Source organism: Ipomoea triloba, chromosome 1 (assembly GCF_003576645.1).
Source record: "Ipomoea triloba cultivar NCNSP0323 chromosome 1, ASM357664v1".
Lineage (NCBI taxonomy): Eukaryota > Viridiplantae > Streptophyta > Magnoliopsida > Solanales > Convolvulaceae > Ipomoea > Ipomoea triloba.
Window position 1 is genome coordinate 25,634,939 of NC_044916.1, and position 52,305 is coordinate 25,687,243.

General features: G+C 31.6%; 1 protein-coding gene and 1 non-coding gene across 2 annotated transcripts; one reads left to right on the forward strand and one right to left on the reverse strand.

Annotated features, from left to right (window-relative positions):
• Positions 1-2,166: 2,166 nt before the first annotated feature.
• TRNAQ-UUG lies at positions 2,167-2,238 on the reverse strand. The gene has a single exon. It is a non-coding gene; the product is annotated as a tRNA-Gln (tRNA).
• An 18,264-nt stretch (positions 2,239-20,502) lies between these two features.
• Positions 20,503-22,661, forward strand: LOC116017561 (cytochrome P450 710A11-like). Its single transcript, XM_031258529.1, has one exon. It carries the CDS (start codon positions 20,819-20,821, stop codon positions 22,334-22,336), a length of 1,518 nt encoding a protein of 505 aa, XP_031114389.1. The 5' UTR covers positions 20,503-20,818; the 3' UTR covers positions 22,337-22,661.
• The last annotated feature ends 29,644 nt before the right edge of the window (positions 22,662-52,305 follow it).

Sequence of the window (52,305 nt, forward strand, 5' to 3'; positions counted from 1 at the left end):
AAAAAAAAAAAAAAAAAAAAAAAAAAAAAAAAAAAAAAAAAAAAAAAACACTCCAAACCCGGGTTACGGGTCGGGTTTGGATTTTCACATTCCAACCCACCTAGAACACGGGCTAAACGGAAGAACTCGATGGGTGGGTTGTACCGTTTTGAGTTTTGACTACTCTACATTTTTCTATATAATTCCTGTAATTTCTACTCCGTATTATACTGTTTTGTAATAAGTATAAATTCATATATGCTATGATCAAATACTTATTATTATCTCATAAATTATAACTAGTAACAAAAATAATAATTTTTTTTATTATACTTGTGTAATCGTCGGAGCCACTTTTCAATAATAAAATGTTGGTTTTGGCCCAGTAATCTTCTGCTCCAATAATATATGCTCTTTGAATTGTTTCAGTGCTCCGCAAATTATGTTATGGACTCAAGTCTATGTTCACAATTTTAGAACTTTATATTCACAATTTTAGATCTCAATATACAAAATTACATTATTCAATATTTACAATTACATAACTCTATTCACAATTTTGTTATATAGATTCAAAAATTGTGTTATACTGTTGAATATAGAGTTATGAAATTGTGAATATAGAGTTCTAATATTGTGAACATAGAGTTCTAAAATGTGAACATGGACCCAAGTCCATGGCATAGCAACCGATCAATGCTTATTATGTGGCAATCATTATTGCATGGACCATGGTCCACACAGCTGTGTGGACCAAAAATAAAAAGTACATTATTTTTGTACTGTAGGTACATTATTTTAGGGTACATTATTTTTGTACTGAAGGTACATTATTTGATAGTATCTATCAAATAATGTACATACAGTACAAAAATAATGTACCTTCAGTACAAAAATAATGTACTTTTTATTTTTGGTCCACACAGCTGTGTGGACCATGGTCCATGCAAGACCATGGTTCACAAAGTTGTATGGACCATGTATTATAAAATAATACTACAAAAATATTATTTCTGAAGAATAACAAGCACAAGAAACAAAAGGTTAAGGGTTAGTATGAGTTGAGCGAAAAACTCTCTTTAAAATCTTATTTGCTATCTCACAAAAGTGCTAGGCGCCTTGTAATTTAGATTTCCAATGAAAAAGGCCATGTTTGGTAAATAATTAGTTTATAAACCAATTTTGACCTATTTAACCATTATTAGTTGTTTTGCTTCATTAAAAAATCAATATAAATGTTTGGTAGCCTTTTATTTTCCGTCTTTGACGGGTCAATCCCACCAAAAAAAAAAAAAAACTTTTTGTAACTCCAAAATACTAAATTTCAAAAGACTACTGAAAACAACATTTTCAATTAGTTTTTTGAAAAAAGAAATTATACCAAACAGCTATCAACTAACAATTTTTTTGCACAAAGAGTCAACAGTTGCCTCCACTGAGGCTTGAACCCGGGACACCGGATACCACTAGACCACAAGGTCTTTGGCCTATCAACTAACAATTAATTTACCAAATACTTTTCTACTATCATGTAATATTATCAATTAATTATACATTCTAACCCAATTAAAAAAATAAAAAAATAAAAACAAAAAAAAAACTCTTTTGAAAATATTAAAAAAATTGAGAAAGATAGTTTATGCCACAGGGCAAAACGTTTATATTAAAAAGGAGATAGTTTATGCCACAGGGCAAAACGTTTATATTAAAAAGGTATATATATAAATTATGAAAAATTGATAGTTCCAAATGTAATTTTTTATATAAATTATGAAAAATTGATAGTTCCAAATGTAATTTTTGTTTTTCTAAAAAAAGTAAAATAACTGAGGGATCAAAAACAAAAAAAAAAAAAAAGAAACTCTTTTGAAAAATATATAAAAATTGAGAGATAGTTTATGCCACAGGGCAAAACGTTTATATTAAAAAGGAGATAGTTTATGCCACAGGGCAAAACGTTTATATTAAAAAGGTATATATATAAATTATGAAAAATTGATAGTTCCAAATGTAATTTTTTATATAAATTATGAAAAATTGATAGTTCCAAATGTAATTTTTGTTTTTCTAAAAAAAGTAAAATAACTGAGGGATCAAAAACAAAAAAAAAAAAAAATAAACTCTTTTGAAAAATATATAAAAATTGAGAGATAGTTTCTGCCACAGGGCAAAACGTTTATATTGAAAAGGTTCCACCGAGATTTGGACTCGGGTTACTGGATTCAAAGTCCAATGTCCTGACCACTAGACCATGGAACTTTACCTTGCTTCAATTTGTTTTACTCTCAATAAATCGGAAATATTGGATATTGGATAATAGGTTAGCCCAATAGTCTCAAACTCTCAATCCACTATCAAACAATTTAGATCCATTAAAGTAGCCCAGATAGATATTGGTTCAAATCAGGAAGCCTCCGTCAATGGTAAATTATGCTGTGGACCCAGGTCCACCTTGCAAGGTGGACCTGGGTTCAAAACTACGTCGTTTTTGTCTTTCTTTTTTTTTTTTAATTTTTTTTTTAAATTAGTAAACATATTGCTGAATATAGAGTTGTCCAAAAATGTGTGAATGTAGAGGTTTCAAAGTGTGAATGTAGAGTATAGAAATCGTGAATGTAGATTTATGATTGTGTGAATGTAGAGTTGCCCAAAAATGTGTGAATGTAGAGGTTTCAAATTGTGAATCTGGAGTATAGAAATCGTGAATGTAGAGTTATGCATGTGTGAATCTGTAATAGAGTTAAGAAGTTCTAGCAACTTGTAGCCCTGTAATGTGTGAATGTGGAGTTCTCAAGTTGTGAATGTGGAGTATAGGACCTGTGAATATAGAGTTTTGAATGTGTGAATGCATAACAGTGGTAATATAGTTACTAAACATATAATCATGTAATGTGTGAATGTGGAGTTTACAAATTGTGAAGGTAGAGTATAGTGTATGTGAATGTAGAATATAGTGTATGCGAGTAGAGTATAGTGTATGTGAATGTAGAATATAGTGTATGCGAATGTAGACCCAGGTCCATCTTGCAAGGTGGACCTAGGTCCATGGCATAACAACCCTCCGTCAATAAGCACGCTTATTTGGTAAGGATTGAATAATGCCGTCAAAGATACTATAGGTTGGAAAGTTCATTTTTAATAGAGTAATCAAGTGTTGGATGATGGTCAAATACAATTATCAAATGAAACTTTAGTAGAATTGAAATGATAGTTTAGCGTTGCTAAATTATACAAGTGTAGGTAGAAAATGAAACTAAAAAATAGAGCTCATGCAATAATATATAATGTCAAGTGAAACTGTGGTGAAATTAAAATGATAATTTAGTATTGTTATAAAGAAACTAGTGTGTGAAAAATGAAACTAAAAAAAAAAACTCATAGAATAACATAGTGAAAAAATAAAACTATAAAAAAAAACTCATAGAATAACATATATTATCAAATGAACATGAAGTGTAATTAAAATTATATTTCAACATTATTATAATTAAACTAGTGTGTGTGAAAAGTGAAACTACATTCAAAAATAGAGCTCATGCAATAACGTATATTGTCAAATGAAATTGTAATAAAATTAAAATGATACTTTAGTGTTGCTATAATGAAACTAGTGTATGTTGAAAATTAAACTAAAAAACTGAGCAATATTGTCAAATGATCAGTAATTAAAATGACTAGAGTAATGCTAGTCACCCCTAAACAAAAAAAAAACATTCGTTCTTGATATGACATTGCTTATTTATTTATTAAAAGTTAGTGGGGGCAACCAATTCATAGCATCCAATAATTATAAGACATGTCGTGGAGAGAAAAAAATTAGAAGGGGTAAGATGAACTATCCTTTTTAATATATTACTCCATACATATAATTTAATTTTTTATATATTACATATTCAGTTTTAGTATATTACAAGTTCATTTAATAATGTGTATAGATTCATGAACTCTTTGCAAATTTATTACAATATATTTGATACAAGTTCATTTTTAATGTGTAACAGGTTCATTTTTAATTTCAATCATGATCCATCTTGCAAGATGGATTCTAGAATGCACTATATAATTTTCCATCAAACAGTGGCGGAGCTAACTACTAAATTCAGTTGTGTCAATATTATATTAATGTAACATTTTTTTTTCTACTCATTATTCTCTTATAAAATCCAAGATTTGATAAAGTAGTGCTTTGTAAAATAGTGTAACTTCAAAATAAAAAGTAATGCATATCCAACTCGTTAAATATTTAAGGGAAACGGGTCAAATAAGCCCTCCAACTTTACCTAAGAAGTCAATTAAGCCCCTAAATATTTTAAAGTAGCAATTAGGCTCATCAACAAAGTATTTTGGTGCAAAAAATCCAAAAACCGGTTAGTGACCTGTGATTCCGATCAAATTTCCGACGAAATTTTGGACACAGCAGTCGCCGACAACCATCTACGGTCACCAGTGAATCACCAGAGAAGGCAATCACTGGGTTGCCTTCTCCAGTGAGAGAAGGCAACTCCGGTGAGAGAAGGCAACCCACGAGTTGCCTTCTCACTGAGAAGGCGACCAGTGGGTTGCCTTCTCCAGTGAGGAGGCGACCTAGACAGTCGCCTTCTCACCGGAGAAGGCCGGCGATCATAGATGGTCGCTGGCGACTGCTGTGTCTAAAATTTCGCTGAAAATTTGACCGGAATCTTATTGACCTGTGATAACAGGTCACTAATCGATTTTTGGACTTTTTTGCACCAAAATACATTGTTGATGGGCTTAATTGTTACTTTAAAATGTTTAGGGGCTTAATTTACTTTTTAGGTAAAGTTGGAGGGCTTATTTGACCCTTTTCCCAATATTTCTACTATACTAATAAGAGCCAAAGAGAGTTAGGCCTAAAATGGGTAGAAAAAATGGCGGTTAAATTATTTAATCAAATGGATGGTTCAGATGAATTATTTAATCAAATAGATGGTTAAGATAATTTAGATTAATATTATTAATAGAGATTACCTAATTTAACCTTACTTTTATGATTATCCGTTAAGTTTTCTGTTACATATTCTCTTCTCCGTTAATATTCCGTTAACTTTTAACTTACCCATTAATTTCTATAAGAAAGATCTTAGGTTCGAACCTTATCTCAATCAAATTTGACATAATTAAGTTTCTCACTCTATTTACTCTTATTAAATTAAATAAATTAGTAGCTACAACAAAAAATGATACATATGTATTTCTTTAATTTAGAATTATGTGTCTACAATACCTTTATTTGAAAAAATTATTCATTATCAAAAAATTAAATTAAATAAGAGAAATAATTTCATTAGTTATATTGTCTTTATTTTCTCTCATGCAAAGATTCTTTACATTCAAATTTATCAATTGATATTCATTACATTGTCCATTATCTTATTTTTACAATATCTTGTAATTAAATATCAAAGTTATAGTACAAAATAATGTTATATATTTATTTACCAAATATTTTATTAATACTATGAAAAAAATTTAAAATAATTTGAAGCTAATTTTATTAACTACTTGGGGAATGGTTGACCAAGAGAGTACTCAAATAATCCAACAAATTGAAGCAGAATCGCTCTATTTTACGCTTATTGAATTAAATAAATTAGTAGTTACACACAAAAAAATGATACATATGTATTTCTTTACTACTATGAAAAAAATAAAAAAGAATAGTTTGAAACTAATCAAATTAACTACTTGGGGAATTTGTTGACAATGAAAGTACTCAAATAACCCATTACCAGCAAATTGAAGCGAGAAACTGCCTTTTAATATCTTTGGAATATATAATATTTTAAATTTTCAAAGTTTTATTAATTTATTTAATCTTTTTTCTTAAACTAGGGATTTCTTTATCCACAATAACTCATTCAACAATAAATGGTTGAAACAAATGAACCCGAAGCAGAACACCTAAAGGAAAGTCCATAGCTCGTATATCATAATCTCATTGCATGACGTTGTCATCTATGCTACCAACAATAACCGAATTGCAAATAACACGCTACCANCTTTGCAAATTTATTACAATATATTTGATACAAGTTCATTTTTAATGTGTAACAGGTTCATTTTTAATTTCAATCATGATCCATCTTGCAAGATGGATTCTAGAATGCACTATATAATTTTCCATCAAACAGTGGCGGAGCTAACTACTAAATTCAGTTGTGTCAATATTATATTAATGTAACATTTTTTTTTCTACTCATTATTCTCTTATAAAATCCAAGATTTGATAAAGTAGTGCTTTGTAAAATAGTGTAACTTCAAAATAAAAAGTAATGCATATCCAACTCGTTAAATATTTAAGGGAAACGGGTCAAATAAGCCCTCCAACTTTACCTAAGAAGTCAATTAAGCCCCTAAATATTTTAAAGTAGCAATTAGGCTCATCAACAAAGTATTTTGGTGCAAAAAATCCAAAAACCGGTTAGTGACCTGTGATTCCGATCAAATTTCCGACGAAATTTTGGACACAGCAGTCGCCGACAACCATCTACGGTCACCAGTGAATCACCAGAGAAGGCAATCACTGGGTTGCCTTCTCCAGTGAGAGAAGGCAACTCCGGTGAGAGAAGGCAACCCACGAGTTGCCTTCTCACTGAGAAGGCGACCAGTGGGTTGCCTTCTCCAGTGAGGAGGCGACCTAGACAGTCGCCTTCTCACCGGAGAAGGCCGGCGATCATAGATGGTCGCTGGCGACTGCTGTGTCTAAAATTTCGCTGAAAATTTGACCGGAATCTTATTGACCTGTGATAACAGGTCACTAATCGATTTTTGGACTTTTTTGCACCAAAATACATTGTTGATGGGCTTAATTGTTACTTTAAAATGTTTAGGGGCTTAATTTACTTTTTAGGTAAAGTTGGAGGGCTTATTTGACCCTTTTCCCAATATTTCTACTATACTAATAAGAGCCAAAGAGAGTTAGGCCTAAAATGGGTAGAAAAAATGGCGGTTAAATTATTTAATCAAATGGATGGTTCAGATGAATTATTTAATCAAATAGATGGTTAAGATAATTTAGATTAATATTATTAATAGAGATTACCTAATTTAACCTTACTTTTATGATTATCCGTTAAGTTTTCTGTTACATATTCTCTTCTCCGTTAATATTCCGTTAACTTTTAACTTACCCATTAATTTCTATAAGAAAGATCTTAGGTTCGAACCTTATCTCAATCAAATTTGACATAATTAAGTTTCTCACTCTATTTACTCTTATTAAATTAAATAAATTAGTAGCTACAACAAAAAATGATACATATGTATTTCTTTAATTTAGAATTATGTGTCTACAATACCTTTATTTGAAAAAATTATTCATTATCAAAAAATTAAATTAAATAAGAGAAATAATTTCATTAGTTATATTGTCTTTATTTTCTCTCATGCAAAGATTCTTTACATTCAAATTTATCAATTGATATTCATTACATTGTCCATTATCTTATTTTTACAATATCTTGTAATTAAATATCAAAGTTATAGTACAAAATAATGTTATATATTTATTTACCAAATATTTTATTAATACTATGAAAAAAATTTAAAATAATTTGAAGCTAATTTTATTAACTACTTGGGGAATGGTTGACCAAGAGAGTACTCAAATAATCCAACAAATTGAAGCAGAATCGCTCTATTTTACGCTTATTGAATTAAATAAATTAGTAGTTACACACAAAAAAATGATACATATGTATTTCTTTACTACTATGAAAAAAATAAAAAAGAATAGTTTGAAACTAATCAAATTAACTACTTGGGGAATTTGTTGACAATGAAAGTACTCAAATAACCCATTACCAGCAAATTGAAGCGAGAAACTGCCTTTTAATATCTTTGGAATATATAATATTTTAAATTTTCAAAGTTTTATTAATTTATTTAATCTTTTTTCTTAAACTAGGGATTTCTTTATCCACAATAACTCATTCAACAATAAATGGTTGAAACAAATGAACCCGAAGCAGAACACCTAAAGGAAAGTCCATAGCTCGTATATCATAATCTCATTGCATGACGTTGTCATCTATGCTACCAACAATAACCGAATTGCAAATAACACGCTACCAACAAAAAGGAAGAGAACAAATAGTAAAGATGAATAAAATGACAATGTTACTCAAAAGAGATTTAAGAACACTTAGAAAAATTCAAATGAAAAGTAGTATTTATTTAGACTATCATTTTTAGACCAAATAATTAGACTATCGATTTTACAAGGTTGCAAACATTTATTTTAGTAATAATTATAATGAATTTTCTATATTATCTTGGATTCATATACTTTGAATTAGATATTTAAATAAAAAAATTCGACATTCAATTACCCATGTATAAACTTCTCCTATATAATCTTACATTGATATACTTTCAAATATTTATTTAAATATAAACATTGGGCATTAACCCATACGCGTAATGCGGTAGTAGCCATATAAATAAGAAATCTTTAACCACAATTCACATTCTCAATCGCCTTGCTAAATGAATTAGCAATACACTTGTAAATGCAAAAACTTGAATTGTATATTAAATTCAAAAATCACTGCTTGCACTCAACACACTTCGCATTCACATTATTTCCAAAAAATAGATCCAAAATTTTAAAATTCTCCAAACATTAATATGTACATATATAGCTTTGTGGCTTGTAATCCTATTATAATTCAAGAAAAAAAAAACATATTTTTTTCTTCACTTAATACAAACTTCAAAATGAAAATAAGGAAACAAATCTAAAGAATATTTAAATTTGTAGTTCATTAAAAATAATTAATTTTAGGCAATTAGATTTCTATAAAATTGAATTGAAGATCAAGATGGTAGAAAAATATGATATTGATAATTTGATATATATATATATATATATATATATATATATATATATATATATATATATATATATATATATNAGAGTTAGGCCTAAAATGGGTAGAAAAAATGGCGGTTAAATTATTTAATCAAATGGATGGTTCAGATGAATTATTTAATCAAATAGATGGTTAAGATAATTTAGATTAATATTATTAATAGAGATTACCTAATTTAACCTTACTTTTATGATTATCCGTTAAGTTTTCTGTTACATATTCTCTTCTCCGTTAATATTCCGTTAACTTTTAACTTACCCATTAATTTCTATAAGAAAGATCTTAGGTTCGAACCTTATCTCAATCAAATTTGACATAATTAAGTTTCTCACTCTATTTACTCTTATTAAATTAAATAAATTAGTAGCTACAACAAAAAATGATACATATGTATTTCTTTAATTTAGAATTATGTGTCTACAATACCTTTATTTGAAAAAATTATTCATTATCAAAAAATTAAATTAAATAAGAGAAATAATTTCATTAGTTATATTGTCTTTATTTTCTCTCATGCAAAGATTCTTTACATTCAAATTTATCAATTGATATTCATTACATTGTCCATTATCTTATTTTTACAATATCTTGTAATTAAATATCAAAGTTATAGTACAAAATAATGTTATATATTTATTTACCAAATATTTTATTAATACTATGAAAAAAATTTAAAATAATTTGAAGCTAATTTTATTAACTACTTGGGGAATGGTTGACCAAGAGAGTACTCAAATAATCCAACAAATTGAAGCAGAATCGCTCTATTTTACGCTTATTGAATTAAATAAATTAGTAGTTACACACAAAAAAATGATACATATGTATTTCTTTACTACTATGAAAAAAATAAAAAAGAATAGTTTGAAACTAATCAAATTAACTACTTGGGGAATTTGTTGACAATGAAAGTACTCAAATAACCCATTACCAGCAAATTGAAGCGAGAAACTGCCTTTTAATATCTTTGGAATATATAATATTTTAAATTTTCAAAGTTTTATTAATTTATTTAATCTTTTTTCTTAAACTAGGGATTTCTTTATCCACAATAACTCATTCAACAATAAATGGTTGAAACAAATGAACCCGAAGCAGAACACCTAAAGGAAAGTCCATAGCTCGTATATCATAATCTCATTGCATGACGTTGTCATCTATGCTACCAACAATAACCGAATTGCAAATAACACGCTACCAACAAAAAGGAAGAGAACAAATAGTAAAGATGAATAAAATGACAATGTTACTCAAAAGAGATTTAAGAACACTTAGAAAAATTCAAATGAAAAGTAGTATTTATTTAGACTATCATTTTTAGACCAAATAATTAGACTATCGATTTTACAAGGTTGCAAACATTTATTTTAGTAATAATTATAATGAATTTTCTATATTATCTTGGATTCATATACTTTGAATTAGATATTTAAATAAAAAAATTCGACATTCAATTACCCATGTATAAACTTCTCCTATATAATCTTACATTGATATACTTTCAAATATTTATTTAAATATAAACATTGGGCATTAACCCATACGCGTAATGCGGTAGTAGCCATATAAATAAGAAATCTTTAACCACAATTCACATTCTCAATCGCCTTGCTAAATGAATTAGCAATACACTTGTAAATGCAAAAACTTGAATTGTATATTAAATTCAAAAATCACTGCTTGCACTCAACACACTTCGCATTCACATTATTTCCAAAAAATAGATCCAAAATTTTAAAATTCTCCAAACATTAATATGTACATATATAGCTTTGTGGCTTGTAATCCTATTATAATTCAAGAAAAAAAAAACATATTTTTTTCTTCACTTAATACAAACTTCAAAATGAAAATAAGGAAACAAATCTAAAGAATATTTAAATTTGTAGTTCATTAAAAATAATTAATTTTAGGCAATTAGATTTCTATAAAATTGAATTGAAGATCAAGATGGTAGAAAAATATGATATTGATAATTTGATATATATATATATATATATATATATATATATATATATATATATATATATATATATATATATATATATATTGATATGATATTTATAATTTTTTTAGCTAGATCAATTAAATTTTAAGTTTTTCTAGAGTAATTTAAATACAATAACATATATATGATGATTCATAAAAAAAGTAAACTATCTATTAATTTTTTTAATTGAACTACCAACTTAGCTACTTTTTCTTTTTTTAATTAAAACTTGTGTATATTATCACACCAAAAAAAACATGTATATATTGGGGGTTGGGCTCCCTCCAAACATGGGCCTTGTGCAAGAGCCTAGCTTGCTTTTACCTAGGGCCAACCTGTCAAGAATAGGTAATTTATGAATAATCAATTACCTATATTGAATAAGAGGCTCTTGAGTCCTCTTGATGTGATAACTAGAGTACTGAGTAAAAGTTAAAGAAAATTATCACAATTCAATTTTATGTTCCAATTGATTCTATAGCAACCCAAAGGGATTTTTGTATATCGTCGTAGGTGAAAAAGACCACTCAAATGTTGTCATGGGAAAGAAATCAATGACGGAAGGTTAAAAGAGTTAACGCTTACCACCCACATTTTTATGTACTTAGATGAATTATTTGTGTAAATGCAAAAAACTTGAATTGTACATATTCAAAATTCAAAGTATATCGGTTACAATGAAGTATGTATCAAACGAGAATGGTACAATCTCTGGATGTAAGAAGCCCTCTGATTCTTTACTAGAAGTATGTCCCGATTGGAAGTGTGTCGAATTCAGAGTATGTCGAGTTCAGAGTATGCTGAACTGAAAGTATGCTAGGTTCGGAGTATGCCAAACTAGAAGTGTTCCTTACTGAAGTGCCTCCGGAATTAAGCAGCTTGTTCTTGTTCGGAGTATGCCGAACAAGAAGTGTTTCTTACTGAAGTGCCTCCGGAATTAAGCAGCTTGTTCTTCAATGAAGGGCTTTATGTGTAGCTTGATCTTCAATGAAGGGCTTATGTGTAGCTTGATCTTCAAAGAAGGATTTCCGGTTGCTGCCGCGTGTTCCTAGGGACAACTGACAGGATTTCGGCAGAGTTTCAGTATGCAGATCTTCAGAGCTCCCTTTCTTCTAAAATGAAAATACTATTTATAGTGGTGAGGACGTAGAGAAAATATAACCAACTTATCCTTTTGGATAATTCCTATATTTAATATAATTATTTGAATTAAATATAACGAATGTATCGGGACACCATCACGTCCAAGTTCATGATTTCATATTATCTTCAAACCAATTTATATTATCCACAATTTCCAAAATTATATGATCCACATATATTCTTGATGGGCCAAACCAAGTCAAAACCCATCAATTTAAACAGCCCAATTGCCTCGGCCTCTAGAAGAGGTAGCATCCGGCCTTAAGATGAAATCTCCAATCGTTATATCGTGGACAATGCACTGTGAACCCTAGTCCGAAACGACGTCGTTTCGAATGTTAGTGGACGGTGGACGCAAATGACTTCAGGGAATACACAAAATCCTTATCTAAAATACACAGAATGACTTGAAGGAATACACAGAATATTGACACAACTACACAGAAATCATCCTCCTAATATTCAAATACACAAAACACGTCACAACCTATGTTTAAGTACTCCTAACATGAATACACTGAATCGTAGTCTATAATACACATAAAATCTTAAAAAAAAACACATAATATTAACACAAATACACAGATCGGTCGAAATGCAAAACGTGATTTCCAAAAAATAAACTGAATTGCCTGAAATCTCATACTCTGCTGAATTGACAAATCACAAATTAACCTCGGAACGTTACAGTACCAGGTTTAGTTCTCTTGTTCTAGAAAGCTGCTTGTTTTCAAACATTCATTTCTCGGTCGGTCAACCAGGTTAAGCTGCAGATAAGGGACAAATAAGATCGAATATTGTTGAAGGTTCAACGTGGAAATATAGAATTTATTTAATTTTAAAATATTTTGACTTTTTTTCTGAATAAAAAAAGAATTTCTTGAAGGTAAAATTATATTTGAATACTCGTAGGGTCCAACGGCGGCACATATTTAATTTGATAACATTAATTTTCACATGATTCATCTAATTTGTCAAGACTTTTAGATACAGACATATTTTACATTATTCAACCTTATGTCCCCTTGCTTAATCATATATTTTGATATTGCACCAAACTCCAATAGACAAATAGAGATATGATGACATGAATTATCTCGCTTATCTGTTTTATCATATCTTGACATTTGATATTCACACATAAAATTCTATAATTGAACAAAATAGAATGATTAATTTCATGATTAAATTTTTATCACATTTCGACATAAGAATATCTGCTTTTGATAATTTTTTGATGGGATCCTCCACACCGTTTATGCATATCGTCTTGGTATCCCTGTTGAGTATATAATATATAAACATAAATGTGCAGTTCAACCATTAGCTTAGGCTTTTAGTTGGATGGAGCACATGATTCAATTTGGTATCAGAGCCATCCAAAAGGTCATGGGTTCGAATCTCCGCGTCACCCAAAAAAATAGACTATGGTCCACGTGTTGCTTGGAGCCCATCAAAGTCAATCGGCCCGGACACGTGAGGGGGCGTGTTGAGCATATAATATATAAACATAAAGTTAACTAGTTTGATCTCCCTCACTTGGGGTCCCCCTGGCCTCCCTTTATTTAAATTAAAAAAAAAAAATCTTATATGGATATATTTTATACTCACACATAAAATCTAAGGTTTCTAACGGTAAGAAAATTGTCAAAATTATAGGGTTAGTAAATGGTAATATAATGTTTCTGACTATTTTTTAGGTAGTTAGAAAATATTAAACTTTCTAGTAGTGTTCTCTCTAATTTATTTAATGTTGAGTTATTATAACAGAGTATATCTTAAAATTGTGCTAGAGACCAACATATTACGCCACATAACTTTTTACCTTATATGAAAAAGAAAACCCCAAAGCAAAACAAAACAAACGTATATGAATTTTTGTGTTAATTTTTTTTTTTAAAGAAGTATAAGGGGTTGACCTAGCGTATGTTAAGTCAAGAGGGATGTCTTATTCAGTGAAATGATTAAAGAAAGTAATATTTTGTATCTTATACTTTGTACGACTTATTTCAACCCTTTATTTAAAAAAAAAAGAGTCGAATTTGTTCGATTTGAATTACACGTTGTCTTTATTACTTTTTCTATTTTTTTTCTTCAAATTGGTTTGAATAAAAAAGTTTAAATGATATTCAGTATTCAATTACATGTTAACTTGTAAATATTAAATCTATTATTGATGGATTTGACAAGGTATTTTATAAACTGAAGTGACGTACAAATTGGTGATCATATATTCACGCGCTGTACTCTGAGATAAGGGTTTTGGTCTTGTTTATAATAAACTTCAAGCTTTAATAATTAAGATTAAGCCGGCTAACGCAGGAAACGTCAGGCTGAATAATATGAGAATCTATTAATAATTTTTAAAAAATGTGTACAGTGTTGTTATGTATGCAGAATGCGTAAGAGTGTATATATAATGATGCATTGGTATTCGGTAGAGTTTACTTTGAAAAGTATGTATATATCGTAAGGATGTAGATACACACCATTTTAATTTCCAACTCACTATTAAAATATAATATAATAATAATAATAATAACTTTAAATATTTTTTTTTTAAAATTAAAACTCAACGTCATTGCATGACATTTTTCTCTCCACGACTCTATTTGTCAATTTTGCAATGCTTGCAAGCATCACAAAGACATCAACTAAAGGTGTGTTTGCAAATTCAAAAAATAATTTTTAGAAACTATTTTTCGGGTTTTTACTGTTGGATAAAGAGTGAAAAATGTGAGTCAAAAGAAAATAAGTTTTTGGTCAAGGAAAAATAACCTCATTTTCATGGAAATAACTTCCACTCTTTTTTGGGAAGTCACTTTCCAATTCTCACAACAGCACTATACCACTAACAGTACACCGCCACCACCCCACCATACCATCACCACCACCAGCACATTGCCACTGTCATCATCGCCGCCACCACCACCACCACCACACTACCATCACTATCACCACCACCACCGTACCACCACCAACACCAACACTTCGATTAGTAATCTTTGTTCGTAATTGTGAATTGTAAAATTTTGGTTATTTTTGTTTGTTATTTTGAATGCAAGACTTTGGTTAGTTATTTTGATATCTTATTAGTTTTTTTTTTATTTGTATTATATTTAAAATTATTATTATTGTATTATTATTATTATTATTATTATTATAAATGTTATATTCTAAACAAAAAAAAAATTAAAATGTTTAATTATACAATTATGTTCATTTTCATAAAATGAACCAAACACACGAAAATAGTTTTCTGGAATGCAACCAAACACTGAGAATGAAAATAATTTCTGAAAAATGACTCATGTTTCAAAAAACATTTTTGAAGAAGTCATTTTCCTGATTTCTAAACACAAAACATGTTGACTTAGATTAAAAATGGATGCACTAGCTTTTAGGGATGCGTTCGTCGGAGTATATGAGTTGTCTAATGACACTATTCCATGAAAATGAAAACTAACAACTAATAGACAAATAAGGGTTGAATGCACTGACTTTTTGCTTTGAAAAAAAAGGGTTGAATGCACCTCAAGAAATCTTTTAATACAAATGAAACAATCAATTTTTATAAAAACGTAAAAGAAATCTCGATAATTATTGCTCATAGAGATGACGTTTTAATTCGTGCAAACTTCATCTTGTTAATTGCTCTCAATAATATGCATGCTTAAACAACTTCATGAAGCACGTCTCTAAATAGTCTAAGAACTAACAACTAATAGACGAATAATGGGTGAATGCACCTCAAGTAGTCTTTTAATACAAATGGAACAATCAATTTTTATAAAAACGTAAAAGGAATCTCGATAATTATTGCTCATAGAGATGAAGTTTTAATTGTTACAAACTCGATCTTGTTAATCACTCTCAACAATATGCACGCTTAAACAATTTCATGAACCACGTCTCTAAATAGTCTAAGGCTCAACATGTTTAGCTAAAAAACTAGTACAGCTAATAAGCTAATTAATTGAAAATTAAGTGTATGATAAAATTAATTGTTGAATTAGCTGATAAATGTAAAAAGACATAAAAAGATAAACTAAAATAATATGATTTTGATTAATGAATGGTAGATGATGTTATTTTTGTAAATTAATAAAGATTTTCTAAAAAAGATTAAAAAACTTGGAGCTTATTTTGAGACGTTACTTGAGGTAGTATTTCAAAATAAGCTATTATATAACTTATTTATAGTTTAAAATAAATTATAAACTCTAAAAAAATCTACCAAATATAACATAACTTTTCTCATGTTTTGCAAAAAAGAACTTATAGCTAGACAACTAAAAGTCAATAATAATTTACATTCTAATTTTTGCAATATGCGAATTGACAATTTATTAATTTATATAATAATAAATTAATTTGTCTTATCAATATTTATGTGATAATGTCGATATATATATATATGCCACATCAATCATACTGATCAGCTATCACGTTTTTGATATTCAAAATACTTGGTATTAGGTAAGGCCATTCAGTGCAAACAAATGAACATAATTCGACAAATAAAACAGCCAAATGCAGTGGGACAGCAATCTCTTCAATAATGAGATGATACATAATTGTGCAATACACTGCCACATATCAAGCAATTTTATTTATTTTTTTATAATAAAAATAAAATAATAATAAGTGTTGCGGCTGTGCGTGGTGATAATAATTCATAAATTACCTTGGAGAGGAGAGAGAAGATTTTTTTTTTTTTTAGTACACTGACTCTGTTACAATGTAATATCTGAGTCACCAGTTGACTCCACTGAGGCTCGAACCCACTCCCATCATCAATGTGAGAGTATTAATCGAGACACTAGATGCCATTAGACCACAAGGTCTTTGGTGATGAGAGAAGATAAATAAGAGAAAAATAAAGAATTCAAAAAATGTCTTCTGGTGACATGTTATTATAGGTCAATAATCAGTTCTTGGGTTTTGATGAGCTTAATTGCAACTGTTAAAAGTTCAAAGGCCAATTGATTTTCTTATAAAGTTTAGGGACTTATTTCCTGAAGTATAATGCAAAGTCATTAATGCAATATATTACATTATTACACCAATATAATATAATTTCTATTCCCATTATAACCTATTATTGACTTTTATTATTGATGGGGCAATGGGACTCTGGGACCCATTTTATTGACTAAGCCTTGGCCCAAGTGGGGGTGGTGAAGGAAAGAGGTTGAGCTCAAATCTTGTTGGGCTAGGAAGGCATGTGACGTGGGCGGCATGCATAGAACCAAGCAAGCAGGAGCCCAAGAAAGAAGGGTGCATGGCAGTGGCGACTAGGGTACATGCCATGACGGTTGGGGTACGACCATGCATGTTGGTGTGGTGACATACATGTACAAGGCGGCTTGGGGTATGGTTGTGCATGCAGAGATGGTGACGGACCTGTACATGGCAGCTAGGGATATGATTGTGCATGCGGGGGTGGTGACGGATGTGCAGCTGGGATATGGGCAGCTAGGCACGTCCCATGGCGGCTGGACATGTCTCGTGGCATGCTAGGAGTGTATTACATGTTAATTTTTAAAATTTCATTTTTAATAATATTATCTAAAATAAACCTTATGAGTGGTCTAACGTATAGCATGCCCCATGGTATAAGGGTTTCCACATTAGTAGATTTTTTACGATTTTTGAGAGTAAAATGACCAACATGGAGGAGAGAGAGGAAAGAAGTTCCTCCCGTAAGGAGGTGGTTTTTCGTAGAAATGTGAGACCCACTACAGAAATATGCCATTTGCGCAGCTTACACGTGGCTATCACAACTGCGCCCGCTGGGTGTGTTACAGGGGTTGTTGAGAATTTTTTTGGTTGGAATCAACTTTTTTTTTTCTTTCCTCCCATATTCTCTTTCCTAACCATACTTACAAAAACTCCTCAAAAATTACAAAGAAAACCCACTGTGGACACGGGCATGGAACAAGGGTTGGAATCAAGAACCTTCTGCCATATCTTATGCAATGGTCCCCTATGTCATTATATTGTGGTTTTTTTTTTTTTTGAATCGACGCCATAACTATATATTAGGAAAATACTATTTGGACTCCCTACTTTTATTCCCTCACACTTAAAATTTTAATATTAACATTTTTTCTTAAAAACCTACATGATAAAGATAATTTATCATCTATTATCACATCGAGATCGAAGTAAAAGTGAGATATATATATATTAGAACTCTAGTATATTTGCAAGATGCATGGATGAATAGTACAGAGACCTACCGGGATGCCATTATATTATTCTACATTATTACCTACTTATTATTCACGAGTCAGTTCGTTTTTTTGCAGACTTTTATACATACTTTCTCAACTTACTGCCCATCGAACTTGTGACCTCTCACTTGGGAGGGCCACAGCTATACCGCTTAACCATAAGGCCTTTGACTTTTAGTAAGTCTCGTTAATCGAACCTAACATATAAAATGAGAATAAAATTGGACGGAGAGATTATATGACAAAATCTTGCATGTACTTTCCTAAAATTGATCTTCAATTCAAATCCTGTTCACCTCTATTTGTTTTTATTTATTTTATTATCCATCTGGCATCCTTCTCGATCAGGGACACTAGCGGAGCTACAGTGGGGGCAGCTGCCCCCACTCACCCCACCCCCACCCCATATATAGTCTTTGTATGTATATATGTTTATATAGGTCACGTTTTAGATATAAGTATATTGAAACAAATAAATATACACGAATGGTTACTTAGCTGAGTTGGTAGAGGTGCGTATACGGTTATTATTGTAATGTCTAGGGTTCGAATTTGCTGATATGTGTAATGTATACATAACTTTTTTAAAAATTAATAATGAGATGTGTAACTTATAATATGTTCTCAAATTAATTATGTTTCAAAAATTAAATAATGAGATATGTAATTTATAATATGTTTTCAAATTAATTATGTTTCACATTTTGTTATGCATATTTTTATAAAGTTTTAATGTGATTTATTTTTCGCTTATATCCAACAATTTTTATGATTATATTTCTTTAAATTTTTTTTTAAACAGTTTCTTCAAAAAAATATTTTTATAAAATTAATGATGAGATGTGTAATTTATAATGCGTTTTTTTATTTGAATTATTTTATCAAATTAATTCTGTTTCATATTTTGTTATAAATACTTTTATAAAATTTTGATGTATTTTATTTTTCGCCTATATCAAACAATAATGAGATGTGTAATTTATATTGACTATATTTTGTCCCCACTGAACAAAATTTCTGGCTCCGCCACTGATCAGGGACATATCAAATTGTTTACTCCAATTACTAAATATTTAATTTTGATTCTAATTTCCATTAGAATGTTAAAACCAAATGCCCAGGGTTGATTCTCCTGTAACCTGCACTTTCTTGTAAATTTCAATCTCCTAGGTTGTTCGAAAGCTAAAAAAGCAAGAAAAAAAGGATTCCCACAGAGCTATCTGCTCTTTGTTAATTCCAATCTTTAACGTTGTAATCGGTAAATGGATATTGAAGTGACATTGCAAGCAAGCCCCACGTGGTTGTCTCTTGCGCAGATGATAAGAATCCTCCACATCACTTCCTCCTAAACCCAGTTGGCTATCAACCTTTCAGCCCCACCACCCTCCATAGCCAAATTATACCATCAAACTTAATCTATTCTTCATTGTGAATCTTAATCTAAAATAATTTTTAGATTCCATACCTATTGATAAAACATTCTATACCTGCCATTAATTGATAACATGTTAACCAATATCATACATATATGTGTTTAACATATTTTATACGATCCAGCTGTCCCACCCAATAGAGATGCCTACAATCCAGCGAGGGGTTAGTCATTGTGCCCGACGGTGGAGACCCTGGGTTACACAAAAAAAAAATATTTTATACGATGTGTTATAATTATCATGTTGTGTTTTCAATTTATTTTCATGTACGAAATTGTTAATTGCAAATACATAATGTGCTAACTGCAAACACATATATGGTGTTTGATAAATAATTGTTAGCTGAACTGCAAACCCATATAGGGTGTTTGATAAATAATTGTTAGCTAATTGATAGTTATTAACTTATTGAGTTACTGAGTTTGACTAATTGATAGTATTAGTTGATTAGCTGATAGCTAATTAGTAATTACATGTAAAATACAGAGTAGCTTTCTAAAAAAATTGATCGAAAAATGTTTGAACATCTTTTTAAATTTTTGCGTTTTATAGAGTAATAAATTTTTATAAAAAACTAATCAATCAAACACTTATATTGCATGTTTAACCAAGTGAAACAGTTAATAGTAGTCAAATAAGCCAAAATTCACTGATAAACTTATTATGTTACCATGATCATAATTTTTATACCAAAATTTACAATGCAATATTAACCATAATATAATAACCATAATATAATAATTGTCCTCAAATTTCAAAAAAAAAAATAATAAAAAATCACCATCTTCTTCCACCACCCTTTCCGCCCATTCAACGCCGCTACTTTCAGCTGTTCCCCGCAGCCCCTCCTCCTGGGAACTCCGCTCCTTTGAATTCTCGATTCTCGAACGTTGACTAATCTTTGGTCAGCCCACCACACCCTATAAGAGAAACCCACCCCAACCCCCACTGCAATCTTCTTGATTCTTGAATTCTCTTCTGCTGTTAAGCAATTCGTAATTGGCCTCCAGATTTTTCGTCAGTTACTTATATTGACCAAAACTCCTCATTTGACCTCTCTCTCTCTCTCTGCCCTTTAAAAACGCCCATCAAGATTAATTCAAGGAGAGAGAGAGAGAGTTTCTTGACAAAAATTGTTGAATGGAGAACTCTATATTCCCTTACGTACCATATTTAGTTGCCTTTTTAGCTCTGATTCTTCTTCTTGAACAGATCTCTTACTTGAAAAAGAAGAGGTTTCTCCCCGGCCCGGCGTTCGTGTTTCCAGTCATCGGAAATGTGGTCACTTTAGTCACTAACCCGACCAAATTCTGGGACGACCAGTCCGCGCTGGCAAAGACCAACGCCGCTGGCATTTCCGTCAACTACATCATCGGCCGCTTTATTCTCTACATCCATTCCACCGACCTCTCCCACAAGGTCTTCTCCAATGTCCGCCCCGACGCCTTCCACCTCATCGGCCACCCCTTCGGAAAAAAGCTCTTCGGCGAGCATAATCTCATATATATGTTCGGGCAGGAGCATAAGGACCTCCGCCGCAGAATCGCCCCCAATTTCACCCCCAAAGCGCTCGCCACTTACACGGAAATTCAACAGCGGATTATTATCAAACACCTGGCGTGCTGGCTGAAGAGGTCTTCCGATTCGCCGTCGGAGCCGATCCCGCTCCGCATTCTCTGCCGGGATATGAACTTGGAAACCTCCCAGACCGTGTTTGCCGGCCCGTATTTGAGCGGCGAGGCCCGCCGGAGATTCAATGTGGATTATACTTTCTTCAATGTTGGGTTAATGAAGCTCCCGATTGATCTCCCTGGTTTCGCTTTCAGAAACGCGCGGCTCGCGGTGGATAGGCTGGTGGAGACGCTTTCGTTGTGTGCGGAACAGAGTCAGGAGAAGATGGAGACCGGCGAAGAACCTACTTGCCTCATTGATTTCTGGATGCAAGAAGCGGTTAGGGAAATCAACGAAGCGAAACAGAATCCCGGAGAAATCGGAGGTGGTTTTGTTTATAATCCCAAAGAAATCGGCGGCCATTTATTCGATTTCCTGTTCGCGGCGCAGGACGCTTCTACTTCTTCTCTGTTGTGGGCGGTTACGCTCTTGGATTCTCACCCGGGAGTTCTGGAACGGGTGAGAACGGAGGTGAGGAAATTCTGGTCGCCGGAATCGGGGAACCCGATCGCCGCCGAGCATCTGAGAGAAATGAAGTACGTGGAGGCGGTGGCGCGTGAGGTTCTGCGGTTCAGAGCTCCGGCGACTTTGGTGCCTCACATTGCCGGCGTGGATTTCCCGTTGACGGAGAATTATATTGTCCCCAAAGGCACCATCGTGTTCCCGTCGGTTTTGGACTCGTCGTTTCAGGGGTTTCCCGAACCGGAAAAATTCGACCCGGAGCGGTTCATGGAAGAACGGCAAGAGGACCGGGTTTACAAGAAGAACTTTCTAGCCTTCGGGGCTGGGCCCCACCAGTGCGTCGGCCAGAGGTACGCTATTAACCACCTGATGCTCTTCATCGCCGTTTTCACGGCCCTGATCGATTTCAGGCGCCACCGAACCGACGGCTGTGATGACATCGCCTATGTACCCACCATCGCTCCCAAGGATGATTGCAAGGTTTTTCTTTCCCAGAGGTGCATCAATTTCCCATCTCTCAATTGACGATATTGCCCTTCACAAAATTCAATTCTTCATTCCCGACCCGACCCGCTTCATCACCAACTCATTAATGTCATGTTTATTTTATTTTATTTTATTTTATTTGTTAGTTCTCATCGTTTGATTTTTTTTTTTTTTTTTTATGTTTAATTTACGAGTGTGAATACATGTGTCCATCCAATGGTCATGATTCTTTTAAGTAGGTTGAATGGGGGTGACAAATATTCGGATAACGTGTGACGAACCAATGTAAAGAACATTGATGTTATTGTTTCTTTCTCTTTCTGTCTCTCTCTATATATATACAGTTATACACACTATTTATTTATATATATGTCTCTCTCACGCTAACGAATTTCATCATTTCATTAAAAAATTATAATCTTTATTCGTTTTAATTATGTTGGTCCAACCTATTATTAGTCAATTATATTGTTCACTGATAAGTGTTGATATAAGTTCAATTTTAATATATTACATATATATCTTTAACAAGTTTATTATTTTATATATATATATATATATATATATATATATATATATATATATATATATATTTGGGTATATGTTTATTTTAGTATATTATGAGTCAATACGAACATATAGAACATTAAAAATAAATATGTAGTATATTAAAAATGAACTTATAACATATGTTTAGCTACCGTATCATGTTAATCTTGATTCACGGTGTAAGCATTGATTATTACTACGTATTTTGTTAAGCTTGTTGTTGGTAGTATGTATAGGCACATTCCTAACTCGTGGTCAAGCAATTAACAATGTTTGTTATTGGCCTAGTTGAGTGCATTTGTTGCGATCAAGTGGGGCTGACGAGGTTTTGAGGCGACTAACTTTTGTCTTTTTTCTGGGGTTGTGTCCTTCCTGTTCATCCAAAAAAAATACTTTGTGACATACTAAGCTTTTAAGTGCCCTTACGATATCTCTAAACTATTGAGATTAAATCGTTAGGTTGAATTGGGTCAAGTGGAGTCAAATTAAGGTTATTGATCCTTCAATATTAACATATTGGTTCACTAAAAATGAAATTATATATGATTTGTACAGACAATTCAGTTAGTTCTTGAATAGTAGATTATAAATAATGATACAAGATGAGCTCAGATAACTGTAATGGGAGAGTTTCATCTAATATAATAAATTTTTTGTTAATATCATATACGTCCTCTCATATAATGAATTGTTACGTCATTGTAATTTATCTATCTACTCTCATGTAGTAACATGTGTGGAGGAATTTTTTAATTTTGTGGGCAAAAATCGTAACTGTTGTTGACTACAACTTTAATGCAGCATGTGGTAAAAGTAAGCCCATTTTAGAAATTATAATACCCACCCGTTGGATGATTCAAAAGATTCATTAGCGCATGCGGTATTCCCGTACGCAATAAATAACCGACACTGTCCAAAGTACATATTCAAAGAATCTATGTTCATATTTACTTCTTTTAGAGCATCTATATCAGCGCATCATGTGGAGTTTTTGGAACAGGACACGCTGAGTTGGCAGTGAGAGAAGCTAAGAGAGAAAATTTGGAGTATCATCTGCAACGCATCGGGATATTAGGTTCCCAAGAAAAAAAAAAAAATGCAGTCCACAGATGCTGTGCGCGTTGTGCGCAAAGCATGCGCCCACTCGGGCGCGTCAAGCGCCCCTGACAACCTCTGTTATATAATTTTTTTAAAAAAAACATATTTATTTTATTTTTTTCTTCACACTCCCCTTTTCTCTTTCCTAATCACACTTACAAAATCTCCTCAATTACCGTGAAATATACCCACTACTAAAGATGCTCTTAGCTACTTACAGAGGTTTTCAACGTTTTTTTATGTTCTTATTTTTAATTCTAAAAATCTGTTCGAACCCAACCATAATTTATACATTATTAGACATTTAGACATTTAATTATTTTTGTTATATTAAAATGTCCATGTAAGGGTGCTTAATGGTGGGTTTCAATTGATATTTGATAATTAATTGAAAATGTACCTAAGATTTTTTTTTTCCGTTAGGTAAATATAATTTTTATTGTAGTAATTGACTATTACACGCTTATTTTTCCCTACTATATATGACCTACTCATGTCCTTCCACCTCCACTTATACCAGCTATTTTTATTGTCCTTATTATTTATTTTCACCTATCACTGTCTCTCTAGTACTAAAACATCTATCTAGCTCCACCGCGTACCGTACACCTATATCAGTTATTTTTATTATCCTTATTGTTTATTTTCATCGACCACTATTTCTGTAGTACCAAAACATCTATCTAGCTCCACTGCGTACACCTGTACCAGCTATTTTTATTGTCCTTATTGTTTATTTTCATCTATTATTGTCTCTCTAGTACCAAAACATCTATCTAGCTCCACCTCGTACACCTATACCAGCTATTTTTATTGTCCTTACTGTTTATTTTCATCTATCACTGTCTCTCTAATACCAAAACATCTATCTAGCTCGACTGCGTACACCTATACCAGCTATTTTTATTGTCCTTATTGTTTATTTTTATTTATCACGGTCTCTCTAGTACCAAAACATCTATCTAGTTCCACCACACCTATATATACCAGCTATTTTTATTGTCCTTATTGTTTATTTTCATCTATTACTGTCTGTCTAGTACCAAAACATCTATCTAGCTCCACCATATCTATACCAGCTATTTTTATTGTCCTTATTGTTTATTTTCATCTATCATTGTTTGTCTAGTACAAAATCATCTATCTAGCTCCACCATAATTATACTTGCTATATATTTTTATTGTTCTTATTGTTAATTTTCATCTATCACTATTTGTCTAGTACTAAAACATCTATCTAGCTCCACCACAACTTATCTATCCAACCATTACTAGTCCACCTCACACTTTCTCTATCTTTTTCATTAACGCACATTGTCATTTAGGGACTAACAATAAATAAATAAATAATCAATCAACTAACTAATAAATGTAATAATCAAATCGTTTTAAATCTTGCGTTTTCAGTCCATTATTAGTTATTAAGTTAAAAAAATATTGATTGTTCAAATTTTTGGCCTATATTGATGATTAGGAATTTAATAAACATTTAAATGTAAAGATATGCAATGGTTGATTGTTAATACATTTAAATGTAAAGATATGCAATGGTTGATTGTTAATGGAACGAAAATGCTTTTTTCCTCTCCTATGTTTTTCTTCCAATATTTCCTCCTAATGTGATATTATTTGATTCGACTTTTTAATATTTTACTATTAACTAAATTCTTTTTAATTAGTGGTGGGGTTAATAACCAATTCTCGAGCACCATTGCATATCCTTACATTTAGATGCTTATTAAAATTCGTAATCATCAATATAGCCGTAGCGCCAATGACTTTGTGTTCTAGTGGCACGAAGTGGTTCTTCTATATGGGACTATGGGAGGCCACGAGTTTGAGTCCCAGTGGAACATATACTAAGTTATAATAAAGTTAGTAGTACTAAAAAAATAAAAATCAATACAGCTAGCCATAATAACAAACTAAAAATTGAAAATTTAGATCGATAATTCGATTGGACATCAGCTACTTGGTCCATTGAAATTCTTTTTTTTTTGCTAACCCCAATATGACAATGCGTGTGTTAAATGAAAGTGATATTGGGTAGTGTGAGTGAATTGGTCGATAGGTTGTGATAGAGATAGATATTTTGATACTAGAGAGACAAACATATATGAAAGAAAACAATACGGACAATAAGTAACTAGTATAGGTGGATTGTGGGAGTACGTGAATAGACCATATATAGTAGGGGTAAGTAGGCACGTAGTATGTAGTCAATCACTACAAGTAAAATTATATTTGCTTAGGGGAAATCGCCGATTTGGTCCCTCAGTTGTTATCAAACTGTCAATGTTGTCCCTTAACTCCGTATTCATCGATTTGACCCCTGAAAATAATTGTTTTTAGTCACATAACTCCATCCGGCCAGTTTCTGGCAAACACTTAGATTTAGCAGGGGTATTTTGATCATTTCGCCCGTGACAGAGATAGAGAGAGGGAGAGGGAGCGTTCGAGAGGCGATGATAGTTCTCAAGCTAAACCGCCGATGGCGTCAAAGTTGAAATCGAACCCTGTCTCACAGGCGAAGTCAAAGTTGATTCAAGAACACAAGATTTTCCTGCTCGGTTAGCATCGGAGGGATTCTTCCTTTGAGCTTATTTCCGAACAGATCAACATAGGAGAGATTGGGGTGCCAATGTTTGGGGAGAAACCCCGTGAGATTCGTGTGGGAAACAGTGACGGTTATTAGGTTTTTGATGCTATTAAAGATAACGGAAGGGCCGCTGGCCGTGATGGAGACGTGTGAGACCGTTAAGTCGGTGAGATTTTGGAGGTGGCTAAGCCAGACTCCGCTGAGCTTCTGGAGGCTGTTAATGGCGGTGAATGACCAGAGATTCGAAACTAGCTCGGAGGGAATCGGAAGCGGATGGGGGAAATGAGGCAGTTAAGGAATGCTAAATCCTTCAAAGTAGATAATGATTTGAGGGAGACGAGGTGGCGGAAGGGCTTGGAGCCGTGGCAGAATGAAAGACTCAAAGATTGCAGAGCTCTCAACTGCTTAGGGTGAAGAGTGGAAGATGAAATTGCCACCAGAGAAGAAGATGATTTCTGTGCAGGGGCAGTCGGTAAGTGTTTGTTGACTATAAGGTGCTGCAAACTTACAAAGCCTACTTGCCCTATAACCATGTTTCTTTATGGAGATCAGGCAACAAACATTGCTTTAACCTTCTCCATCTGATTTTGAAGCTTCTCTTTGGCATGCCTCAGAGAACCAAGAACCTCTCTTACTGATTTCACAATCAAACCTAACCTCCCCTCTAATGCCCCTCCGACCTGGCAAACCCAATTGAGGGACCGAACTGGGCAACTTCTTCTCCTCTGCATTCCCATCTTCTTTTTCGGACTTGAGTTTCTTCCTCGTCGATTCTCTCAGAGGGGTCTCCGTCAGCCGCTTTACCCGCTTTGAGGCCGGAGGGGCATTAGAAGGGAGGTCAGGTTTGATTGTGAAGTCAGGGGTGTGTTGGGAAGAATCCAGCTCTTCTTCGTCGGATTCAGATTTAGATTCGGATAAAGTTTGTGAATTTTCAACGGTGGACTTCTTCGACAACAGCGGCGACAACAGCGGCGACGAAGAGGGAGGGAGGACTGAAGAAAGGAAAATACTAATTTGCCCCTACTAAATCGGAGTGTTTGCCGGAAACTGGCCGGATGGAGTTATGTGACTAAAAACAATTATTTTCAGGGGTCAAATCGATGAATACGGAGTTAAGGGACAACATTGACAGTTTGATAACAACTGAGGGACCAAATCGGTGATTTCCCCTATTTGCTTAACTAAAAAAAATATACTTAAAACAATAAAATATGTAAATATTTAACTCAATTAATGAAATCCGTCGGCTGTATTTGAAGTGTAGATATTTAATCTCATATGTAAGTCCATAAGTTTTAGATTTTTTTCTCGAATGAAAGTAAATGATGATGACAATTGACCTGAGGTAAAATTTCTTTTTTGGTGAATCAAAATTATAATATAAATAACATTATATAGTAATATGTCAGGTCCATTTACAAAACTTTTATAAATATCTTAAATGCATTGAAAATATAAAAAACTTTTATGGTGCTGATCATCCTCAATACAGTGACTGTATTGTATCATCTCTATCATTGGCCACATGACTTTTAATACTAATCTAAATCTATATGATATTAAACAACAAAGTAAAATGCACCCAACGCAATAATTGAGAAGTTTGACATTGCAAAATGTTGTTAATGTTTGTCATATTTCACTTATATTTTAGTGTACAAAACTACCAAATGTGCCAACCTGTGAATGTTATCATAAGCATAGTTTCACTTTAGGAAGAAGGAAGAAACTTTAATATTATTGGTTGGTTCTGTTATCACGTGCATGATTCCGTTCCCATATTAAAATTGCTCAATTATGAATCAATCTCCTACCGTCGTATCATAGATCTTTATCTGTAAGATATGTCGATAGAAATGTAATACTTGTATTAAAAAATTAATATATAAATTAGGAATAAAGTGTCTATTACTTTATTAGAAAAAATGTAATATTTGATAAGAAAATAATGTAATAATTTTAAATCAAAACTTTAAAATATTACTTGTTTTTTTCTTCTTTCAAAAGACATATTTTGAGTAGTAGGACGTAGGACATTTATAATAGTACTTTAGTAATAGTAGGACATTTATAATAGTACCATAATAGTAGTACGTACTACTATTATAAATGTCCCACTACTATTAGGCCTGGTAATTATGGACACGACACAAAATCGGACACGAAAATAACGGATTAGTGTTAAGCTTTAACATGTCTTGGGTTGTTAACGGGTTTACCTGTTAAGAATCTGTTATGTTTCGTGTCTTAACGGGTCAATCCATTAAACCTATTAAGAATCCATTTAACTCGTTAATATTATCGTATTAACCCGTTTACACAAACCTGTTTACAACCCGCTAAGAACCATTGCCGTTTAGGTAAGAATCGTTGTCATGGATGAATTTACTACGTTATGCCAAGATCCTACACCAATTATATATTAATGTTCAACGATCTGAAATTTGAATTTTAATTGTGTTCAATTTTATTCTAAAAACTATTGTGAACTTCTTTAATTATAAATTTTGGATGTTATTTTATTATTTTAAGAATGTTATAACTTGAATATTTTTTAGTTTGTTTGATTGATTGAATTGTAGGATTTATTTCTTTATATATATATATATATATATATATATATATATATATATATATATAAAACTTAACTTTAAATTTTATTTTTTAATATATTAATAGGTTTTACGGGTTTAAACGGGTTTCGTGTCATATCGTGTCGACACGACTCGAAACTTGTTAACAAAACGTGCCTATCGTGTCAACCTGTTTAACCCGTTAACAATTCGTGTTCGTGTTAAAAATTTGAACTCGTTAACCTTAACGTGTTGTATCCGTGTTTAGCCTTATCGTGTGGACTCGTTAACGAACCCGTATACACGAATTGTCAGGTCTAAGTCTACTACTACTATTATATCTGAATGAATTAATTGTAATTATTATATAAAAATTCAACGACCCATGTTTAATCTATACTACTAATAAAAATAAAATTCTACTTTTATAACTTCTTGCTCAAACTACCTCCCGAGCTATTACTATATATATGGTAAATAATAACTCAATAAATGTGACAACTTTCATATGTAGATATATTTTTTATATACATATAATATTATAAGAACAAAATTATCATTTATATTCTTCTGTATAATTACTATGATAATTTTATGGTAATACACACACTGAATGTATAAAAGCATAATTGCATAATATTAATATAATTATCTAATAATTATTATGGTAATTGAAGAATTAATTACACAGATATTAATTAATATAATTGATTAATAATTATTATGTTAATTAAGCTAATAATTAGACACATATTAATATAATTACAATTAAACATGAGTGGTTGGATTTTTTTTATTATAATAATTAAAATTAATTCATTCAGATATTGAGGATGAGGAGAAAAAAATAAAGACGATATGGTGAAAAACAAAATATACCTAAGGTATAAAAGTATAATTGCCTAATAATTATTATGGTAATTAATCTAAACATAATTCGCTAGATTTATTTTTATAATAATTACAATTAAATTATTTCCCCTTTTCCCCATATTTATTTTAGTAACAATATAATTACATAAATCATATTATATATCAATTTTTCAAAATAATTGCAGATAAACGATTCATATATTATTCAATTAATTGATTGATACTTTTTCACTAATCTTATAATAAAATAAATGTAAATTTTCAAATATTAAAATTGTTTATAATTTCATATTTAATTATATTATCTAAATATATATTTAAATTTTTTTTATCCATGCATCGCATGGGTAATTGAGCAATTGTTTGCTCGAATTCATGCCATGATAACATTAGAAAACATTATCGATTAAACTCATTTCATTAATTGCACGAAATAATATTCATTGTTATAATTTATATAATTGTATATCTATTCAAATATTATTAAAATATTATAATAAATTCATTTTGTGCAATACACGTGCGAAAATACTCAATTTCAAATAATATCATATTTTAAAGAAATTCACACCATATATATTGTTAGTTAAGGACTTGAGGCAACTACAAGAAATTGATATTTCCAACAGGCCGGCAAGCCTACATGCGGGCTACTTCAACGGGACTACGGGAGTGGCTAAATGCCTAAATTGTACTCCAACTAACACCGTTAATTATTCCGTATTAAATTAGATTCTATTTAAGTGCTATAGTACAATTAATTAACAACAAATTTTTATTATCTAATATGTAATGTGACAAGTAAATGTTATGGTGTCACCAATTACTGTATATTGTGCAAAACACAACATAATCATAGAAATATGGAATATTTTATTTTGTACTACGTAGTAAATAAGGGTGCGAGCAGGGATTAGTCTGAGTACGGTACAGACTAAAATGTGCTTCTTACGGCTAGGGTATACTCAGAATACCTCGTGGTCTAACTCAAAAAAGAAGGTATAAAGTCATCTAAATCTTTTATGAGTATATCTCAGTGCTTCCTATTTTAAATTGATATGTATTGTATTTAAAAATTTAAGAGATGTTTAAAAATTACATACATGAGAAAATTATTTTTTTATATTTATTTAACAGTGTACTTGTCATCCTTCCTTATATAGGGCATGACCAGATGAGGCCATGATCCTTTTATAAAAAGTGATGACTGATCTCACCCATCCATCACGATTCATCAATGGTTGAGGAGTTTTAGTAAAAAAAACACAAGGTAAATTTTATATACAATAATGAGTTAATTCCAGCAATGGTTCTCCGACTATGTTAATTTTTCAAAATTAATCATCGACTTTTAATTTGAACAATTTAAGTCCCTTGATTTTCAAATTCTTTCCAATGTTGGTCATTTCGTCAAATTTTGGTTAAGTTCAGGTCAAATGAGGGGGTAAAATTGTGCGTTCACCTGTTTAGCGTATTATTACTCGTATTTCTTCTGTCATATACACTGTATATATGAATATAATCTCAGTCGAAGTCTCAATCGAAGCCATATAATCTCAGTCGAAGAGACTTCGGCTAACATTATATTCATACATATAGCGTATAGGACATGAGAAATACGAGTAATAATACAGTAAACAGGTGAACGGACAATTTTACCCCTTCATTTGACCTCAACTTAACCAAAATTTGACGAAAGGACTAACATTAGAAAAATTTTGAAAGTCAAGGGACTTAAATTGTCTAAATTAAAAGTCGGGGACTAATTTTAAAAAATTAACATAATCGGAGGACCATTGCTGGAATTAACTCTATAATAATTGAAAACTTTTTAATATATAGTGGAGTTCATTTTGTAATAATTATTACAAACTTGAAATTTTAGTAATGATAAAGTCTTAGCCTTAGACTTTAATGATTTTACATAATTATGTTCTTGATTATTAGAATTACAGACTAAAGCGTGAAAACCACTATAGTCGATGATTAAACTGGGCAAAACTATTATAGTCGATGTGTAAATTGAGTATTAATAGAGGATAAATTACCAAGTTATCTTAACAAAGGATTCAATTTGATAAAATCGTTGAAGTCCATGACCCAATTAAACACAAAAAGACATTTAAAATTAAATTGAGATAAATCACTATAGTCGAAGACTAAATGGATATTAACTCATTAGAAAATCATTTTTCTGCAATGCACGATAAGTACTAGTGCTCATACACATGAGGAAGTGTTTAAGTTGTAAGTAACATTATATATATATATATATTTTTGAAAAGGATATATAATTTAGTTGTAGCAAAAAAATCGTGTTTTATCTTTAACTTCATCCAAAATTATTTGTTTAGTAATTTTTTAAATGGGAGTTCATATAATATTTTCCTTTTTTGAATTGGATTTATAGGCAACGTATTGCTTGCACTCTTAACAAATGATTTTGTACTTTTCTTGAAGGATGAAATCATTTTAAAAACTATATACGGTAAGTATACTTAATAACTTAATTCATCATGTAGAGTTTTGGTCAATAAGTTACCTCTAAATCATGTGACAATGGCTTCTAGTGAATGCAAGAAACTCATTCAAATTCTAAATATATAAATTCTACGCTAACTATTATGAAAAATTAAATTATAATTGTCTTAACTTTCATTAATTGAACTAGTAGACATATAAAAAGGAATGGAGAGAGTAGAATAATTGCATATATAATTTAACTATTACTAATACTACGGGCCACAATACTAGTATTCTTAGAGACGTACTAGGTAAAAACTTGCGTGAGACCATCTCAAGGTCTTAATCCGTGAGACGGATCAGATCTTTGATTAATGATGTCAAAGATCCAACCTATTAGTAAAAAAAATTTAACCCATCAATCAAAGATTCGATCGGTCTCAGGGATTGAGACCCGTGAGACGTCCTCACACAAGTGTCGTTACCCAATGTACAAATAAGGATATGATAAAGTACAAAATAAAATAAAATCCTAATAAAATTTTCTTTTAAAATAATTACGGAGTATCTTTTATTTTATACTCATGATGGGTGATTATTTTATTACACCTTTTTTTCTTTGCTTTCTATTATTTTATTCTTTTTATATATCTCCGTATCTATACTATTAATAAAAACAATATCCTCAGTTTTAACTTCCCGCCCAAAACAGACCTATAATATTATGGTTTGCGTAATATTATAAAATATGGTAATACAGTTCCTATCCCTAATACAATTGTAAATTAAAATAGAATTCCTACTAAAATATATTCTTCCCTACGTTCCTATTCGTAATACAATTCTAGACTAGCATTACTAATGGTAATAATTCAGTATATATATTTCTCTGCAATGCAATCTATACTTCTATACTATTAATAAAAACAATATCTTCAGTTTTATCTTCCCGACCAAAACAAACCTATAATATTATGGTTTGCGTAATATTGTAAAATATGGTAATACAATTCTTATCCCTAATACAATTGTAAACTAAAATAGAATTCCTAATAAAATATATTCTTCCCTACGTTCCTATTCGTAATACAATTCTAGACTAGAATTACTAATGGTAATAATTCAGTATATATATTTCTCTGCAATGCAATCTATACTATTAATAAAAACAATATCCTCAGTTTTAACTTGTATTATGGTATGGTACGTAATATTGTACAAAATATGAAAATTTGGCATAATTCAACCCGCAAGGCCAACCAATTTTCTGAACGACATTCGTGCATGCAGGTGTCGGCGCACGAGTCAAGCCTTTTTAAGTTCATTTTGGGATTTCATTTGCACCCCCTCCCCCTTGCGTGCGAGAGAGAGCCTCTATGCTATACAATTCAATAAGCCTTAGAAAAACTCTTGTATAAGTAGTGGTGCAAACCACTTCTCAAACCAATGTGGGACAAAAGTTACTTGAAAGGTTTTTTTCTATATTTTTCTAACTCAAATGGGTCAACTTTGAGAACCAATTTTTCATTCACCCATTATCATTAGCATAAATTGTTTAGTTTGGTTTCGGCAAGTGTTTGATCTTATCCTGGGCGAGCAAAAAAGAATGATGATGAAGACCCAGATCTTTGATGAAGCTTTAAGCTCCTTGAAGGAACATAGCTTCCTAGTTATGAAACAGTCTGCGATTCAAGTTTTCTATAACATAGTTAGAAAAGTTGTTTCTATGTCTGACTGTAAGGAATGATTTACCATTTCATTGATCGTTGATGTAAACATTTTATGTTATGAATTAATGGAATAGCTACGTTTACCTTAAAAAAAACATAATTCTTTACAAGATAATATTCATTATATACTTTTTTAATCATTTTCAGTTCAAAAATTCAAAGCACCACAACCATCAGCCTGCGACGGCCCCTTTCATTTTTATTTGTAAATTCATTCATCTCATTAATTGAAGTTGTTTCTTTCCTTCTTTTTTTATTTTTTATTTTTTTAATACTATTAGTTATTTATTTAGAATAATCAATATTCTTTATATTTTGTATTATAACATTTTTCATAAATATGCTATATATGTGCACATGCACGTATATGTCAAGAATTATTGTGTGGACCATTATGCTAAAAGTGCATTATTTTTGTACTGAAGGTACATTATTTGATAGTATATATAAAATAATGTACTTTATGTACAAAAATAATGTACTTTTAATATATTAAAAATATACTTTTTATTTATGTTCCACACAGTTGTGTGGACCATGGTCCATACAATAATGATCACCCCTATTCGAACACAAATATTCTAAATAGGTGCTTATTGGATTTTAGACCCAAGTAATTAAATTTATTTTTTAATTTGTTTTTTGGGCGATAAAGAAAACTCGTATCATTTTGTGACAAGATTTCGTACTATGGATAGAGAAAGTGCCTATATTGTGGAAGTCTTGGGCCTCTTGGCAAACCAAAAGGCCCAAGAGGCCAGGTAAGCGGCAAATTTTTATTTTTATTTTATTTTATTTTATTATGGACCATGGTAGAGATAGTTATGCAGACCATGAATGTAATGCACATTTTTAATATATTAAAAGTAAATTTTTTGTGTACTGAATGTATATTATTTGATAGCATACAAAATTATATATTTTTAATACTCAAATAATATATTTTAAAATAGTGTACTCTATGTACACAAATAATGTACCTTTAGTATAGAGTTAATGTCATCTAAGGTTCTCCGAGTATAGTGGTTTAGCCACGTTTAGTCCTAAACTTTCAAATTACCACATGTGGTCCTTCGACTTTCAAATTGTTACCATCCGTGATCTAAGTTAATCACTTAAAGTCTTTCAACTATCAAATTTTAACCACACATGGTCCTTCAACTATCAAATTTTTACCACCCATGGTCCTTACAAGAGGACAATGGATGGTTAAATTTTTAAAATTGAAGGACCGTGAGTGGTAAACTTAGACCACGGATGGTAACAATTTGAAAGTCGAAGAACCATGGGTGGTAATTTGAAAGTTTTGGACTAAACGCGGTTAAACCACTATACTCGGAGGACCCCATATGGCATTAACTCTTTTAGTATATTAAAAATGTACTTTTTATTTATGATTCATACAGTTGTGTCATGTGTGGACCATGGTCCATAGAATAATGATGGCAGGTAAGGTATCCCAACAACAAATTATACCACTGATCATGGTCCACTTTGTAAGGTGAACCACTAACATAAGATACATTTTTAATATATTAAATATTTATATAATTTGTATATTGGATGTGGATTATTAGTAGTATATCAAATAATGCATTTTCAATACACAAATAATATACATTCAATTAATGTACTTTCAGTAAACAAATGATGTACTTTCAAGTAGTATATTAAAAAAGAAAATATTATGTGTATTTTCATTTTCTACTCTCAATTTTAGTCCACACATAAAATTTAGATGTAGACACTTGTATGAGACCCACACGAAAAAAATAGCTTATCAGAACCGACCACATCAGGAAATAAAATATAGGGAGTAAGATTTGAAAATACATATAAAACTCTATTAAAAATGTATCTTAGGTCAATTGTGAACCTTAAAAAGGTGGACCATACTCTATTGTATAATGATTCCTATCTCAACTCAAGAGTCATGAGATAGTTAGGACTGAGAATAATAAGAAAGCCCAAAGGATTAAGAATTGCATGGGTGATTATAAGAGAAAGGGTCAAATATAATATTTCGTCAAGAATTGTTTGGAAAAATCTTTGGCATAGTCAACTCAATTGATTTTTGAGAGATAAATATAGATAAAAGAGTTTATTATCGAAATGGTCCCTCGATTATTGCAAAATTACCAATTTGGTCCTCGACAATTTTTCGTGCTCAATTAAGTCTCTCGACTTTGAAAAATTTAACCAATTTCGTCCTCTATTTATTTTGGCGTTAAACATCCGTTAAATTAGAACTAAATTGGTAATTTTTCATTAACTTATTATAATTTTTCATTTTGTTGTACGTAAATTAGTATTTTTGATATCTCGTTGAATTCATACCTTAATGAGTAATATATACAATTTAGTTATTAACATATTAAAATAACTATTTTTAAAAAATTCATTATACAAGTGAATTTTTAAAAAAATATTTACCTCCAAAATTTAGTAGTAAATATCCAATGTCGTTTTCTTTATAGTTTTCATCTCTAATCCATCTCAGAATCCCGCTCCATCAATAACATACAAGCTTATTAGTAAGGAAGTTATAATAATATAATGAATACATTTTTTGATAAAAATAAAAGAAAATTAGAAGAACCTTTCTCGATCTAATATAATTGCAATTAGCAAAAGAAATTGGAGAGCCAAGCTGCAAAATTAATATCTATCTTCAATCTTAAGTAATTTATAGCTTGCCAAAGACCTTGTGATCTAGTGGCACCCGGTGTCTCGGTTTACACTCCCACATGGATGATGGGAGTGGGTTCGAGCCTTAGTGGAGGCAACTGTTAACTCTTTGTGCTTCAGTAGGTTGAGAAAGTAGCTATGAATAGATACTACATTGTAACAGAGTCAGCAGTACTAAAAAAAATTTATAGCTTGTTAATTTTGCTTATTAGATTTCTCCTCAATCAAAATAGACAAGTAGTTAGCAAAAATTTTGTAGCAAAAGTAGTGTATATATGAAGATTCATGGAAGGAATTTGAAAAAAATTTACAAAATAACAAATATATTCTTTAATAATTTGGAAATTATAAATAAATTGATAATAAAGTAATGGATTAAAATTGCCACTTTCAACATAATTAAAGGAGAAATTTCATATATATATATAGAATAATAACAATATAGTATATATATATTCATACATATTGGAATTTGAACCCAAAACTTCTTATTTGAGAAGTCACAGCTATTCCACTCAATCACAAGACCTTCAACAAACATATATTGTTACGTAATTACGATCCTATAGATTTGTAATCTTATTTTATAGATGCTCCGTAATTAATATAAATAATTATTATAAATAAATATTCACTAATGGCTTAATCTCAAATTTTACTCGGTTTTAAAAATTAAAGCTCAAACTCAGCTCCACTTCCACAAATCTCTAATTTTTTCAGCTCAAGATTGACTTGGCTCAAAATCATGCTAGAACTATTTGAACTTAACTCAAATATGTTTAATAATTTCTTTTAGGCGAGACGGTCTCACCATGAGACGGGTCGGTTTGGGTCAATATGCAAATACGCACAAATGTCATACTTATATGCTCAAATGTAATGCTAATTATTAGGAATAAAATGTTTGTTACTTATGTTACTTATAAGGGTAAATGTAATATTTTTAAGGGAAAATACAATACTTTTCATTTCAATTTAAAAGTATTACATTTTTTCTCAAAAGTATTATATTTTTCATTATAAGTAAGAGGCACTTGTCAACATTATTTATTATGAAAAATGTTTTACTTTTTCTCTTATAAGTAACAAAAACTGTACTCTTGATTAGTATTACATTTGAGCATATAAGTATTATATTTGCATATATAAATATGACGTTTATATGTTGCTTCGACCCGTCTCACGAATAAGGATACGTGAGACGGTCTCACACAAGTGTGACCTTTTTTTTTTATTTAAATATATATTATAACCAAATAGCGATGCAAAATTAAATATTAAATTTCTAATATACCAATTATATATATAGAGGCGCGCTCCCCTGCGAATTGCCGCCCAAGCAGGAAATGAGAATGCTTCACAGTCGTTCACGTGTCCAGATCAACGAATCATATGTACTTTTAAAAACATGACGCGGTGACATTTTTGTAAATAACTCGAACTTTGGTGCAAGTAATTGTAATATAACTATATAAGTGCACCTAGTTTCACTTACAAGTGCACCTATTTTCACATACAAGTGCAAGTAATTTACCTTGTTAATATTCATGTACCTGGGTGCACCTAATTATAACATTAAGTGCACTTAGTATTGATGCTCAGTGTACAATTCACTTGCATCTGCAATAGATTTTACTTGCATTTGCAATACATTTTACTTTCACTCGTGCACCTATTTTCACTTACAAGTGCAAGTAATTTACCTTGTTAACATTAATGCACCTAGGTGCACCTATTTATAACGTTAGGTGCACCTATTTATAACGTTAGGTGCAACTACATTTGGGACACGTGGCGGGTGCGCTAAGAAGTGTTCTCAGTTTTTTCCTGGGCCACATGTAGCCACCTGAACGCGATCCTATTTTAAAATTATATTTATAATATACATAAAATATATTTTAAAGTATAAAAAATTATAGACTCAGGAGCTGCTCGAATTGAGTACTAAAATAATCAAATTCGGCTCCATTCAGCAATCAAATAAGTGGATTTAAGATGTTTTTAAAATTATAATTTGTCCCTTAAAAAATAATTACACCAATAAAATTTTAGAGGATAAATTATGAATTATAAAAACTTATAACTTTTGTTGATGAGAGTCGACAATAAGAGCAAGGTGTATAGAGGCATAGAGCAAGGTTGTACACCTTGTACAAAAGGCAAGTATATGATATAGAAAAGTAATTGCAAAGTATTGATGGATTTTTCACAAAAGGAAAAGAAGTTACAATTATTACAATAATAGTTTTTTTTAAAAAAAATTAAATTATTACAAAATTTATATTTAAAATAAAAATAATATAGAAATAGTTTAATAAATTAAATATATCGTTTTATCATTAAATTTATTTTGTATATATGCCTAAATTTACTCAAGGTTACAAGTTTGACTTCCAACATGAGCAGTCTATTAGCTTTAATTTCTTGGTTTAAACCGGTGAGCTATAAGCAATAATATAGGTTGGTTTACCTCTTTTTAATTCTTTTCCGCTAGAGTTACAATATTTTTTGGTAAGTGTTTCCTTACATCAAATTCCCATAGTATAGTATATAGACACTTTTAGCCTAATAGCTCCTCTTCCTATCACCTGCTCTTCCTAGCTTGGCCTGCCCTGTAACACCCCAATTTTCACCACTTGGATTTATTACAAAATCCCTAATAATTTAATACATTGCGGAAGCGTCTAACCAGCAGAAAACTGGGTGTTACCGCCACGCTTAGGTATCTCTCCTATACCCAAACGCTAAGGCTAAACTTACAACCTCAAATAACCATGTCAACATACAAATATGTATGTATGGAAATAATTCTTCCAGGGTGTCTATTCTAGGATAGGGTAGTCCTCAACCTCGACTTCCATCCTATTCAGAACTCATCGGGCTTCAGGAGCCCATACTAGACAACATCTGTAAACACATCGAAGTGTAGTTAGCACGACGGCTAAGTAAGGAAATCCATTGTCACTCGAAAGTAAACAAAGGTTTCGAAAACAACATAATATTCAGAAAATGTAAGCTTTACCCAACGGTTGCATTCTACCTGCAATCATATTAACAACGAAGCAACACCATATGGTATATAAGTGACATCAGCACATAACACTACCACTTCCAAGAATTTCCACTTAATTCAAAGTGAGACTCACAACACACCCATTAATACTCGGGACACGACATTTTTAATACCCACTCATTCTCTCAGCGAATAGACTTCGCTCTGCAGTATGAATTAATCATACAAAGACATCTCGCCATTCACTCAGCGAATAGACTTCGCTCTGCAGTATGAATAAATCATACAAGACATCTCACCATTCACTCAGCGAATAGACTTCGCTCTGCAGTATGAATTAATCATACAAGACACCTCACCATTCACTCAGCGAATAGACTTCGCTCTGCAGTATGAATAAATCATACAAGACATCTCACCATTCACTCAGCGAATAGACTTCGCTCTGCAGTATGAATTAATCATACAAGACATCTAACCATTCACTCAGCGAATAGACTTCGCTCTGCAGTATGAATTAATCATACAAGACATCTCACCATTCACTCAGCGAATAGACTTCGCTCTGCAGTATGAATTAATCATACAAAGACATCTCACCATTCTCTATACTCACATGACGACTCAAAATAATTATACTTATCCAAATATGTTTCCAAAACACACACATTTGTCAATGGCTTTTCACCATGAAATTTCCAAGTGACAAGAGTCACACTTGTTTCTTAAAAACACAATTCTTCTTCCAAATTGATTGTGACATTCCAAAATTTCGTTACTATTTTTATTACAACATATTTTTGTCAAAATTGTTCCTAACCATTCTTTTTCAGAAAATTCCAGCTTGGCGCAGTCCGAAAGATTGAGCCGGTAAAAATAGTTCCCGAACTCTTTTTCACTTGAAATTTTTATGGTAGAACCCCAACTTATAGTACTTGATGTCCATAAAAAGTTTTGGTCATTTTGATCCACGAATAAACACAGAAAATTCCATTTTTGCCCTTGGCAGTGTGCTGTCCAGAATTTCTCTCTCTGGACCAGTTTTGGAAAAAAAAATTCGAAAACCATACTTATACTACTCCGATCATTATGAATTTTATATGCGGATTATACACTTATTGAACTACATATCTGAGAAAAATGGAGTCAAAATACCTTACCAAATTTTCCCAATAAATCTCGGAAGTTACTGCCAGAATCTATCCTGATTTCCTTTCACTATTTTCACAAGTATAAGCCTATATGGGCATCAATACAACATATACGTGCATAAATTAGCTATGAACATGTATACAAAAATTACAAAAAATCCAAAGTGTGGTTTCTTGAGTCAACTAGTAGATCCACAAACTTAACACATAATTTTCGCATAAAATTCCTAGTCACATAATTTACTAGCATTTGTTCACCTTCAAGTGACTAAACCAACTTAAGGGATTCCTTACCTCCTTAGAAGATTTTAAAAACCGTAAGAGTTGATGATGTCTTCCTTTGAGCCCTTCACCAAAGATCCTAAAAAAAAATCACCATAATAACAACATTTTCATGCACCTCTAGCTTACACTTAAGTTCTAGGAAGGATTTAACCGAACAAAACCATAGTCTTACCTATGCTTAGAGCACTTGAGTTGCATAGATGCTTAAGAGTTCTTGATCACAAGTGGAAGAAGACTAAGTTTTCTTTCTCTTCTTTTTCCCTTATGATTTTCGAAAATGTGGAGTAGGAGAGAGGGGATGATGGTTAGTTTGGCTTGAAGATTAAGGAACAAGTGCAACATTCCCATACCTCTTATGACATGCAATTAATGAACTAGCCAAGTGGTGATTAGGAGTGCCACATGTCAACTCCCTATGGTGGCTCCTTGAAGAACAAAATTTACTTTGCCAGTTTGGGGTTAAATCAGATGAAAGTTTGGATGATTATAGCTTAATTCGGGAAAATTCTAACACCAAAATTATCCTAAAAATAATCCCGTCGACAATCACTAAAATTGGGAATTTTTCGGTATCTCGTGAAATATAGGTACAAGGTCCGTAACAATTTTGCCCCTTACAGTCCGTTTTAGATTTTCACTTGAACTAACTAGAGGTTCCGGCTTAATCGTATGGTACTTAATAATCAAATCTCTAGGAAAATTCGAATTGTATAAGCATCCTTTAACATTTTACGGTTCGTGACCGGTACGTAGATCGCAGCTTGTTAATGACTAGTCTCACTTATAAAAATCCTTCTGAAGTACCGAGAGATCACCTCATAAATATTATAGCCTAAAAAAAATATTTTTTCGAACCCTAACTTTGTCGGAAAAACCGAGGGGTTACATGCCCTATCTACACTCGCAAATTATATCGTGGAACATGGTCCACAATGCATTGTGGACCATAATTATGGCTGATACTGTAGTTGTGTTGAACGGATAGTACAGTTGTGTTGAAAATATACTGCAGTTGTGTTGAAATGAAACTGTAGTTGCGCGGAACAGAGACTGTTTATCCGTTCAACACAACTGCAGTATCCTTTCAACACAACTGCAGTATCCGTTCAACACAACTGCAGTATCAGTTCAACACAACTGCAGTTCCAGTCGGATGACACGGCCTTTGTTCCGCGCAACTATAGTTCCCTTTCAACACAACTGCAATATCAGCCATGCATGACCCATGGTCCACGGTATAACGACTGATCTACACTCTCATTTCTTACTCTCAAATTCCTACTTTCTCTCATAAATCTTTGATGTAGACACTTTTCCTATGATTTAATTAATTAGGTGATGAAAATATTTTATTCTTGTTTGTATCCGTAAGGGAGTAGAATATATGAGTACATGCATATATATCTCTTAATTAATATAAATCTTTTGTGCAATTCTTACCTTCGATTTTCAAATTAATAATTGTGGTCCGATCCTATGCACACCCTCAGGCCTCAGCTACTGCATTTCTATTTACTCCTCACAGTACACTGTACTATATAAAATATCTCATATTTTCACATTAATTAATTCACTTGATCACTAATTAAATTTTTCATTTCAATATTTTATAAGTAAACAACAACATATTGGAAATGATGTTAGAAACTAGAAATACGAATCCGCGTTTGATAATGTGAACATATTGAATACGGAGTAAATATTAAACATGTTTGAAAAACTCATTAATGTTACACCATGCATTCATACATTACACCAATAATCCATATAATTTTCTTTCGATTTTAATTATCACCTAACTCCAATCTTCCATGTTAGCATATAATATATATAAACATAAATGTGCAATCCAATTATCAGCTTAGTCTTTTAGTTGAGATGGATTAAGCACGCTTCAATTTTCCAGTCTTCTATGCGGGGCAAAATATAAATTTGTCGAGAAAAGGAAAGAGATAGCAAATGATTTCGGAAAATTCTTTGGTTGAACTATTTTGTGGTCGTCTAGTTTTTCTCCGATAGTTATACCATGGACCCGGATCCACCTTGCATCACAATTTACACATTCATTATGTAAATTATGGACATTCAGTATATAAATGTTGAAAAATTCTAAGATCTTCAATGAGTGATTAGAGGCCAATGTGTTCTTTCTATTATAAAATATGTGGCTAATAATCACCTTCATATTTCTTGTGGACTTTGTGCATTAAAAATGTGAGGTGTAGAGTGTTTCGTCGCTAAAAAGGGTGGTTATGCCACTATAAATAGCCTAATTAGCTTTGTTAACAAAACACACCAAAAAGTCTCTTCCTCATTTTAATTCCTTTGTTCCATTGTCTGAACAAAGCGAGGCTCGCCTGCGCTATAGTTGGTGTAAGTTTAGCGCAGCTAGTCTGTGTAATCTGTCAGAAGCGTGCCGAGAGACTAGTTGCGCTAAGCTCACTCCTTAACACCTTTCTCGGCACGCTTCCGACAGGTTACACAGATTAGCTGCGCTAAGCTCACTTTGCTCAGACAATGGGAAGAATTAAAAAGGAGGAAGAGAGCTTTTGTTTTGTGTGTTTTGTTAACAAAGCTAATTAGGCTATTTATAGTGGCCACCTCCTTTAGCCACAAAACACTCTACTCCTCACATTTTTAATGCACAAAGGCCACAAGAAATATAAAGGTGATTATGAGCCACATATTTTATAACAGAAAGAACACACGGCCTCTAATCACTCAAACAAGAGCTCAGAATTTTTCAAGTAAATGCGTTCCCTATATGTTAAGGAGTAGTTATACTAGGTAATGTTTGATTCACTAGAGGCTTAATGATTTAATAAGTACAATGGCTCCATAGAAAAATACATATTCAATGCTTATACTAAGTAGAATGAGTTCCAAATAAGTGCAACAGCTTTCAATTCAGTGTCTTGAGTACTTGATTAACTTATGCATGACCGTTGCTATTGATCACCTTAATTTTTATGACCCGATGCTTCCGTGTTGGACCTAGTATAATTTTACAATTATTCCATCATTAGTCCCTTACTCCCGAGCTACTAGTGTAGCAGAGTCAAATAATTAAGGAGTAATATAATAATAGCTACAGTTAGATCTATAAAACAAATAGATCGCGTATGCTCTTCATATTATATATATATATATATATATATAATCCTAATCAATACATGGATGCATACGTTTTGTTCCTGCAGCCCTACCTAGAAATTGACTATCATTAACACTGTCATTGGTTTAGTCATTTTTATGGTTTATTTAATTTTTAATTCTAATTCTTAATTATAATTTGTATACCATATAAGAGCATTAATGATTTTCAATGGTAGAGACTAAATTATGTGAGAACCTATAAAACCATGCACAACTAGTGTGACCTCACTTCTTACCTCTCTCAACTATTTATTCTACTATGCAAATTCAATGCTTCAATTTTTTATTTAGATATATATTTGCAATTTTTACTAGAATGAATATATTGTGACATCAAGTGTATTAATTTCTATCAATTACATTTTCCATCTATTATTAATGAGCTCTAATGGACCGTTGAGATTATACCTCACTTTTTATAGGACGACCTTGTTCACGTTTCATCTTGTCATTATATATTTATAAGGTTGATTGATTTACAAGAAGATTGTTAGTGTTTAGTATCAATACCCCATTTTGTAATTGATAAATTTAAAATTTCATAGAAAATAAATTACTTAGAATATTGATTTCATTGTTTGGTTGGTAAGAAATAAGTTATTAAGAATAATAAGTATAAAGATTCTACTGCTCTTACATAATAAAAAATATATAGGGGAGGATAATATTGAAATTCATTGTGTAATTTTAATTTTCTAGCTCCTAAAGAGTGTGAAAAATAAAATATTAAAAAAAATAACAAATTCATTTTCCACAAATTTAAGAATTTTTTTTCATTCCAATAAATTCTCTATCAACTAAACAATATAACTTTAAAAAAAAAAATTTATAAGAAAAATTCTATTCGGAAAATATTTCTTTAACCAAATACATCATATGTAATTAATTATGAATACATTGAATATGAATGAAAACGACTTAACATAAAATAAAGAAATTGCTATGAAGGTTGACAGCTACTACACTGCTAGGAATGATTTTGAAACATATATAGCACACATGTCACTTTCTCTTCCTATCATTCTTCTCTGATTTCGTTCCTAGTCATAGCTCAGTGATCGAAAGATTGAGTACGAGTGTAGTGACTCAACAAATATTTTATGTGTTTGGTAACCCGTAAAATGACTTCTAGAAAATGTTTTCCGAGTTTTCTGTGTTTGGCAACGTCAGGAAAATGTGGTTAATGGAAAATGTTTTCCGTTCCCAAGGAAAATCAGTTCATTTTTCCGGAAAATGACTTACGGAATATTTTTCCGTAAGTCATTTTACGGAATCGCCAGAATAGTTGTTTCGCATGTTTTCGACCAAAACCAAGCCATATCACCCATGAACATGGACCAAGGAGGTGGAAACCGCCGAAAACCGTTGCTACATTTTTTTAAATTTATTTTTTATTTTTTTTATAAATTCTATTTTTTTATTAAATACCATTATTTTAATAAATATTATAATTTTTTATATTTTAAATAAAACAATTACAATGTTTAAATATACAATTCTATCCCTTTTCCAGAAAATAAACCAAACACACAAAGACAGTTTTCCATAATACATCCAAACACCGGAAAATGAAACTGTTTTCCGGAAAATGACTCCAGAAAATATTTTCCAGAAGTCATTTTCCTGCTTTCCAAACGGACCCTTAGTTTGAATCTTTAATGGGAGAGGATCTCAGCCTGAGAGCAAAAAGTAAGCATTCAAAACCTGCCACAAAGAGAGCTCACTTGCCATTTGAGCTACCCCATTGGGTTGAGGAGCCCTTTTAATTAATACATATACATACATCTTGTTACTGCAGCCATAGGTTTAGTCATTTTTTTTTGGTTTATTTAATTTATAATTCTAATTTTGTTTTTTTTTCCTCTCCTTTCTAATAGCAAAAAGAATATGGGTGTGTTTGGTTGGTGGGTTTAGGAATAAGATATGGGTATCAAAGTGATTGTTATTGTTTGGTTGATAGATTTTTAGAATACTACTATGAGTTTGGAATACTCATTAATTGAAAAACTCATACCCTAATGAAATAAGGGTTTCATTTCCCTTCCTCATTTTTTCCCCAACTATTAATAATCATTCCCAATCCACCTTACTACCAAACATGCAAAATACTTTCACCAAAACCCATTACCCTTACCAAGTATTTGATACCCATACCGATTCCGATTCCCATGTGCGAACCAAACACACACTAAGAATTTTATATTATGTACAATAAATTTGTATCCATATTTTTAATTAGTATTTGGTGTGGTTTCATGGTTAAAAGACTTTTCCAAATTTTCAAGAATATAATATGGGCAAGTAGAAAGATGTAATAAAGAAGATGGGAAATCAGTGGTGGAGAGTGGAGAGGAATAAAAGGTATAGGAGATATTGCATGTTATGCAATGTTCCATATGGGTTGAGAGCACAAAGTGTGAAAAAGGTATGGGAGTTTGAGGTTTGAACTAAAGCATAGCACACAAGTAGTGTTTTACTTACCATGAATCTTGTGTTTTACTTATCATGTGTAATTCAATTTAAAAAGAAACAAGTTTAATTAATTGAGGAAAAGTTTGTTTATGATTAAAAATCCTACCGTCATAATAATTAGAACGTCACTTGTAAAATTAAAAGAGTTTGTAAATGTATTATATATGTCAATTTATAGTCACTATCCGATGGTGTGGTGTGCACGAAGCCTTGTGATCCTAATTAAAAAAGGACTACAAGTAGGTTACCTACTTGTTTAATTTTATGTTTAAACCTAAAGAGGTACCTAGATTGTATATAGTTGATAAACTAAACTAACAAGGCCAATAAGTTACTCCCGTTGAGAATCAAACTTTTAACATTGTGATTATCACATCAATCGTTTGATGAGTTTGGTGGGGGTTATCGCGAGTTCAACGATTTTGGTTCTAAGTGTATATAACACAAATGGTTGGTCACAGGATTGAATTTCGGTGTTGAAGACATTAATTCTTTGGATAAAAAAGATTGAGAAAGTAATAACAAATTAAATACTATGTATTGTAAAGAAGTAAAGAACAATGAGTGTTAAAAAAACAAAATTACATAGAAGTGTATGCAACACATACCACATGCTCTGATATTCTCTGTTTCTACAATTACTCTGATTCCCTAATTAATGCATACATACATACAAAAGTCCTGTTCCTACCTCCTGCCTACAAATTGAGTATCATTAATATTTCCATAGGTTTACTCATTTGTTATGGTTTATTTTAAATAATTCTATTTTTTTTTCTGTTAATCTCTTTCTATTAGCAAAAAGAATAAGAATTTTACATAAATAAATTGTGGCTATTTAAAATTCAATATTTTCTCTCTCAAAAAAAAAAAAAATCAATATTTTCAATTAGCATTTGCATCAATTTACAATTAGAAGTAACTCATTGGTGAAATTATTTAGTACTATTTAGTAGATTTTTATATAATTTGATGTCTTGTTTCACTCAAATTAATGACATTTTTTCAAACAATATACCAGTCGATTTTGAAAGAAAATTCTACACTTTAAAATACACACTTTGATGATTAGTACACACACACACACACACACACATATATATATATTCAAAAATTAAATATTTTTACAAAAAATTACATTTCAAAATTGTTACTTCAATAGTGATCCTATTCAAAATTGTTTAATCAATACTTTCACACTTGTGTGAGACTGTCGATCTCACGGATCTTTATTCGTGCAACCGGTCGGGTGAAGATGAAACGTAATACTTTATTCATTATTTAGTATTGCATTTGTTAGAATAAGTATGCATTAAATTTCATCTTTAGCCGATCTGTCTCAGACGGTCTCACGTATTTTTGCATACTTTTAATATTTTTATTTGAAAATTAAGAAAAATAAAAATAAATAATTTGAATTTAAGACTTACATAGATCACGAGTTTACTTTGCAATTAGTGGTTTTAAATTCTAACAAAATGAATGGTATATTTTCAAAAAAAAAAAACAAAATGAATGGTATTGCTTATATTGCAATATCAAAATAGTATGGTTCTCCAAAGGACCAAAGCTATTGTGAACCAGCGCAGCTAGGCTAGGTGCCTACTTATATAATGCAGAAGAAATGTACGAAAGGCTAGCTAGTTTTATACTTTTACCCTCATATTCACGCATCCCAAAAGAGTTTCTTAATAAAGGATCAAATTGTACTGAAAAAAAAAAAATAAAGGAATAAATTTGAGAGTGATATATATACAAGTCATTATTCAATTTAGTTAACCCTTTTCCACGAGTTTGTGTCAATAGATTTGAGCCGTTGAATGTTTGAGATCAATGGTTTAGATTTCGCCAACACAAATTGGACGAAATCTAAGCCATTAATCCCAAGTATTCAATGGCTCAAATTTGTCCAGGCGGACTCATACAAAATGTGGACTCATTTGATCACGAGTTTATATATGAGGGTATATTTTGTTGTTTTCAAATTCTTTTCCTTTCTTATTATCATTATTTTATTATTATTTGGGAGTGATATATTTTTCTTTCTAGGGGGTTCTTAGATGCTAATTGCCAAATATATTGCATGCATTCTGACTTCATTTCGTTGAGTCTAGCTACAGCTAATAGTAAAACTTTGTAGAGTGTTGACATTATTTTGCAACCAAAATAAGGAGCTGATCAAAATATTACTAAGAGCAAAATAATATTTAATTAATAAAAGAGACAAGTAAACTCAATATAGCTAGTCAAAGTTTGTTATATTATATATCATTATTATCTTTCGGTAATAAATTTGTAATTTCTTCGTAATAAAATTCAGCTGTCACTATAGCCATATTAATTATATTTAGTATTGTAGTAAACATTATATTCATGGTGATAGAGGGCTGACATTGACTTATATGGGTAAATTAAGTTGACATTTACTTATAGCCTAAATAATTATTGGAAATAAATGAACCCTATTATATCTTTATGAATATTTACCCGATTTATTAAAGATCTGACAAGAGAAAAAAGACAATGGTATACAATAAATTCTATCACTAACATTCTACATCTATACTCTATAGTAATGAATATATATATATATATAGGCCATTTGAGAAGCATAAATGCTTGTATTTAATAGATTATTCTTCTCTTATGTAACGTGTCATGCATGGGTGCTAATACTTCATAGTTTATTTTTATTTTTTTTAATATAATCAAAACAAAGGGGTAACCTCACAGAAACATTATTAAACTACAAAACTTGGCATCATGAGACACAAAAAAAAAAAAAAAAACCTCCATGAGAATAGTTATAAGAGAGATAGAGGGTAACTCTGAAGAGACATCTAAGAAGATATAAGGGGTTAATAAGTATTTACAAGTGACTTTAGTTTATAGTTTTAATTGAGGAGGTAATAATTGTGATATATGCCTCATTAAGTCCATTTTATACCTCTCTTTTTTTGTCCTTGTTTGGATTCAAACCTCAGCTCCTCTCAATCTCTCACTATATAGATTCACTATAAAGTTGTCCAACTTTTCAATTATGAAATTTAATGGTCAGTTAAATTTAGAGCCTATAGTTTTATATATAATACTTATAGTTTTATATATAATACTTATTTGTTAGAGGCTCAGTGATTATTATAAATAAATATATACCTAATGCTTATCATGCCATACATTACAACCTCTTTTAATTACCTGCATTGATATTTTGAAAGCAATTACCTGCATTGATAAATACAGAGTATTTAATAGTCTTTCCTCTTTCATCTATACAACTATTATCAAGTACTTTTCAACATCACATCATCTATTAGCACACTAGGTAACAATTTTAGGAGAAAGAGAACATTTTTTTCAAAAAGGTGAACCCATTCCTTTTGTTTTGCAAGCAGGTGAACCCATTCCTATTAATTAGAGTATGGGCCACAAACTACACATCCAAAAAAAAAAAAATTTAAAATCCATAAATTGGTTCTACAACAATAAATTTAAACATAGAGTGGTAAGAGAAATAAGAAAGACTAAAACTAAGTCAATCAATTAATTTAAAATTTGGAGTGATTATGTATCAATAATACTAAAAAAAAATTATAAGTCGTGCTTATAGTTTTATAATATTTACTTGTTAGAGGGTTTCCAATTATTAAAATAAATCCAATGACTTCTTGAAAGCCAAGTATTGCTGAAGGGCACACCCTGTATGCAAGACTTGGCAATATGGAGATTCACAGGTGTGGAAAAGAATGTTGGAGAGTAGGGAGTTGGCAGAACAACAGATTAGGTGGGAGATTGGTGAAGGGGAAGTGAATCTGTGGTGGGATGATTGGATGGGACAAGGTCCTATAGCTAGAAGGTTTGGAATTGAAGGGAAAAATCAGTCCAAAGATAGGGTTAAGGATTTGTGGTATGAAGGGAGATGGAGGTTGGAGGGACTGGAGAATCATGTACAGCAGTATTTGCTTGGAGTAACTTTAAATGAAGATTGTGTAGATACTGCATTCTGGAAATTGAATGTCAATGGGAATTTTACATTAGCTTCTGCAAAAAAGATGATTGTAGACCAGGAAGGAGAAGAAGAACATGAAAGGGAATTTTGGTTCAAACCTTGTTGGTCAAAAGAAGTGCCATGGAAGATGTCCTTCCTTGCTTGGAGGGTGTTCAAAAGGAAAATCCCATCTGATGATAATCTGAGAAGATTTGGATATCAACTTGCTTCAAGGTGCTACTGCTGCCCAAATCCAGGGTTGGATAATTTGCAACATATTTTCTGCACAGGATCCACAGCATCACAAGTTTGGGGATACTTTGCAAGATCTTTGGGATTTAACATTCAGATAAGAGGAGTCAAACAGTTGTGCTATGAATGGTGGAAGAAAAAACCTAGAAATAGAATGATCAGATTCTTAACTCACAAATTGCCAGTGGTGATCTTATGGGAATTATGAGTGCATTACAACCAGTGCAAGTATGGAAAGGAAAGTCCATCTAGGGCCAGGATAATCTTCAAAGTCACAAGAGACATGGTGGATTGCATAATGAGAAAATGGCCATCATGGGATCCATTTCCTCCTAACTGGAACTATATATTGAGGAGAGCTGATTTGTTCAAATGTAGCAAGATTGTAAGAGAAGCAAGCTGGTGCAAGCCACCAAAGGGTTGGATAAAAATCAACACAGCTGTAAAGAAAGGGAGTTGCAGCTTTATGATTAGAAACTCTAAGGGGGAGTTTGTTATGGCAGGAGTATATTCTGGTGACACGGATATGGAGATGATAATGCTGAAGGAATGTTTGAGTTGGTGTAAGAAAAGAGGCTTGGGAAGGGTTCAGATTGAGGGAGAGCAGGTGAGGGTTGATGGGGATGAGCAGGGACTGAGAGTTGAATGGTTAAAATGTGACAGGAGAGTGAATTGTATTGCACAGTGGCTTCTTGACAAATGTGAAGGACAAAATGTTGTATATAGAAGGGTGAGTGCACTCCCTAAAGGTTTCTTATACATCTTAAGCCTGGAAGGATTCCCTCACTTCTCATCACTCCCAGGGGATTTCATTCCAGTTGACAATAATCAGAACAGAAGATGGGACCCTAGTGGAAGATGATTTTTTGCAGTGACAGTCCTGATATAGCTCATGATAATGATGACAAAAGGGGTCATTGTTGGAAGCTTGGGCTGGAAACTGCTTTGNAGAAACCCGGAGGTTGTTCAACGTACACCTCTTCTTCGAGAAGTCCGTTCAGAAAAGCGCTCTTGACATCCATTTGATATACCTTAAAGTCTTTGAAAGCGGCATATGCGAGAAAGATGCGTATGGCTTCGAGACGTGCCACTGGAGCGAAGGTTTCATCAAAATCTAT

Coding starts and splice junctions, on each gene's coding strand:
- LOC116017561 (XM_031258529.1), top strand. CDS start 20,819: ATGGAGAACTCTATATTCCCTTACGTACCATATTTAGTTGCCTTTTTA.